Genomic DNA, 72,089 nt, shown 5'->3' with positions numbered 1-72,089 from the left:
GGACAGATGACTAACGCCAGACGAAAAGTGATAACAAAAGCTCGACATATCACTTCATGACAGGTGAGCTAAAAAGGTGTAGGGGTCATAAATGGTCATTTTCTAATCAGTGCAAAAGCATCAAGTCAAACAAAGTTTAAAATACTTTATTTAGCAAATACATTTATCCTTTTTTTAAATTTATCAAGCTATAAAGAAACTTAGATGTCAATATGTAACAAATAAAACTTGGTCACACAATTATATTTTCATTATCTCATTAACAATCTAAAATTCAGGAATTAACAAACCCTTCCTGGTGTTAATGTTACATCTCATTAACAATCTAAAATTCAGGAATTAACAAACCCTTCCTGGGGTTATCTAACATTATCATAAATTGCAGGTATTATACAATTTACTAAAAGCAAGCAAGGAAACTGCATGTAAGTGTATTGTTTTCTTTACCATTAACTTTGTTTTTATTGGATTTTATGTCATAGTGACACAGTATAGGTGATATGGTGACTTACAACGTTTACTGGTAGAGGTAAGCCTTCAGTGCCCCTACATGCATTATTTCAAGCACAACTGGACACCGGAGTTTAAACCACCAACCTTAGGTAAACTAGCTTGTTAGCTTCCTCACATTACAGAATCCAAGGTCCCTGGCATTATGATTCTAACCCACATTGTTGAGGTGTATTTAACTATATTCCTTTAAACTGCACATTAACAAGTTTTCTTCATTTACTCGTACAATGACATTATGCCCATCCAGATGTAAATGGTTAATGCCAAAAGTCAAAATATCTTGAGATTTTGCCATAATTGTTTTTCAAATCTATGTATAATCAATAATCCATGTGACTTACCGAAAATTCTATATATATCCTTAGGAATGTATTCACTTGATAGAAAGAGTGGGGCATTCTTTTTATATCTGATTGCCTGATTTTTCATATTTTGCTGCAGTATTCTATGTACAAAAACAGTGGACCATTCAAAATAGAAAGCTGGGTAAGTTTAATACATAAGTTTAGCCAGATAAGGGTTAATGAACAGGTGTGTGTGACACGGACAGTGATGTGACACTACCACAATTCATTTATTTCATCCATATCTATAATTCAATTAAATTATAATGGAATCATTTAAAGCTGCATGCCTCCAGATGAGGCAAATATTTCAAGAAAATGAAACTTGAGAAAATGTATTAAGAACTTATGAAAAGTAAAGAAGTTAAATATATAAGTAATAATTTTCATGTTATTTGAGATAAATGAGTTAGTAACGCTGTAAGGGCTATTTTTGCATATTTTGACCTCTTTTCAGCAATTTACATGGATTGTAAATGCCGTTAACAATGTGTATACTATTTTCTTTGTTCACTTCACAATATTTTACTTTTTAATACATTTACAAAATTTTCATGAAAATAGGCAGGAATCTGGAGGTATGCTTCTTTAACTACAATGTAGAATGGTTAGTTTTAAATGTCCTATGTGATCTGTGCTACATTATTTCTTTTTAGCCGTCAGTCCTGCACCGGCATTGAACTTTATGAACAAAATGTCGCCGTCTTCCACGACATACTCTCGTCCCTTCTGCTTGTATTTACCGGCAGCCTGAATTATATAAAATGTTTCAGCTTAAATTATGAAAATGTTTTACAACCACAAAAAACTGATCATGGGCAGTTCCAGCAATGGAAAGCCAGTGATTTTCCTGCTTATTTTACAGACTCTGATGAAAGGCCTCTTCCTGATTGAAATTTTCCTTAAAATCATGTAGTTTTCCCAAAAATCTGATCTTAAACCTGCTTTTTTACTTCCCAAATTAGCAATTTAGCTATAATTTTTCCAAAAATGAAGAGGCTAAATGCCTATTCCCAAACAAAGTGAGAAAAAATCCTTAGAAGCTAGATAAGTTCATTATATGTTTAATCACAGACAATATTTACTAAATTGGGAAAGATCTAACATGTAATGATGTCTCAATTCTGCTTTCTTTTCCGCATAACAGACCATAGTCTAAATTCACAAATTGGTGGAAAAGACACTATAATGGGGTTATATATACTTCTTAAATATTTAAATAACAAACTAGCAGGAAAGGTAAACTTAAGTAAATATAATGTAAAGTTTTTTTCTATACGGTTTTCCATATTGATTATAAAGAACATATTTATTAACACAATGACTTTCTTCTAAATACATTTTTTAACCTTTATACTAGGCAACATGGTTTAATGTGAATATATATCAGGGTTGTTTTTGTTCTTTTTTTTTGTGTATAAGGCCCAGTCGCACCTAACACATTTATAGCAGTGGAGGCAAAGTGGTAAACCTTCTTGTTCGTAGTTGGATGCTTTGCTCATTTGATGTTCATAACACCAAATAAAAAAGAATCAAAATTCACTGGTGGAATTTTAAACCCTGAGCAGTGAAGCGTAAGTGGTAAACCTTTATAAGCTAGTTGAATAGTTTGCTCATTTGATGCCCATGAAAACAACAACATAAAATTTAAAACGGAAAACAACAAACCTTGCATGCTGCGGCATCTGAAGCCCGCTTCTTTGAAGTCATTAAAAGCCATACATTCTGGCATAATAAAACCTTTCTCCATGTCAGTATGAATTCTTCCAGCAGCTTGAGGGGCTTTAGCTCCACGCTAAAAATAAAATACTTCCTATAATGTCTTATATCTTTTAAATTTTCCCGACTTAAAACCACAAATATATATATATCATTTATTATACCATCAGGATAAAAGTTTAGTCAGGATTTTTAAAACTGAAGATAATGGTTCAGCATAAATATATATAGTGTTTAGAACACTTACTTTATCAAACTGCACTAAGAAAAAAACATCAGCAAATCAAATCGGAATATAATTTCTAGAAAAAATAAAACTTTCCGATAGAATGTATAGTCTGGCCACTGCATCTTTCATAGAAGTAACATTTTAACATGAACAATATGTCAATACAATAGAGGCTTGAAATATCATTATAAGAAAAAATGAAGCGCCAATTATATAAGGTATAAGACAGCTATATCAAGTTAATAGTAACCTTAAACCTTGTTTAACCAACAACACATCAGCCCATTGTGGCAAACATTTATGCAAAATCATTTCTTAATCATTCCATGAATGACAATCTAGTGACAATAGGAGAAAACGATCAATTCATTATCATATTTAGACTTTTGATGTACAATACTGACCTTCAAATGACCATTCATGCATTTATAAGAAAACTAGAAATGTGTCATCATGCCACGGATGCCCCCGCACGCAGCCAAAATTTCAGATGCTGCATTAATTATTTTTTTCATTTTAAGTTCAAAGCCCTTAAAACTTTTCAATGTTAACACAAAACATTTTCATACAATGTTCAAGGCACTGAAATAATTCAGTCTTGACCTTTTAAAAATAGCATATTGCATATTTGTAGCCAAAATAATGGCTAAAAGTCATGAGTGCTGAAACTGAAAGTTCAAAATTTTTCCAACATTCAGGAAAAGATAAGTTTGTCTAAAATCATTGAACCACGACCAAATTCAAACTTAAAACTGCTTATTCCTAAGATGTATCTATATTATTTTCAAAGTAAAAGGGGCATAACTCTGCCAAAAAATCATCGAACCATGACAAATTCGAACTTGACCTGTATTTTTTCATGACATATCCATATGTTCAAGTTTGAGTGAATGTGTTGTACCATTGGGGAGATAATGAACGGAAACTGAAAATTTCATATTATTTTCAAAGTAAAAGGGGCATAACTCTGCCAAAAATCATCGAACCATGACCAAATTCGAACTTGACCTGTATTTTCTCATGAAATATCCATATGTCAAGTTTGAGTTGAATGTGTTGTACTGTTGGGGAGATAATGAACGGAAACTGAAATTTCATATTATTTTCAAAGTAAAAGGGGCATAACTCTGCCAAAAATCATCGCACCATGACCAAATTCGAACTTGACCTGTATTTTCTCATGAAATATCCATATGTCAAGTTTGAGTTGAATGTGTTGTACTGTTGGGGAGATAATGAACGGAAACTGAAAATTCATATTATTTTCAAAGTAAAAGGGAGATAACTCTGCCAAAAATCATCAAACCATGACCAAATTCGAACTTGACCTGAATTTTCTCATAACATATCCATTTGTCAAATTTGAGTTGAATGTGTGCAACCGTTCTTAAGATAATGAACGGAAACTGATGATGACGGAATGACAGAATGACGGAAGGACGGAACAGGGTAACACTATATGCCCCGGCCATTTCATGGCGGGGGCATAAAAATTATATTGGCCATACAAGTGCTAGAGACCTAACACTTGAGTGGGACACATCACAATCTTGTTTAAAACATTTCTGCAATGTTTCATTTAAAAAATCCATTATGGGCTTAAAAGTGTACTTTTCTTCTTGAAATTACTTTCATATGAAAACATGAATATACAAAGTAGTCAACCATTCATCATGTGTTCAACAGTTTAATGTGTTCAGTAATTCTTATAAGTAACTTTCCATTACATTCCCAGTTTTATGGCGCTTTTTTCTCCCCCAATTCCAATGGTGTTGGTGGCATTCTAAACATATCTTGAAAACAAAAATGTTACTTACCTGTATAGTCCATGCCCTAACCTCGTCTTTCCCACTTGTGAAGAAGTAAATTAAGCCCAATGCTTTATATCCATTAACTATAATCTTCTCTAAAGCACTGAAAAACAACAAGAGCACCACATGTGTTGTTTAAAGCTCGTCAGTAGAAATAACCACTTTTGACAAAAAAGATATATCTAGATTCACATAATCTGTAATAGATATTAATATTACTTGAACATCAGTTCAGTATATCATCTTTATGTTTGTTTGTTTCATTTTACGCCTTTTCCCAACAGTATTTCAGTTATATAGGCGGGTTGTTTCCTAACCATCGTTCCTGGAGAGTTACACCAGTACTAGACTACCTTCCTCCGTGCTAAACTACCAAAGATATCATGGGGCGTCCGTGGCCGAGTGGTTAACGTCGTTGACTTCAAACCACTTGCCCCTCACCGCTGTGGGTTCGAATCCCGACAGGGACTTTGGATTCTTTCATGTGAGGAAGCTATCCAGCTAGCTTATGGAATGTCGGTGGTTCTACTCAGGTGCCCGTTCGTGCCTGAAATAATGCACGGAAGGGCACCTGAGGTCTTCCTCCACCAGTAAAGCTGGAACGTCGCGATATGACCTAAACTGTGTTGATGTGACGTAAAACCCAAAACAAAACAAAAACCAAAGATATCATCTTTAAACTTGTGCTATAATGCCAATTCAAAAGTATAAATATTTGTTTCCATCAAAGGACCCCATTGCAAATAAGTTCTATATTCAATATTGAATTTTCATGGGTTATCCTGTGTTGCATATATATTTCCTTGAAATCAACTTAATCTTTGATTTAACATGAATGTAAAGTTACTATTTTTCAATTAAGTATTGTGTTACAAATAATGTGATAGATATATCTGTGATAAATTATCTTAATGTATTGTAATATGAAAGCATGTTGTTCGGCATATGCTGTTATATACTGTGAAAAATAATTATTACCTTTGAGCATTATGCTCTTTTAAATATTTTTCCCGTTCTTCATCAGACGTAAAATCTAGCAAGTTTGACTCAAACTCTCCACTGAACAATATAACTGTAGCCCCAGCATCATTTGTGTCAATCCATTCCTTTATTTTAGGTAACCTGAAAGTTACACAGCAAAGGCTCTTAAAGCCAATATCCCACACATTTTAGTTTGGTCGTTTTGGAAAAAATGTCATCAAAAGAAAATTTCACTACAGACTCTCGTACATTTATATGGAACTAGATGATTAATTATTCATATCATGTCTGATTAAATAAACATCTAAGTAAAATATTTGTAATGTTTGTCCTTCTGTAATTTTTAACCGTTGCAACGTTTTATATTGTAAATAATGACTTTAATTATAAACACACCAGTTAACCAGTTGCAAGCAGATCAGTTTGTTGTGTGTAAAACAATTATGTACTTGGTAAGATTTTTTTTATCCTGCTGCACAATATATCACAGAAAATTGAGACAAAATGAAGAACATATCTTGGATAATCTGATTACAAACCGGATCAAACAGTCCTACTCAGTACATATTAATGCATGTTTTTGTTTCTAATAACAAATATAATGTTTAACATTTTAAAGTTGTGTCTTAATTCATGACACAGTTACGGTCATTTGGAGACGTTCCAGCTTTGACTGGTGGAGGAAGACCTCAGGTGCTCTTCCTTGCATTTTTTTAGACATGAACAGGCACCCAAGTAGAACCACCAAAGTTCTGTTAGCTAGCTTGATAGCTTCCTAACATGAAAGAATCCAAAGTCCCTGTCGGGATTCGAACCCACAGCAGTGAGGGGCAAGTGGTTTGAAGTCAACCACCTTAACCACTCGGCCACAAACGCCCCTTAATGGATGTAATAATACGGGTATTTATATCTGTATCAAAGCAAGGTACATAAAACCAGTTAAGATAAGCTTTAAAGTATATATACTTACCATTTATTTTTCTTACGACTATAATCTTTCTCTGATAGATTAACTAAATAAATCACTGGTTTAGCTGTGATAAATAAGTGGTTATTCAGAACATCAATCTAAAATAAGAAGGAAAGAAATTTTAACAATTTGATATCTTGTGGAAATATTTGCAGATTTATACCATCATGTTAAATAAGCATGCTAAGTTAAATTATTAAATCTAACATTACATTTATAATTGGGTAACATATCAAACTGTTACAACTTACAGGTATTGGAAAAACGCGCTCAGTCTTAAATGATTCCTTTTTCATGATTTTTACAGTGACATACAGACAGTATAAAATATTTTATACAATCTCATGCTTATTTTCATTTAGTGGCATAATCTCTATAAAATCATGCAAATGAAAGATTAAATGTACCTCTTTGGCATCGAAAGTGATATTTCGGACCCATTTACTACTTTCCAATGCTTCTCTGACTTTCTTCAATGTTTCCTACAATACAAAACATAAGGTTTTGTTTTAAATGTACAACAATAATGTATACTTATGGAACGCCGTGACTGTCTTATGCTATCAATATTGTTGCTATCTTCTAAAATGATGATATTATTTTGTCATTTAAGCATATTAACATGTGCAATTTACATCATATCTTGTCTAGAGACAATGCTTACTTGTTCAAACAGCATGTTAACTTGTCAAATAATCATTATAATATGTGCAGACAACATGTTATCTTGTCAAAGTATCATGATGACTTGTGCAAACGACATGTTAACTTGTCAAAATTTCATGATGACATGTGCAAACAGCATGTTAACTTGTCGAATAATTGTGATGACATGCTCATAATACCTTAACAAGTTAACATGTGTTTTGCACAAGTCACCACAATTCTTTGACAAATTAACATGTTGTTTGCACAAGTCATCATGATAATTTGACAAGTTAACATGGCATTTGCACAAGTCATCACGATACCTTGACAAGTTAACATGCTGTTTGCACTTGTCATCATGAAATTTTGACAAGTTAACATGTCGCTTTCACAAGTCACCATGATACTTGGACAAGTAAGCATGTTGTTTGCACATGTTATCACGATGATTTGACAAGTTTGCATACTGTTTGCACATGTCATCATGAAATTTTGACAAATTAGCATGGCATTTGCACAAGTCATCATGATACTTGGACAAGTTAACATGCTGTATGCACATGTCATAACGATAATTCGACAAATTAACATGCTGTGTACACATGTCATCATTGAATTTTGAAATGTTAGCATGGTATTTGCACAAGTTATCATAATACTTTGACAAGTTAACAGTACGTTTTGACATGTCAGCATGATACAGATAACATGTCATTTGCACAAGTCATCACGATTCTTTGACAAGTTCACATGTTGTCTTCACAAGTCATCATGGTAATTTGACAAGTTAACATGCTGTTTGCACATGTCATTTGCACAAGTCATCACGATAATTTGACAAGTTAGCATGTTGTCTGCACATGTCATCATAATAATTTGACAAGTTAACATGCTGTTTGTGCAAGTCAGCATGTTCCTTTGACAAGACATGATGTAAATTGCACATGTTAACACGCTCAACTCACAATATAATATCATCGTTTCACAAGATAACAAAAACATTGATTACGTAAGACAGTCACGGCGTTCCATATATACTAAACATAAAACATCCAATGAGTCAAGTCAACTGATTTATTTAATAAATAAAAGCCACCAGACACAAAAACATATCATACAAAATGTAATGTTTAACATTTATGGTTGTGTCGTAAGTTATGATAAATCATTATTACATTTATCTACTGTTCCATACAGCTCATGATGCGGTAAATGTATGCAGATATTTTCAAAATTACAAAATTATCTTTCGATAAAAGTAATTAATAAGTTATCTAATTCAGTTCTGGAATTATACCAATTTAGTAAATACATGTAGGTATTTCAAATTTCAAAATATTTGCTACAATGAAAAAATGAATGATATTAACAGTCAATGTGAAAAGTTTCAATGTGAAAAAGTAAATGATTTCCAAGACAAAAGCGTTTTTGGAAAGGTATATTTAAATGTCTAACAAAGTTATGGCCATTTTTATAATGTTCAACAATTTGACCTTACAGGTCAAGGTCATTTAAAGCTAAAGCTAAGGTCAAACTTTGTTTAACGTGACAGTTTGATCAAGTATGAAAATGGGCTACATAAAATTTTGGAAGATAACGATGACGACTACGCAGCATTGATCATAAAAGCTCAACTTTTCTTTTGAAATCAGATAATCTAAATATCATATTTACATATTCATGTTTTTTAGACTTGTCCCCGCCCCTCAACACGGCTCTTTCAATATTGTCCATATGTTTGTTGAGGTATTCTATGTCTTTCAATCGCAGCTCCTCGTGTATAATATCTAAATCTCTCGATGGGTCTACATCACCTTCCACATGAACAACTTCTTCTCCAGGGAATGCTCCTGAAATAGATGATATTGAATGAGCGTAAGTTCAATACTAAATTTATTGAACAGGTGGAATGTTATTTTTATCACGTACCCAAAATAAAGACTTTTTAAAGTGAAAAAGAATCATCTTTCACTGGCAAGCTTATAGAATAATGCCAACATTAACCATGTCTTTACGCTATGTTAGTATAATGCAAATGAGGCCATCCTTAAAAAAATGTTTGTTTGCAGTAACCCGACCCAGAATTTTCAAGGTAGGTAGGTAGGTCGATTTTTTTTTTTTTTATTGAACTGTACTCCCAAATAAACATGGAATTTCAAAATGCTGGACAATATATGCTTTGATAATCTGGTAACAATTAATTAATTGATAACTGAATTCTAATTTAATAAGACCTACATTTTATTTCTTCTATTAACCTTTAAAAGAAAGAAAACAAAGCACAAGTCATAATTTCCTGATTCAAAAAAAAAAAATTTTTATCCAGACCATGAAAAAAAATTTTGAGTAGGGGAAAAATTTTGTGAGTCGGTCGCGTTACTGCAAACAAACATTTTTTTAAGGATGGCCTGAGGTCATGTCAAAATATATGCACTGATGTGCAATACAATATTTATGAAGTAGCAAAAGCAGCACAGGTGTGTGATAAAAGTCATTTTATCATAGCCATATTAAGACTTTCTGTAGTCAAAATCTTAAAAATTCTCTTTAGTAAATACCATCGTCGGATACCCACGGCCGAACCATTAACATTCATCAGCCGTGGGATTTTTTGCCGATATTCAGTCGATTAGAGGTGTGTCAAAGGCAGCTATTTCATTGGCTGCCTCACGATTTCATGAGGCGATTAAAACCAACCAAAACGCTCGTTCTGTACGACGTTCGGTATTACAGACACTATTGCGACAACCATAGACGACGTGAAATGTTCAACATCGAAAAATTAAACGATTTCCAGCAAGAAAGTAGGGATAATTTACTTTTATAGCGTGATGTTTTCCTTTCTAATTAATATCTGCTTGCAGAGAACTGATTTGGCGATATTTTTTGCCATTGATTTTAGCAAGACACGTACAACAGTTTTTAACCGTGGGCGCTGCCATTTTGTTTCTTATTGTTTTTTACCTCCGCTAATGAAGAATATAGATTTGTTAAACGCGATGTCATTGGTAAATATTTTACGCACCTGTTGCTGTATATCGACGCAAATCGATTCATTTTACCCACAGTTGATTGCATGTTATGTGACATGTTTATCAATCGTGGGTATCCGACGATGGTAAATACTTGCCTTGTAAAAAACTTAACTTCTTTAATTCATCACATCTTAAGTCTTGTTTTGTCTGCTGATATAATCAACCTTTGTTTGCCACCAGTATAGAGCTAGGCTAGCCTGTACATATGTTTAGTCCATACATTTGTATACTGTATACATGTACTGTTGATAGCATAGTTTTTGCATATTGATATTGAAAACCCACAATCATTAAATGGACTGACCAAAGTTAGAAACTGGGTAAATTTATGACACAAATTAAGCTGGTTAAAGAAGCATTGGATTTACATTTTTTTTTCAACAATGAAAAGGTCAAAGGTGACAAGGTGAAATCGGGAGAGAAGAAGTGACTTCTTTTGTTTACACAAAATAGAGAAATATTTTCACATAACAGGGAGAAATGGGCTTTAAACTGTACCAATAATCTAAATTGTAAATCAATATTGAAACAAATTGACCAGTGTCACGACAAAACCAACGTTTGCGACCAGCATGGATCCAGACCAGCCTACGCGCAGTCTGATCAGGATCCATGCTGTTCGCTTACCAACCCTATTACAAGTAGAGAAATTGATAGCAAACAGCATGGATCCTGATCAGACTGCCGCAGGCTGGTCTGGACACATGCTGGTCGCAAACACATTATGTAGGTTTTGTCGTGACGCGGCTTCATGTTGTATCCAAATTTCGACACTCAATGACAGCACTACTTACTGATTACATGATATATAGCATCGCACGCGGAGATGTTTGACAGGAAGGCATTTCCTAACCCTTTACCCTCGTGGGCACCTTTCACAAGTCCTGCAATATCCACTACATTCAGGAAAGCTGGAACTTTGCTGAAAACATATAAAATCAATCAAACTAAAGTATAACAACACCTGTTAATAAAAGAGCTTTTCTCAACACTTGACAATAAGAAAAGGGACATAACTCTGTAAATAAGGTACGTCAGAGTTATGGGACCAAGCCCATCATGAGAATAAGTATGTGTGAAGTTTCAATCTATTCCCTTCAGTGAATTTGGAGATACTAATGGAACTTATTCTTCAAATAGTCAACCTTAAAAGATTGACAAACAAAAATAATTCATAAGACTATTTTTATAACTTCATAGTGGAATAAAAAAAGAACTTTGAAAATTTGCAAAGTAAAACAATCATAAGGTAACGTAAATAACGCTGAAAAGCATTTGACTCTATCTCAATCCATTGAGAAGTTGCAGCATTTTGAAATCAATTTTGATGGAAAAAATCAACGGAAAATAGTGATTTTTGGCAATTTTGAGATGTCCCCTCGTTGCCATGGTAACAGAAAATTTAAGTCTGTGCATGTTGTTTCAAGGGCAATGGTCCAGTCAACATTTGTGCCAAGTTTGATTAGTGTTGAAGCAGTTTTTATAGTATTATAGCAATTTGAACTTGTAAAGGGAGACTTTTCAATGAAAACAGCCATTTTTCACAAAATGCTCATGAAGTAATGGGTTAAGCAGTAATAGACAAATGACCAAGATTAATTGTCTTGTATAAAGTTCCTGATGCTCAAGGAACTAGCAATCCCTGGATCACTAATATAATGCTCTCCCTATTGAGCTAACCAGACAGACACACATATACAAACAAGGCAACAATCATTTACCTGGCAGGCTGCCAATGCTCACAGAGGAATTCAAATCTGGCATCAGGTACCGGAACACGACCTGAAAACATTCAAATTCAGATCTGGTCACATGTTACAATTAATATAATATGAGCCGCGTCACGACAAAACCAACATAGTGGGTTTACGACCAGCATGGATCCAGACCAGCCTGCGCATCCACGCAGTCTGATCAGGATCCATGCTGTTCGCTTACCAACTCTATTACAAGTGGAAAAGCCGATAGCGAACAGCATGGAACCTGATCAGACTGAGCAGATGCGCAGGCTGGTCTGGATCCATGCTGGTCGCAAACCCACTATGTTGGTTTTGTCGTGACACGGCTCAATTATAATATATCAATTCAGCTGAACGGACAATAAACATATCTTTTAATCAATGTATTAAAAATCAACATTTGCTTGTCAATTAACATATTACTTATTGTCAATAAATATATATCATTTTACAATCAATATGTTACTTCTTGTCAATTAAAATTTATAACTTGGCAATCAACATATTACTTATTGTTGAATAACAAATTCTAAAATCTTTGAAAATAAGGGCTTAAACTTGATGGTGCTTTAAAAAAATTTAAGATGCCATCTTTAAGACAGTGATTCTTTACATTTGTTTAATCACTTCAAAAATATGTTATGGATTTTTTCCCAATTTTTAATAAAACATCACTGAAATTCCCAATTACATGGGTATGGGTCATGTTCCTAAAATCCTGGGGGAAAAAAGAATCAGGGGCGGCAAAATCGAATGCCCATATTGCCCAGGTGGTTCTACCGGGTGTACAGACAAGCAGAAAATTTCAAGAATTTACTATATAAATATCATGCAGACAAAAAATGCTTCAGACAAGTAAGTTAAAATGAGATTTTTCCGGGCCCTAAAGTCATATTTGTTTCCTATACCGCACAGAACAAAATATTTCAGCACATTAACATAAAACAAACTTGAAAGGTTTTCAGGTAAAATTAACAGATGATAAAATTTGCGAGATTATTATTATAGATTATAAAATCAATTGGCAAAATATTATTGGATATTTTTTTTTATCAAATTGCTAGGTAACATTATATAACAGGGGTTTTGATCATATAAATATACTTTAATGTCTGTATGTTAGAAAATTTATCCTACTGACATAATATGTTGGCAGTGTTTTCTTTCATTTTTGGGAGAAGGAAAAATGCAATAAGAGGGGGATTTTTATTTCTTCACAAATGAGGAGAAATGAAACAGAATCCAGTGCATATTTTAATATACCACTTCTAACATTGCATCTATTAACTGTAGAAAGTTTTATTTTTTACTGTAAGATTTACTGTTGTTCGACACTGTTTTCTTTCTGGCAGAAAAGGGGGGGGGGGGACTCTTGCAACACAAGTTTAAAATACGTTGCTTTTTCTTAATATAAAGACCTAAAATATCAATATTAGAATTTAAAGTTTCGCATATTAAACTTGTTGGGACGCCGGGAGTAGCTCCCCTTACCTAACACAGAATGGATTTGTAAACAACCTTGCTTAACAGTAAGTCTTACAGGCATAAAATAAAACATTTTTGGGCAGTTAGTTGCCTAAATGATATTCATTTCAGGCAAATTTGGGCTGCCGTATGGAGGAAAATCTCGGTTTTGAGGAGGGAAAAAAAACCCACTATTTTGAGATGGGAATGGGGCCAAATTTCGCCGAATATTTTGGTTAAAAAAAAACACTTTCTGGGTTTAAAAATTTCGCAAGCAAAGATGAAAAGAAGTACTCTTTTTTACACATTTCATTAATGATAAACATTGATGACTTACTTTCATTTGGATCGATGGTGCAAAAAGGAAAGTTTTCTGCAGTTGCCGAACTTTTTGTTAATACATTGAAGAATGTCGACTTCCTAAAATCGAAAAAAATTACAGCAAATAATATTTCACCAGATAAAATTAAACGATTTGACAATGTAATTTTGTTTGATTTTAAGTCACAGCGATAAGTCACGGGGATACAATCAAGGTTATTTTGCAAAAGATCAGTCAAGGGCATTTTACAGAAGATATATATTAGCAAGAGCTGTCGGTGGGACTTCATGCTTGACTATTCTCAGTGCTTGATAGTACATGTGAAGCATGAGCCTCAGTGGATAATGTAAAATTTTCTATGTTCAAAAAAGTCAATAATTCATTCAAAATCCATGTCAGAGTTATGGGCCTTGGATACCGACATCTTATGTTCTCAAATAACTGTGTATATTCTCTACAATATTTTTGTAGGTATCAACTTACACACAAAAACTTAACCATGAACTAACCATAACATATTATTATTAAATACCTGCACTCCAGTTGAGGCATAGTGCAATTATGGGTATACGATTTAGCTCTGATACATTTTCAATAGGAAGTCTCCAAACAAAACTGACATACCCTACATTTGGCAATCCTACTATGCCTATTTTCAGATTTGTTCCAATACGCCCCAGAAAGGCAGGGGCTGCCTTTGCTCCATCATCCTTCTTCTTTGGTGGCATGGCTTAGCCTCACTGCAATACTTAAATGAAAATCAGAGGACTTGAATGATTGCTTTAAAGGTAATGCCAGGGCTGAAAAAATCAACTTGATAAACAATATATAAATGCATCAAATACCATCGATAACTTTTTAAAATCGCTCAAGTTATCCAGTGACATCACAAAATGGAGTCGGCGACAAACTCAGATCGTGGGAAATAATTAGAAAATGTTGAATTATTCCTACATAGCTATGTTATTAAAAAAAAATTATCGGTGGTATTTGATGCATTTATGTATTGTTTATTGAAATGGCCAGATAGAATAATTTGATCCCTTGTTTTGTTGATTTGTTCGGCGTAAATTATAATGGGGTGGGGAAAGGCGTTTCATTCCTTGTGTTTATTTATACTGTATAGGGGGTATATTTTGGATATTATCATTAATATTGATAGAATTTCAAGTTCCTGTGGTTTTATACAGTGAGATACGCAATCTGCTATCTTTACTCGCAATTCTATTGATAAGAATAGCCTGTCGACGGCTAGTTTGGAAACTGTCAATCCGTGTATACAAATATTTTGGTTATATTTTATTTTTAGCTCACCTGTCACAAAGTGACAGGGTGAGCTTTTGTGATCCCTTTTCGTCCGGCGTCCGGCCAGCGTCTGTTAACTTTTACTTTAAATGACATCTCCTCATAAACCACTAAGCCAATTTCATCCAAACTTCACAGGAATGTTCCTTTGGTGGTCACCTTTAAAACTTGTTCAAAGAATTTAATTCCATGCAGAACTCTGGTTGCCATGGCAACCGAAAGAAAAAACTTTAAATATCTTCTTCTAAAAAATCCTAAGAGCTAGAGCTTAGATATTTGGCATGAATCTTCTAGTGAGTGTCTACCAAGTTTGTTCAAATTAAATCCCTGGGGTCAAAATCGGCCCCGCCCCAGGGGTCATTGTTTTTCCCTATATGCATATAGTAAAAACTGAAAAAATCTTCTTTTAAAGAACCCAAAGAGCTAGAGCTAAGATATTTAGCATGAAACATTTTCTAATGGGTGTCTACCAAGTTTGTTCAAATAAAAGCCCTAGGGTCAAAATTGGTCTGGCTTCAGGGGGTCATTGATTTTCCCTATATGCATATAGTAAAAACTGAAAAAAATCTTCTTTTAAAGAACCCAAAGAGCTAGAGCTAAGATATTCAGCATGAAACATGTTCTAACGAGTGTCTACCAAGTTTGTTCAAATAAAAGCCCTGGGGTCAAAATTGGCCCCACCCCAGGGGGTCATTGATTTTCCCTATATGAACAAACTTGGTAGACACTCACTAGAAGATGTTTCATGCCAAATATCTAAGCTCTAGCTCTTACGCTTTTTTAAAAGAAGATATTTTAAGTTTTTTCTTTCGGTTGCCATGGCAACCAGAGTTCTGCATGGAATTAAATTCTTTGAACAATTTTTAAAGGTGACCACCAAAGGAACATTCCTGTGAAGTTTGGATGAAATTGGCTTAGTAGTTTATGAGGAGATGTCATTTAGAGTAAAAGTTCACGGACGGACGGCCGGACGACGGATGGACGCCGGACGAAAAGTGATCACAAAAGCTCACCCTGTCACTTTGTGACAGGTGAGCCAAAAAGGGAAAACAATTTGCACAAAAGTGACAGTAGCCAAATATTTTTCTTTCTCTTAATGACAAATATTATTCTCAAAAAACAAATCTAACACTCACGTGATTTTGTCACTATAGACAAAGAAGGAAAAAAACTGGTGTTAAACTGACAAAAAACACCAGTTAGGGACTACTTGTATATGCGCTGTTATGTTTTCACCCACGATTGTATAGTTTACAAAGCATTTTAAAGCAACAATAAAAAGCATTTTTATTTATATTTTCAGTTCTTATAATGTTTTCTTTTCATAAAATACCGAAATAATATCTCACATACACAAACGCCACATATTAGATCCATATCAGTTAATAAATACTTTGACAAAACGGCACTAATCCGTAAGCAGCGTAACTGACGTCATCCTAAGTAAACAACTCATTCATAAACAAGCTGACGTTATTTCATACATACAAGAATTATAAATGGGGCACTGATGTAAACACGATACGACGTAAGTTTTTATTGTTGAAAACTTGATAAAATAACTTTTTTTTTTCTTATTATTTTTTTTGTTTGATAATTTCTATATCTTCGCAACAGTAGGGTGCGAAAATCGAACAGCGTTATACAAAAATCGGCACCGGAAGTTATTTCCGCTTGTAAAATAAGTTTAGTGATTTTCCTTATTTTATCGTGTTAGAATCGAAATAACATCGGCCGGAGAGGTGTATATCGGCTATTTAACACCGGTTTTGTCGTTTTGATGCGACAAAATTAACCACTCAGGCCTACAGCCTTTGTGGTCAATTCCTCCCAATTCCTACGCATCAAAACTCCAAACCGTGTTAAATACACCTCTCAGGCCGATGTTATTCCTTAAACAAACACACAAAAGAAATATCTTGAGTACCTTTCTAGAAATATGATTTTTCATCCCATAAGCCCGATAGGGCATTTTCACCAGCCTGTTTAAATTGGACATAACTGTTTTATTCACAATTTCAAGTTCCTATGGTTGAAAATAAGATTACAAGACTGATTAAATCAAGAGGAATAAATACAATAAGGACGATAAAAAGAAACATCAAATGATATATATTCATACATACATTTAGAAGTAGCAGTTCACCAAAATATAGTAAATTTTATGTTTACCGGCCTATCAACGTGTTTTGCCCAATATGGTGAAATTTTCTGGTTCCCAGATTATCCAGGGAACCAGCAAACCAGCTATATTCTGTATATTCCGTACCAAGTTTCTACTAATTGACGATATCCGGTCTCAGGTCTCCCGGTCTGAAAAGACCATCAATTGATGGAAAACTTCGATTTGTAGGTTATGATACAGATTGACGGTCTCTTGATTAAATGATAAGAATTAGAAAGGCTAAATGAAGACACTTGTTTATAAGTGTCAATATTTTTAAAGATGATTGACATTAGAGCGGACATTCTTTTTACTGAATTTTCTCTGTCCGGAAAAAATATGTTAATCATTGACTTTTTTGTGTGCAAGATTACAGTAATGTCAAATAAAATTGATATCAGTTTTATTAGTTATTTTGATTGTCAACAATGTAAGATATTTTATTTTCAATCAAAAGGTATATAAAAAATAGTAATAAAACGCGCTTGGTTATGTCCACTCTATAAATTTTACGTTGTGGGGTTTTGACGTGTGGGGTTTTGTCCTACATTCTTTGGTTAATATACTGACTGGTGCTTTTGAAAAAAAATCTAAAAAAAGAATTATATATTATTTTGTAACAGTCTTAACTATTACAAATGACCATAGACATAAATAACAGAAATAGACAACTTCCTAGCCAGTTAAAATATCACGCCTGCTTGCTAAATTTAAAACTTGTAGCAAGTAGAACTTATTAACCAGATATCAAAATCAGTGAAATAATACATTTTCTGAAAGCTTATGCATTTGTCTATGACTGCAAATTAGAATATTTACAGCTCCCATTCAAATAAATGTTACATCATTTTTTAAAGGGAACTACTTAATAATTTTTGTAACAATACTATATTCATAAAAAAACTGGCTCAGTGGATGTTCTGCCATTGTTTTTCTAAGTGAAAGGCATCGAAAGTTACCAATATTTTAACATACAGCAATAGATAAAAGATTTACCTTTCAAATGGTATATAATATTAAAGGATCAAATGTACGTCCATTAAGTTTTATTTGCTACAAAATGCCTAATTTTTCACTTTTTGATAGGCATTTGTAATATTTCAATGGAGAATATAGGAGCTGATTATCTCTGTTATCTTTGTCTCTAGAAATGACTTACAAGTAATTTAAATTAATATATATATTTCATGCCCAATTAATTTATGTTGTCGCAATGTTCTATTACAGAATTACTCGATACATTAAACCGTTTTCTCAAGACATGGTTTTGAATTGATCACCATGCAAGTTGTAATTGCTCTTCATTAAACTTCATCAGTTTTGTCACTATGGTTGAGTAGTGTAACCACAACAGCTTTATCATACCACAGCCGATCTCCAAGAAGAGGCCAAAAGAAGTGATTAGGCCATATTCGACGGATAACATTGGCCTCTTATATTAAATATAATAATAATAATTTTACTCATTTTATAAAAAAGTATCTAGGGCATTAAAACGACAAAAGATAATGAATTACCCAGCATATATAGGCAACACTTGGTGTGCGTCAAAAGTCAGAACCAAAGCACATATTATCTTCCTAGAACATGTTCCATATGATCAATTCGGGTTTGACTATGCGGGACCAAACTTCAGATGCATATTCTAGTTTCGGTTGAGCAATGCATTTATGCCATGTCATTAATGGGTTTTAAGTTTAATTCATCTTCAGCAAATATGCGACATTTTGCTTGGACCTCCTGTTGGAGGTCATTAATGTAATCACGAAAGAACATGGACCCCAGAAGTAACAGTTGTGTTTTCAGAAGATAATTCTTTATACTGCTGGAGCCTATCATCTAACTGGAAGATATCCATTATATGTAATTATCGCATGATTTGGAACTTTTTCTTTGTTCTTACTAACCCATTATACTCAGTACACTTACAATGAGCATTTGAAAACTGTACTGATATATAGCAGTACAGTTTTTTCATTGATTCATATAGGAAAAAAAACTCAACTGCTAAATAGCGCTGCAGTTGAGTTTATTTTCGCACCATGTATATATCAGTATAGTTTTTTCACTGAGTCTCCAATGGGGCAGTGGTAACGAATATTTCCAAGCAGCAAAAAAAAAAAAAAAAAAAAAAAAAAGAAAAGAAAAAACAAACAAACAAAACAACCAAACACAAACAAAAAAAATCTTGGTAAGAAAGTAAATGTAATGAATTTATTCTCATATAATTATGCATTTGCTGAAATCAAAAGATACATCCGCCGAATGAATTATGTCCACTGAAAAAGCCCTCAAATCTTGAATCCGAATAACTTTCTCCAACAATGGACGTTGTATTATATATAGCTGTGTAAGGTAGCATACGACATCATTAGCTGGTATAGGTTCATATTATCTGCGAGTGAGAAGGGGAAAAAGTGAAAGGGCAGAAGAGAGAGAAATGCACGTTTTTTCTGATTTCTATTACAAAAAAAAAAATTAAAATGCGATAAAACAGTTATAGAACATGTATATGAAACGAGTTAGTTTCGAGGATATAACACTGGCTGGGGCGACATAAAGTGGTGTTTCTGTGGTCGTTAGGCCGAGACAATTTTCATTTTTGCAGAAACATCTCGATTTTGTTGTGATTCATGCTTCCGACGGATCACTTTGTTTCAAGATTTTCATACTTCACAACAGTAGATGTCAAGTGCTGTATAACAGCTGTAAAAAGTTGCCCCGTACTTCACTTCAGTGTTGTTATATTCTTCTGGTTCTTTGGGATCATTGATGCCAGCACTATTAAGTGTTGAGAATTGAGTACCGTTCAAGTCAGTGCTAGTCGGCGTGAGGGATGTTGCACTTTTTAATTATCCCTCATGTATAGACTCAATCAAACCGAGTTTGCAATTTTTGTGTAATTTTGTTGTGAGGATCACTTAGTTTCCAGATTTTTATACTTCACAACAGCAGGTATATTATATAATTTTCCGTCAACACTTCAGTAACAGATTGTATGGGAGCACGTCACGGTCTATAAAATCATAGCACTTCCGAAAATCGATGAAACTTGCAAATAATTCACTGCTATTTCTTACAATTGAATTCAGTGTGAATATGTCGTCTTCGCATGACATATTGGACCTACAGCCATTCTGTCCGTCTGCTAAAAAATCTGGAAACAAGATTTCATTTTTTCCCAAAAATGTTTGACAAACGTTTGTTTGAAAATGCACTGAAGAGTTTGCTAATGCATAACAATAAACTATTACCCCTATAATTCACAGGTATTCTTAAATATGCTGTACTGTCTTTAAGAATAGGATACATGATTGCTTTCCTCCATAAATTTGGTACTATGCCTTATGTCAAATATTATTTGAAATAGCTAATGTAGAACTGCAACTACATTCGGGTATTTTAACACACAGTTCGGGATTTGATCATATCTGCTTTCTGATTTAGATTTCACGTGTGTAACTAGTGTAACTGATATGTATTATTTTTTGTTGGATAAAATTCAAAAACCCATGACTTAATTTAAATAGACTAGGAAGAGAAAAGTTTACCTGTACTACATCTATGATAGACGTTTAGTAACATATTTTAACGGAATGACTTCATAGTAGTTATATAAAATATGTAAACTCACAGCTTTAAATAGTGAAAAGAGGAGACTTTGGATGTCGGCAAATTCGACATGTTTGTTTTGTTTGAGCCTGTTCGAGAACCATGCAGTGGTAATTGCCTCTTAAATCCCAACACCCCTTAGCAGTAGCTAGAGAGAAAATTGATTTTAACATTCAAATTTCATTCTAATGGTTTACTTTCTTAAATAATACCTCTCTGAAAAACTAACAAAGAAAAGAGTCGTATCAAAAGGACGGTAGAAAACACAATTAGCCTGAAATTTGATACCCTTTATCTAAAAAAAAAAATAATATAACAAAGATAAATACAGCAAGTTTTTTCCTTTTAATTAGAAAAATGTTAAAATAAACAAATACTTTTATATAATAGGCAAACACACATTTTCATAAGACACAAATGATATAAAAAGTAATGTCCTTACACAAACAAACATGGAAAATAGGTAAAGTCATTGTTGTATAAGTATACTGAGATGTCTTCCTAAACTAACTTACTGAACATTCATTCTAACATCAGTCTCATAAGTTACCATGTCACGGTTTTAATCATTTATACAAAACAACTAGTATTATAATACATACTAAATAAGAAGCAATAAAATGATATAATAATAAACATAATATTTATTATATAATAAAAGTGTTTTAGCATCTCTAATTGTCATTAAATAGATGAAAATTCTAAATTTTAGAAAGAAAACAATAAAATAATATATTTATTTGATAACGTGTTTTTCTGCGATCAATTCTAATTATTTCAACGCCAATTAAAAAAACGGAATCTATTACACTTACATAGAGAGACCAAAACATCTAATATTTTTCTTAATATCGTTCTTTAAACGTTTCATTGATGCTTTAGCGTCCGAAATACCAAAACTTACAGAAATGTATATTTTTATAGTTTAAATTTTTATCAGTTTAATAAAGAATAAAAAATGTTACTATATCAGGTTTCTTTATTGCGCTTAAAACATTAAACGAAATACAACAATCATTACGAAATAAATGGCTATAGATAAGGAATAATTGTGTGTACATGATCCAATTTTATATGATGGTTCCTCAGTGGTACTTCCATTTCCTTTGTTGCTCACATATGCTAATACCTTCATTTTCCCAGAAACCTCTTTTGTTCCACCAAACAAATTATGAGCGTCAACAACACAGCCAAAGAAATCTTTATAGCAATATTCAAGCTTCACGTTTTCCAATGAAAATTGTATGACTTGTGATTCTGTAAATGGCAATAAGAATATAAACTTTGAAGGCAAATAAAGACAATTCGTACAAATACGATATGATATTATTCAAGTACTTATGATTGTTTGTGTTTATAGGATCAAGGTAATATAAAAATGAACATGGAACAAGCAAAGTAACGAAAACAAAACTTGCCATTGTCGATTTGCATCTTTTCGGTTGAAATTTCTCCTCCTTCAAAGAAAACTACCAGGGCATTTATAGCCAAACCCTGATCTTCAAGATGTTTCTCCACAGCCTGTCCAACATGTTGGGCAGCTTTATCATCCTCTTTTCCTTCTATAGACGACTTAAAGGTTTCTGAAACATTGCCAAATACTTCTGATACAATTACTGTGTCGTTGATATCATTGAATACAGCTATTTTATTCCTTGTTGATGTTCTTTGCCAAAATAGATGATTGTCTCTAGATTTGTGATACAAAAACTGGAAAGTGCCATACGGTTTCAAAAACAGGACGTCAGATGTACTCCAAGGGTATCTTTGTTTATTATCCGACCAAAGTGTAACGGCATCGACAGCATTATTCACATCCTCTTGCGCTAATTTAGGAAAATCCTTTATACAAGATGACTGTTTAGCATAAAAGACATTTTCTACCTTTTCAAGCGATTCATTCCATTCTTTGATTGTCTTATCCAAATGAATTGTAGTGCTTAGATGTAAATATAATAGGTCAACTGTTATTCCATCTGACAAAAGGTTAACATAGAAATATTTGAACGCATCGAAAGCCGTCATATTGCATCGTGTATTGTCTGCTAGCAAATCAATCAATTTCGCCGATGCTCCAGGAATGGTATATGAAAGAAGCTGTGGCAGAAATCGTATATATTTGATAATTCCATTTTGTTCAAAGCGCTTCACAAACAGCCGTTTGTATTCATCTCGTTCCGTCAGATTCTTTGACTCTAAAATATTTACAATATCTATCAATGAGCTGTGTATACCTACAACAGCATCGTCTATAAGGCCAAGTTTTGAAGACAGTCCAATAAATGTTTTAATTTCGTTTGAAGATGTTGTAATCTCTTTTTGAAGTTTGTCGACGATGGTATTTATATCCATTGGGTCTATGGAAAATTTCTCGTCTTTGACAATGTTAAGTACTTCCAAACCGGTTTTCACAACATTAACTACAAATCCTCCAATCTTATTTACCTTACCAGAACATCTAAATGCACATAAGCAAACAAATAAGCACATGAAAATAAGTTTTTTACTATCCAGTTTTACATTCGCCATTTTGTTATATCCGAAATGAATGTTATGCGATATTTTAAGGTTGAATGCCCCTGGTAGTGCACCCAACTATGCAGATTAATGTACGTATACATTACCTTTCAAGTTCACTAAGATCCTTCATATTATCGGAAAAAAATGATGCTTTTCGCTGTAACTTATATTTGGAACCACAATTAAAAAACAACGAATTTTACCCAATTTATTTTAGAATCTTAATTCACGTAACAGTTACCTTATCAGAGTTCACACGAAATTTAACATTTTGACTATTAAAAGCGTCTTCAGAGTAGGGCATCATTGTGTTCAAAATAATTAAAAGTCATGAATTATACTAATAATATAGTAACATATATATGTTTAGGTGATTTTACTAAATCTTGAAAAGATTTCCCAGATGGTTAGAAAATAACACACATTTTTATCCAATTTAACGTAACACATTTTAAAAATCTAGTTTAATGTATCCTACAATAAAACGTCCCGGTTGAATGCTAATATAAGTCAGCTAAACAAAACACCAAAAAGAACCGGTCACTAGTCCATGTATTTGACACTTACCACCTTGCCAATCCACATATTAAACGAAGTGTACTGTACCAATGGTGTAATATGATTTTGAATATTAGACGCATTATTTACTGCGGAATGACACGATTTATTTTGCGAGTTGTAAATAAATATACACGTATATAAGAACATTCATGTACATCAACGTTACACTACATGATCAATTCTAAGTTTGTGGCTTCGTTGCAAAAAGTTTTTATCTACATTTTCTTCAGATGGGAAAACAATGTTTGCTTATCTCCGTATGCAAATAATGGACTGTGCAACTGTCTGTAGTTCACCGGCCGTGATTTAATATCGTGAGACCAGGCTAAAATAAATTACACGTTAAGACGTTGTTTACACCTAGAGGGAACTGTTTCGCATTTGGGTGTAAGAGCTTTTGCATTGCACTGTCATAAAACATCTGATTTTTTCAATGTATCATTTTGTTGACTTGTAGAAACTAGAAAACAAGTTCGTATTGAAGAAATTTAATTTTAGAGTTTTGTATTTTTCTTTTGAGACGATTTGGAACTTCAAAAGCCGCCTTTAGTATAGTAAAGCGATGTCACACGTGTGCTATTTTATTTTGGTTAGATTTGGTAACAGGTCTGATGCCTTTAATGTCTTTTGGTCGAATTTGATGTTTTATCGTTGGTCATTTGCTCATAAAAAGTTTATATATCGCCTAATCGGGATATAATCAATTGATGTTTATTATGATCAACCATTACACGCAACACTGTCTATATAAAAATATGACACATGGCGTCGGATTCCTGGCACATTACAGCATTGACTGAAGCGTACCCGTTCTTTCACGGTAAAAATGAGTACTACTACTACGCACGTAATGGAATTTACGTGTCGTAACGCTTCCCTTTAAATGTCTAGATAGCATTTTATATGTGCGTAAAACCTCTAGTGTATCTATTATAACTATCAAATCACGTGCTACGTACTGGCCGCTTTATGTTCTGCCAAAATTACTGTTTTCCGGGTGACATAACTTGAAATCACGTGTATTAAAGCATTTAAGTATGAGAATAGAATAAGATTACTAACCACTGAATTCGAATTCACCACTTCAGTGCTTTAATGATGACATAAGCAATAATATTTAAGTATTTTAAAACAAGATATACCCAAGTGACGCAATTCACCACACTTAAATGCATGAGATTCTTAATTCTTATGCGTGTATACGAAAATTCTTTTGTCAGAATCGAATTCATCATTCAGCGTCTTTCAAATAAAAAGACCAATGCAGATATATGTTCAAGGTAATTACACAAATTCACCACTGCATCGGTTAATTATCAAAATAAACTATTTTAAACTTATGACTTATGATTGATATTAATTAATTAATCAAATTATAATTTATCAATTTGTTAATGAAGTATGACAGTATTTATTATTTTGTTTATTTTTTTTTTGCTCTACGCAGAATGCGCATACGGAATATCTACTTCCGTTTCTATGAAAAAAAAATCGCAGTGTTAAAATGTCTATAAAACACTTAACACAATGAGCGCATTGATTCTTTAGAAATCGTTTAAACTATCCCGTTTCCAACTTTGGGTATAGGTTTCAATTTGCATTTTTTGTAATAAAACAACAACAAAAATCTGAACTGAAATATACTATTTTTGAAAACAGCCTTTTGTTATTTAAATATATTATCGTCTACTAACCGATTTAGTGCCTCAATATTTCTGCATGCACAGAATAGATTATTCCCCCGCGTGACCAGGTCACTGTTAACAAAAGGGCATGTAAGTAAATAAAGAATTGAATCAACAATATTTATCGGGCAGCCATTTTGTTGTTATTTACTTTGAAACGGATAGTGTCAGTACGTTTCCGACAAGATGGCCTTGAAATCGAATAAAAAAACGCATTATGGAATACAATTTGTCCGGTATATTGATTGTCCAGAAAATATGAAGGATTCCAATAGCCTCAAAATTTATGAAAATGTTTTCCACTGAAAATCCGAGTTTTAAATATGCGGCAAAGTAACATTGTATAAATAAATTGATTTAAAATGGTATATAACATATAATGAAACATTAAAAAAAATCCAACAACATTAATTTAGATGCACAAAAATGACTGAGTATATTAATACGTTGGTTGAATATATCAAGAAGGTAAAATGGTAACTATTACAAATGGCCATAGACATAGATAACATAGATAGACAACTTCCTAGCCAGTTAAAATATCACGCGTGCTTGCTAAGTTTAAAACTTGTTAGTAAACTTATTAACCAGATATCAAAATCAGTAAAATAATACATTTTCTGAAAGCTTATGCATTTGTCTATGACTGCAAGTAAAAATATTTACAGTTTCCATTTAAATAAATGAACACATCATTTTTTAAACAGAAATTCTTTATAATTTTTGTTACAATACTATTCATAAAAAACTGGCTCAGTGGGTATGTTCTGCCAATTTTTTCTAAGTGAAAGGCATCGAAAGTTACCAATATTTTAACATGCAGCAATAGATTAAAGATTTACCTTTCAAATGGTATTATAATATTAAATGATCAAATGTACACCCATTAAGTTTTATTTGCTACAAAATGCCTAATTTTTCACCTTTTGATAGGCATGAGTGATATTTCAATGAAGTATATAGGAGCTGCTTATCTCTGTTATCTTTGTCTCTGAAAGAATATTTTCTTTAAATTGATATAGATTTCATGCCCAATTAATTTATGTTGTCATAATGTTCTATTACTGAATTACTCGATACACCATTAAACCATTTTCTCAAGACATGGTTTTGAATTGATCACCAAGTTGTAATTTATTTGTAATTGCTCTTCATTAAACTTCATCAATTTTTCGATGACGTTTTGTCACTATCTCTGCCTCTTAGTTGAATAGTGTAACCACGCCAGCTTTATCATACCACAGCCGATCTTCAAGAAGTGATTAGGCCATATTCGACAGATAACATTGACCTCTTATATTAAATAATTATTTTACTTATTTTATAAAAAATGTATAGAGCATTAAAACGACAAAAGATAATGAATTACCGAGCATATATAGGCAACACTTGGTGTGCGTCCAAAGTCAGATTTGAAACAAAGCACATATCTTCATAGAACATGTTCCATATGATCAATTCGGGTTTGACTATGCGGGACCAGACTTCAGATGCATATTCTAGTTGCGGTTGAGCAATGAATTTATGCCATGACATTAAGGGGTTCTAAGTTTAATTTTATATGACGACTTATGAAATCAGAGGCTTGCTTTGTCTCATTGGTTTGTCCTCCGCCAACGAGGGATCTCTTGATCATGCCATGGTATTTGGGCTATGTAACAGCCTCCTAAATAGATGCAGGAAGAGAATAACAAGTTGATATTTGATGTATTCTGTATGAAACGTGAATTACCAGACATTTAGGTGGCTTGAACATCATGCTCCAATCCAGTTTTCAATTAGGCTATTTATTCTTTTTGAGGGTTTTCTGACCGCGACCTGATGCCACAGCGAGGTATATAGCAACATCGTCAGCAAATATGCGACTTTTTGATTGGACTTCCTGTTGAAGGTCATTAATGTAATCACGAAAGAGAATGGACTCCAGAAGTAACAGTTGTGTTTTCAGAAGAGAATTCTTTTTATACTGCTTGAGCCTATCATCTAATTGGAAGATATCCATTATATGTAATTATTGCATGGTTTGGAACTTTTTCTTTGTTCTTACTAACCCATTATACTCAGTACACTTACAATGAGCATTTGAAAACTGTATTGATATATAATAGTACAGTTTTTTTTCATTGATTCATATAGGAAAAAAAACTCAACTGCAATATAGCAGTTGAGTTTCTTTTCGCACCTTGTATATATCAGTATAGATTTTTTACTGAGGCTCCAATGGGGCAGTGGTAACAAACATTCCAAGCAGCAAAAAAAAAATAAATAAAAAACAACAAACAAACAAGAAAAAAACAAACAAACAAACAAAAAAAACCCAAAAAGTAGGAAAGAAAGTGAATGTAATGAATTTATTCTCATATAATTATGCAACTGTTTAAATCAAAAGGTACATCCGCTGAATTAATTATTTCCACTGAAAAAGCCCATAAATCTTGAATCCGAATAACTTTCACTATGGACGTTGTTTTAAGTTTTCAATATTATATATAGCTGTGTAAGGTAGCATACGACATCATTAGCTGGTATAGGTTCATATTATCTGCAAGAAGGTGAAACAGTGAAAAGGCAGAAAGAGAGAAATGCACGTTTTTTTCCCTTTTTTCTGTTCTGATTTGTATTACAAAAAAAATGCGATAAAACAGATATAGTACATGTATATGAAACGAGTAAGTTTCGAGGATATTACACTGGCTGGGATCAAAGGGTATTTGTGCTAAAAAATGTCGAGGTTGTCAAAACTGCACTTATCATAATTCGAATTAAAGGTATGCTTCAATAATCTATTATCGTCTGCACAAATTCTTTTGATGATTAATTTTCGAAAAAATGTTTCCTAGCGCTCTACCAGCCCCTTTTGCCAAGTTGGCACAATATACCGTGAAATCACCTTTGCTATTAAAATTTACTCCATGATATTTATATGTATCAACGAATTCAAGGGTATTACTTCCTACATAGAATGTGTAATCTGTTTGTTGTCGTCCGCCTTTCTGGAAGGGATTTAACTCAATACAGGATTGGAGCAGTACCTCGATCTAAATGCTTGCAGAAATCATGATCACAAAATAGGCAAATCGTATAGTTGTTTTTCGCCGATTATTACGTTTTTCATTCAGTTTCATACGTAATTCGGTGTAAAGAGACGAATTAGACCTTTTAAAGTCCATTCTGTTGGATGAAAAGGCGAGATTTTAGCATTTTATTATTCAGGCGCCATGTCCGGTATATACCGGAATACGGTATTCAGTGTGGTGCTCTAATCCTTTTTTCGGCCACAGCCGCAAGCCATTTGTTTTGGAAAAGTTGTTCCGGTTAGGTGGTTTCCTGCTTACATTTGTTAGTGCATGATGGAACGGGAAACCAGTCTAGGTTTCCGCTGCAATCGTGACAATTCGGGCGATTCCGTCATACTGCGGAATCAGACGAAGTAATATTACGGAAATCTAAGCTATTTTTAGTTACTTCGGTAATCCCAGTTTGTTTCTATAAATAGGATTTCTATTTTTACTTGATTTATCGGTTATCGGTTATAAACGAAAATGTTCCGTTTCAATTCGTTTTCAAGACGCAAAATAAGTTTCTTTTATGATTGATTTTTGTCTTTATTAGTCTTATACAATAGAGAATGACTACTGTAGTAGTATTCCGTCTCCAAAGGACGGTCCTACTTACCAAATGATCGTGACCGAATCACACAGAGAATTAGTGCGAACAAGTTAAAATTGCATAGCTTTATCACATTTGTCTGCGATCGAGTTATATTTAGATCTACTGTTTCTTATATTTAAACGCAATTATAACGTGGAGTTAAAACTACAGTGTAACGTCTTGGTGATCGGTTATCTAAAAAAGCCCATGCATATCATTAACCTTACCACGTGCTGATCTACTGATAGCGCATCCTGTGTTGTCGGCATATCTGTTATCAATAGACAAGCGACATAGATATTTTTGGTATAACATAGTTGATACATGCATATTTATTGGTACCACGTAACGAACTCTTTTAGTGCATATACTTGTCTATAAAGCTGCTATTTAAATGGTATTAGCAACTGCCAAAACGAATGACTCTTTCCGCGAAAAAAAGTGGAAATGAAATGTGCACACTTGTTTCTCTTCAAAATGATAGATAGATATTTTTATTTCTTCCACGCGGGAGAGCCAATTTTAGTTTTTTTACGGTTGATTATTTTCTTTATAAGTTTTATACAATAGATTTCAAATCGTTTTTGACAAAATAATATTCGTTTTTACAAAAAAAGTTGTTTCTGTTATCGTCAGCATGTTCCGGTTCAGTTATAATCAGTGGAATTCTGGTCCTTCCTTTGTCCAAATTTGTATGCATAACACTGGTGGCACAATTCATTACATTTATTTGACATGCGCCTATTAGACAAAGAATATAGATTAAAATCTTTATAAGTTTAATAAAGAATTAAAAGAAGTTATTACTAGTATATGAAGTCTCTTTATTTGAGCATAAAACAGTAAACGAAAGACAACAATCATCATAAAATAAAGGGATAATTGTGTGAACTTGATCCAATTTTATAAGATGGTTCTTTCATGTCCTAAGTGGTATTTCCATTTCCTTTGTTGATCACATATGCTAATACATGTACTATTTATATATACAATATATAATAAATCAAACCGAGTCTGCAATTTTCGTGTAATCTTGTTTTGATTAATGCTTTAGAGGAATAACCCTTCTTCCTGATATTTTTCTTTAAATGTGAAATAATGTTTATTCACAAACAGAACGTAATTATACAGATGCAAAACATTTAAATTACTGTGATTCAGAATTTGTTATTACAATCTTTACATTGCAAGTATGTAAATAGAACATCAATAAAATGTTAATCAATCAAACAATAACATAATGAAAATTTTCTTTTGAAATCCGCCAAACAAGAATTGCAATATGGAAATTAATATTTATTATTTAGATGTAAATTCTTCTTCAAAGGAGGACATTGCTTTGTTGATTGATTTTGCATTCATTTGCACTCCCTAACTAATTCTATTAAATCTATCAAGCAATACACAGCATAAAGCGTATGAATTGATAACTTATGCTTAATACCGCTGTAGACAGCATTTAAAATAGAAACAGTCACAATGATAATTTGTAAATGTCTTCGAACAATAAAATATTCGTATGCATTAATATATTTTTTAAAAACAATACAATGTATGTATATATACATAGGTTTAAAGTCTATAACATACATATTTCATTACTCCACTGATATATGTGATATATCTAATTGTTATAATTGTTGTTATATGAGCTTGTGGCCCTCTCTCCAGATCTTTATTCTTTATAACAGCAAGTGTTAGCTGTAAAATGTTGCCCGATACTTCTTCAGTGTTATAGTATCCTGTTCCTTTGGGATCATTGATGCCAGTCATTATGTGTTGAGAATTGTGTACCGCTCAAGCCGGTGCTAGGGGGCGTGAGGGATGTTGCACTTATTCATTATCCCTCATGTACAGACTGAATCAAACCGAGTCTGCAATTACATGTTATTTTGTTGTAATTAATGCTTCCGAGGGATCACTTTGTTTCAAGATTGTTATATTTTTCAGGTCCTTCGAGCTCATTGATTCTAACACTTTTAAGTCATGAAAATTGAGAACCGCTCAAGCCAGTGCTAGTAGGCGTGAGGGATGTTTCAGTTTTTCATAATCGTGTACAGACTGAATCGAACTGAGTCTGCAATGTTCATGTAATTTTGTTGTGATTAGTGCTTCCGAGGGATCACCCTTACTTGTATCATCGAAGTACCTGTTTAGGAGACCCTAAAAAATCAACCAACGTGACGGTGATTTAAAGATTGACCCGTACCTTTGAGAGCAAAGAGTGACAAAAATATGAAAATAATATGTTTCATGAATTATCGAACCTTTTCATTCCTTATATTTTGCAAAGACATTAGATTTGTCAGTATTCTATTGAATTCATGGTTTAATTTCGAGACTTAAAGATCCTGTAGCACAATTGTTTTATGGTTTTTATATCATAAGTATAATGTTCAATGAAGATTTATCAATATTGTAAGTTCCAAAAAGCATTATTTGTAAAGATATTTCCGGATTTACATTTACGTGTTAATAAGGAGGTAATAAGATTTTTTTTTCGATTTTCTAAAGTCTAAGTCAATTTTTCAATAAGAAATAAATGCATATATTTTAATGATTACATTTAATGTGGACAAATATTTGCAGTACATATTTTACATGAAAATTGTTTCAGAAGCATAATTATATACATATATAACATTTTACTGAAGTGTGGTAACAACATTAATTACAACATACAGGATCTTTAACAATGTTAACATGATTGCAAAATTACAATTTAATTTGCACTCTAATTGATTTTAATTTGCATCCTATTATTTAAATATGTAATGAGGAAAGACATACTTTATATTCTTTCTTTTTGGAAATCTGCATTTAAAAGGATACACCATTGCAATTAATGATAAAGAGTCAAGTGTTTTTCCCTAGTAAGATTCATTGTTATGTCAATGCATAAATGATTAAGAAATGCAGCTAATTTACACATTATTATCATTTTGCTTTACCGAAGACAACGTTTGATCATTTAATAAGGTAAATATTGTTTTGAAGTAATGTGTAGTCTTTATTTTGTTTCATCCTGTAGTATTAAATGCTAATTTTAAGTTCTGATCAAATGAATGTTTTGTTCCATTAACAACTAAGTTCGATTAATAAAACTAGACTGCAACGTTTACGTTTTGTTAAATATGGTCATTTAAAGTATTTTACTGCGTAAAATGTCTTTTCCACCAGTCAGGTCGAGCGTACAACATTTTTCAAGTTTGCCGTTGTGGATGTTCTGAAAGGATTTTGATATTTTTCTCTATTTTCATGTACTTATGTTGTGAACGTATTTGTTTGTCTCATGATTGCACATGTAATGTATCTGTATAACATGAATGTGAACTTCACAAACAGGTATTTGTGCAAGCTCTTCTACTTTGTTGTATGGTTGGCAATTGCATGTTCATGTTTGATGATTTGCCTAATAGCTATTGACAGACACAGGAAAGTGTGTAAGCCTTTTTCAAAGCAAATAACAAAGTCATTGAATGCATTTATTATCGTGGGCATAGCAATATTTTCTTTGCTAATGTCCATTCGAAATCTTGTATATTTTGATAGCGTTGAGATACGTATCCCTATTCCAAATAGTAACGAATATGTCACTGGATATGTGTGTACGACCATGCCAAAATCGGAATACAAACTAGCTGTAAAGGTTTTTTATGGCATTGACATTTCAATTGTAACAATAATTTTAGCAACAGTTGCTGTTACATACACTTGCGTTCTTTGTAAAATAGCTCGACTTAAAAACATTTTAAGCAATGACAAAAATAATGAAAACACTGACAGCGTGGGTCACCGTAACCTTAAGCAAACGTTTACATACAAAATGTCTACTGTATCACTTGTTTTTGTTTTGTGTTTCGCTCCATATTTTGCCATAAGAATAACATTGCTATATTGTTTATCATCGTTAGAGAAGCTTGAACTGTGTTCAGGAAAACAATTCGCCTTGCGGATAGTTTTTTTATAAAGTGCTTTCAAACCTATCATTTACTGTTTTTTCAACCTACGATTTAGGAAATACAGCAAGCATATATTCCTAAGAATATGGTATTTCGGACAGAAAAGTAACATTTGAGGACTGCTTTATTTAATAGAAGTGTTTAATTGGTGCATATTTATCAATTAAGCGTTAACATTGAATATGAGATTTGTGTAATTTGATAGATATTTCTTGACAAGAAAAACATGCAAAGCCGTTTTTAAAGTTCAATACAGCGGTCCTAATGTAATTTGCCGTAGCGCATGAGCTACACTGCGTCGGTAAACAGTCAGGAAACACTCGATTCTGTTTTACGTACATAATAAAGTGCATTAGCTTATAGTATATAATGTTTTTATAATTGTAAATATCCGTTCCCTTAACATGTTAAGTTTTCAGAATGCATATGTATATGAATGCATATGAATATGTAATATTATCAATATCATATAATACTAATACAAGTTTATGTTATATTTGTAAATATATGACGATTTAATATTGTTTGCAAATATGTATGCCTCTCTAAGTTGAGGATATGCAGATTATCTATCAAATATTAACTTTTTTTATAAGGCTCTCACTTGTTTAACGTTTATGTTATCATTGTTACGCTTACCTATCGTATGCCTTCAAAAGGAGCTTGAGTTATCATATAATAACCGCTGCAGTAATATTAAAGAGAAACATGTCTGTTAACTTGTACAGACATATTACAGCAAACCTAGAAAGAAATGCATATAATTACACGTCATACTAGTAGAATGAAAGCTTCAGCCAGTCAGGATACCTTCCTGACGCACTGGTGATTATTCAGAAATGTAGTAATTAATATAACACTTTAATATCAGTTGTAGTTGTAGCCGAATTTTCACACATGATTTTAAATCGATTCTTACGGACAATGGAATGTAACAGCCACGCCAATATCAGGATTGTCAGTCGAATAGACAGCTTTTCCGGAGCGGCATTTACCTTTTGAATCCGCTGTTGCAGATTCGATGTCGCCACTTGATGTTGTTGACGAATAAATACCAAATGTAGGAGTATATGAAGTAGGAGCGTAAAATGAGAAATTTCCGGAATTTGTATTGTTAGTACTAATATCTGGAAAGTTGTCTATAAGCGTCTGACTAAATGATTTGACTGAGCACGAATGTTTCATATCAATGCCGACCCTTGTAAAGTCGTATTGTCCAGGCGATGCATGCTCATCGATTGTTCCGCTACATTTATACTCAATGCAAATGGTTGATGACTGAAATATAATTGCCTCCCGAATACCGAGAATCACATTTGTGATGTTTACATTGGTTCCTCCAAAACTTATGACACGTACTATTATGTTTTTATCAGTTTGCATAATTATCTTAACTTTCACAAAGCAAACCCTATATCCTTCAACGCGTTTTTGATACCAAACACGCTGACTTACTCGTTGTAAATCTTTAGAATCATTCGAATTAACATCTAAAAATGATCTAAAAGTGTATATATTTTCATCAAAGCCATTGAAAAAGAATTTAAAATGATTGGTATCGCTTGCTAAGCATGCCGATTCAGAATCGAAAAATGGACCATCTTTGGTGTTCTTAAATAAGATTTCGAGATGCGTATTATCACTAGAAACAGCATACTGAAGTAATGCTTGCTTTTGTTCATCTAAACCAGTGTCATCAACGAACTTTGGGTTTGCTGGATGAAGAAACTCTTCAGAATGTGTTTCAATATTACTGACCCACATTTCAATATAACCTTTAGTATTGTCACAGATTGTTTCGAAGCAAGATGAACTTGGTGACATCGTATTACTTAATGTCTTTGAGAAGCCAGTGGAAATATGTACTGTTTGTAGATAAAACTGGTATCGGTTATCTACTATTTCGATTGTAAATGTCGAGTGTTGGAACACATGAGTCTTAAAAAAGCATGTTGAATTCACAGATATAGATCGGCCTATTGTTAACCAAGAGTTAAGTCTCATGGAATCTATAAATCCGAAAGTGTCATTTGTTATGGGTAATAATTCATATGAACCAAACGCTGTGTTTAATTTATATAAAGACCACTCTTTCGTATCATATAATTCTGTTTGAGGAAGTACAGTAATATTTTTGATAACAGAAACAACTTTTCTTGTATTTGCATCGAAAGCAGTGATATGAAATGAACCAAAACTTTCTATAGGATTTAATTCACCAAGTTCATTTACATAACTTAATCTCCCAGGCATAACATCTATATCGGCAATTGTTTTTGTATCAAGACAGGAAATGTATAGATCCACCAATCCTGTTTGTATTTCAAATAAAGAATTAGCAAATGAATATTTTTGAAGATGTAACTCAGCAATTGAGCCGTCAGATTCGTTTGATAATTTACCAATGTGTATAACATGTTCCTTTGACGGATCAATCTGAACGGTCTTTATCACATCAACAACGTATATAGTTGTGTAAACTGTTCCAGCGCTCGTTTCAGGTAAGTCAATAAATTTTGTCGTAGTTCGGCCGCTTTGATTTTGTACGCTAAGAACAAGTTTTCGAACTTTCTTACTAACAAATATATTAAATGACCCTTTACTATTTGTATATGTTTTGAAATCTCCATTTAGATACACTTCGAAATATTTTGCTAATCCTTTTGACGGATATATGAAAACGGTACCAATAATTTTGATGTTTCTGGTTTGGCTCATTGCACATCCGCATGCAAGTACTTTCATTACCGGTAATTTGAAACCTTTACATGGAATGTCATATATTTTGAAATCAGAAACAGAGCAACAATTTTGAGAGTCATCTGTACATGTATTTTGTTCATGGCTTTTGTTCCTGGTAGGGCATAACTTTGGGTTACAGTGTCCAACTTCTAGGACAGAAGAATTTGTGTCATTACCAAAGCAGTCTGATGGTAGTTTCATTTTCTTTGACTCAAAAGCATTTTCGCAGAATTCGGCTGGAGAATCTGTAAATCAAATCCAACATTTTAAATAAAAAATATCCAAGTTTTTTGTAAGTGTTTTGTAATTCAGTGTATATAGCTAATAGTTTCAGAAACCACAGCTGAACTTGATGCGAAATCTAATGTTTCCTCTTTTTGATTTGATTTATTTTCAAAATTGCTTTTCATTTGTCAATATTAACAATTAAATCTTCATATTTTCTTTCCTTCTTTTGCCGTTGATTCTTTCTTGATGAATGTGTTTATATAAGTGTTGAAGTTGGTCAGTCATAGATATAGAGAGTATTGAATGAGTGTAGATTTAAGAACGAGTTTAATAACAGTATATTGAGATAGCCTCTGGCTATAGTTGATAAAAACATAATATTACCTTGCACATCGAGAATCACTCCCTGTGACTTAACCGAGCCATATGCATCGTTCACACGACAGCTGTATTTTCCTTTATCAAATTTGCTCAGGTTCGTCAGAAAAATCATTGTACCATTAGGATACATTTCTTCGTCTAAAACGATTGAATCTTTAAACCTTCAAAATACAAATAAGTTGTCGGATTTCTGTTAAGTGTACTCTTATGATAAAAGCAGAGTAAATTGTTTAAATGTTTAAATTACAAATACAAGTGATTTATTGATAAACTGTTAATAATCTTTCAATTTTGTCTTATTTAAGATCAAACATACCACCTATAATAAGAACTAAAACACTGCACTATATTCTCTAAGATTTATTTATTTATTTATTTATTCTGTTTAGTGCTTTCCGGAGATTCATCAAGATACGTGCTAGAAGTAATCATGAATAGAATCAATAAAAGATATCATTGCAGATAAAATTGAATACATACATTATATACATAGATCGATGTAGACATTAATTAAACAGTTTTTAATGATTGAAAAAAGTGAACGACGTGAAATATTACCATTCATAGTATGTATATTCGAAGCTCTTGATGCTGAGCAGCACAGCGTTACATTGTCGCCAACCACTCTTGATTTTGTATGAGGCTCCATCGTAATGTAAGGTAGTTCTTAAAAAAGGTAAAAAAATATCACAAATATATGAGCCGCGCCATGACAAAACCAACGTAATGCGTTTGTGACCAGCATGAATCCAGACCAGCTTGCGCATCTGCGCAGTCTGATCAGCATCCACGCTGTTCGCTGTCAGTTTTTCCACTTGTAATAGAGATGGTAAGCGAACAGCGGATGCGCAGGCTGGTCTGAATCCATGCTGGTCGCAAACCCACTATGTTGGTTTTGTCGTGACGCGGCTCATATAGTAAAGCATTAATGTGAACAAAAAGACAAACACGGTTAAACGTACTACATTTATAATTATGTTTCGATTGATGAGTGTAGATTTAAGAACGAGTTTAATAAAATAACCTTCATCATCATCATAACCAATTTTTTACTTTCATTATTATGATTATCATTACATGTACGAGGGCTGTTCGAAAAGAATTGCTTATTGTCCTCTATCACGTGATCCACATGGGGCACGATAAATGTACATGTTAGACTAAGTGTAAGACATACAATTTGCCATTTAAATACACACAGTCATTAAACACCGTAGTAAAAATGGTTGGTAGAAGAGTCGACAAAAAAGATGAATTACGGGCTTACATCAAAGCTCGCTCAAAACTGGGTTGCTCTTTGAAGCAGTTGATGACTGAACTCTCTACTGCTTATGGACCTTCTTGTGTGTCTTATGACACAGTTAGGCGATGGAAAAAGAAATTTGAGTCTTGTGTAGAGTGCATCAAAAATGCACCAAAATCAGGTAGGCCAAAATCTGTATCTCGTAACGAAATCGTTTCCAAAATAAAGGATATCATTGAAGGGAAGGATATGCCAGATTTACAGTTCGTGATATTGCACGAAAGGTAGGCATATCACTATCAATGGTTCACTTTATTTTGAAGAAGCATTTGAAAGTAAAAAATACTTCTGCTAGATAGGTGTCATAACTGTTGACCGATGAGCAAAAGAGGCAACGGGTGAAGGTGGCCAAAAAGCTGCTTCAAATGTTTCCAAAATATGGCAAAAACAGTTTGCCTTTGTCGTCACAGGTGATGAAACTCGTGTCCATTATTTTGAGCCTGTCAGAAAAGTTAGCAAAAAATCTGGGCCACTAAACACAACAAAAGCCCAATAATTGCCAAACGGTCTGTGAGTGCAAAGAAGGTTTTGTATGCAATTTTCTTCTCTGGTGGAGGAGTCGCAATAAAAGTGCCGATGAAAAAGGGCAAAAGTATCACTGGGAAGTACTACAAAGACGTAGTACTTAAAAAACAGAAAAAGTATTATAAGAAACGAGCTCTTTTACTGGTTTTAAGCATATCCGTCTTCTACATGACAATGCCCCCGCTCATACCTCCGCACTAGTTTCGGCGTTTTTGATAAAAGAAAAAGTAACTGTTTTGCCTCACCCCCCCGTATTCTCCAAACCTTGCCCCATGTGATTTCATTTTGTTTCCGAAATTGAAATCCTTCCTTGCTGGGCGGAAATACAAGTCCCGACAGGCACTTGGATCTGCCATTTATCAGTACCTTATTACTGTGCCCAAATCAGCGTACCATGACGCCTTCAAGAAGTGGATACATCGGCTGAAACTTTGCATTTCTAGCCACTGGGAGTACTTAGAGGGCAGAAATGAACACTTTTGAGCTAACATGAAATGTGAAGTCTCCAGATAGAAAGAAGCAATACATTTCGATTACATCCCTCGTATTAAACTGTTGTTGTTGCTAGTGGTTGTGGTGGTATAGGTGTTGTTGTTACAACCTTTGTGTGATTCTACTGATATTTACTCATGATTCTACTGATATTTACTCATTTTTTTATTTATTTAGATTTTTTTTTATTTTCTTCATTCATTTTAGGCGGGGATGTGGGTGGTGATTGTTAAAATTATATACCTGCTTTTTCCAGTGTTATATTCGTTGTTGCAGAGTCAATTTCAACAAATCTATCAACAAATCCTTCTTTAGAAAAACGTATGACAGCATAAAGGCACACATTGGAAAGGTTAAATTGCCCAAGATTGTCAGTTGCTGTTAATATGCTGCCTATAAAATTGCTTTTATAAAGACGTACATTATGTAATGGTGCATAGTGTCCATTATGCGCTGATACAACTTGTCCCGACAGTATCTGACTGCAGAAGCACATGTTACATTCCGTATTCAACTTGCCAGATTTGCATGTCATCGAGCAATCTAAAAATCCAAAAATATTGGGAAAACAAATCCGTATCTAATACATCTCAGAGTCTCAGAAATGTTTTGCATAAGTAATTATACAAGGTACACTTCATGTCTTTGAGAAATATTTTGATTATTTTATCCTTGTAGGTATTTAATTCTTCTAACTAATCCTTCTGATGAGAATTGTTTGTGCATCTTCTGAGGTGCATCTTCTCCCTTTAATTTGGTTTTTGCATGTCTTGGATATAAACATATCCATTATTTGAAAAACATGTGACTTGAGCGTTTATTCTTTAAAAAAAAATAGAAAAAAAAGAAATTAGTCTATATTTTTAATGAAAGAACGACTACCTGGACATGCACCGTAGCTGCAAGTTTTCTCGTTTGTACTTTTTCCTACACAGTCAATATCTGCTGCATTATTTTGTGAACATGTTCTTGAGCGTCTCTGGAGACCTTTTCCGCAAGACGTATCGCAACTTGTCCATGGTGTCCATTTAGACCAACTTCCATACACTAAAAATATATATAAATATATACACGATTTCGGCCATCAAGTCAAGCAATGTGCATGTAGTTTATTTTGCGTACAAATAATGAAGAGTAAAAGAGCTTCTTCGGTAATGTTTTAGTTGAGTTTATAAAATTATTATCCGTTAAGTGTTCAAAACTGTTAAGTTGCATGCAAAAGTGTGTTCCAAAAATTGATCAGACAGGTGAATTATGCTATGATGAGGTAACATAAATACATGAATAAAAAGGATATATAAATATGTATAAATTCTTATCTATCACTCAGTACAATTCTTAAATGATGCAAGAAAAAGCAAATTGCGTTATTCATAGTAGCTTTATTAGAAAACAGGTTCTGCTCAACTTTAAACTAATTTTGTACAGTGAAATTATAATTGATTTATTTTTACATTTTTATTTAGAAAAAAGGTGATCTCTCGGATGCAGTGAAACAAAAATATTAATTGAAAATTGAACACTCGCTTTGACTGACTTTTGTTCACTAATTCACATTCACATTTTACCTGGGCACTGGTTTTCGGAACATCGTTGTATTTCTTTGAAGTTGCCGTTTCAGTCAAATATCTGATAGCATGACCTATGTCTTTCTCGAATACCTCCTCCACAAGTTGATGAACATATCGTTCACATGGTCCATGGCAGCCAATGCCCTGGCGTGACAGAAAGCATTCTATATAACATATCAAGCGAGTTTCTCTATTTTACTTTGCATTTATATTTCTTCCTATAATTTCACGTCTTTCTTATTGTTATGAATGAATTCAGAGCTAATTTCATATACCTTAAAGTTGACGGTCTTATGCCTCTCTTAATTGCCTCTAACTTATACACTTGCAAAGAAGAAAAAATTATTTTCTGTGCTCGCAAGGATTTTTGCAAAACTGAGAAGGAAGATATAATGTACATGTACATAAAATAAATATTTCTTATGAAATAAGAAGGCTTAGTTACCGCTAGATATAGCCGTAGATGATGAGAGCGCCCCAGTGGTAGCCAACTGTTTTGGATTTGCAACGGTTGAAGTTTGCGACTGTGTTGAAGTTGTTAAGGATACTAATTGAGAAGTAGTAAAATCGGTGACTACATTTTCATTATTCTCTTTACTTCTACTGTCTAAAATAAACATGATAAGCTCAAAAATGATGGTGTAAAGGTTCAAATAGTACAAAGCAAACCATTGGGTGAAAAGCGTGAAAAGCCTTGATCAACATAATAATAAACTAAACATAGTAATAACTGTTACCTAGCGATTAGTATGCACTATTATATTCTTTTGTACGCGATTAGCAAAACGATATCGCACATATACAAGAATAGCGTTTTTGTCTTTCGTTGTTTTATTTACACACTTAAGCAATACTTCGGAAAATAAGATATTTTATATATGGCATGGTATAAATGACTGTAATAAATTCGACATAATTTCAAAAATTATATTAACTCTTCAAAAACTATAATTATTGGTTACTATCAATGATTGTAATAAATTCGACATGATTTCGAAAATCCTAATTTTGTCCATCTTAAAATTATAATTATTGGCTATTGATCTATATAAATTATGTACTTTATTCGATTGTCTCGACTCTCGAACGATAGCATTGACAAACGTCAGTTTATTTAAAACAATGTAAAAAATTTATAAACGAAGCAAGGATTTTTCAATATTAGCCAAGAGTTTTGACAAATGTAAAAACATATCAACATTTTCTCTGAATAGGTTGTTTACAAAATACTTGTTTAAAGTCCAGTTATTTTAGACTAAAATGGCCAAATTTAGAAAAACTTGCAAAAGAATATATTTGTATGTTTTTATGCATTATATTATGTGAAGAATAACATGATAAGGCTTTATCGTGTTTTGCTTCGGCTTAAAGTTGTTTAAGGTAGGGAGAAACGTAATGGAATCCGACCTTCTTCCGGACAGGACCACGTACCGGACCTTTTATCTTATTCGTTAATCTGAATTATACTTAATCATTTCAGCCATATTTATTCTTCCCTGTGAAATGTACCTTAGTATTTCCGCATAGAGTGCATATAAGTGGGATTTAAAGCCACTATGGGGTATAATTAATTTGCAACCGAGGTTTGAGAAGCGTGATCACAAGAACGTAATGAATTATACATCTTTGACGAATAAAGTATACGAAAATAAATTTTGTATAAGTCTTTGATTTTGTTAACGGCAAAAATATCTCTATCTTGTCTTATTGAAAAAAATACAATGAAAGTTTTTAATGCTACTCTTTTAGCTTATTGTATATTTGATACTGTCAAAATAGTGTGAACAGTTTTTATTTATAATTAGAGATGATATTTGACAAGCAAAAGATGAAATAACCAGAATTATTTTGCTTAAGATGAGGTTGGATGAGATGAAATATTTATCATTTAGCGTCGTTTTCTCTTGTATATTAACGGGCATGATTCCAGGTTTGTTATAAATATAGAAACCAAGAAAAGGCCGATATAAGAGGCATATCAATGCAGCGGGTGCAGATGTATGTTTCTGAAAACAAACATCATATATACTTAATTAATTACCACCAGTATCTGTTAGATATGTTCTTTTCCGATAGATGGTCGCCTGGTATGAAATATAATTTACTCATTGCGACACGCTTTCGGGCCTCATTTAACGTAATAATCACATCGGTCAAGAACATGAAAAGTGTATAGCTTACAATAAAGATCGTGAACCAATATTTATTCCGAAAATATTTCATATTTCTATTATTATTTGTTTGTTAACCAGACTAAAAATGTTCGATTTTGCCCGGTACTTGGTCGGAATCTAGTTTATGGCTTATTAAATGAAAACAAATAATTAGAGATTAAAATAAAATCCTAAAAGGAAACCCAAAACGACAAAATTGAATATAATTGGGTATCTAATTGAAAAAACTCACCAAAGATTTCACTTTTATCATAATCGCCGCGAGTAATAAGCAAAGAAACTGTAAGAACTACAATTGTTAATATGACACCAGTTAATCCAATCCATTTTTGATGTCGACATTTGCATTCAGGTTTAATCCTAGAGGTTTGAAACGTGTCAAGAGAAGGCTCTATGTTTTCATAGACAATGTCATTTGGTGGTGCAAGAGATGCATAAGCACTATCGTCTGTATGTGTGACATTTAATGTTTCATAATCATCTGATGCTGTTGTGTAACCATCATTATATATCCATTTTAGCTCGTATTGTTTATCCGTGTTCTTTTCCATAATCGACTTACATAAAATCTTAAGTTCGCTTTTAAATTAATTGATTGAATGAACAAAACATTACAATACAGGGAAAATATACTGCTATACTATCGCATTTTTACCAAACTACAATGCACGAAACAAAAGCAAAACTAGGCCGATGTAACATAACAAAGTTGAAACGGTTGAAAACTTTATAACGATGAGCTAATTTATGTTCAATAGTAGTAAATGCAAACTAACATTCACGCTTAAGCAGAATATAGCATTGAACGATTCTTAAAGACCATTCAACAAGAAATTATTGTAGTATAACTATTATTGTAGTATAACTGATCTATTTAGTTTCCCTATATGCGTGGATGAAGTTTTTTCATTTGCATACTGTATAATCAGCACGTTTATATACGTTACCTATTTTTTAACCCTGAAACAAAGCTTTTTTTTTGGGGGGGGGGGGGGGGGTATGTAGCAGTCATCCGGTGGTCGGTTGGTTGGTGGGTCTGTCCAGCGGTCCGTTGCATTTTCCTTGTTCGGACATAACTTGAAGACTAATGGTTGGAATTCAATACAACTTCATACAATGATCAGAAGCGTTACCTGAAATTCAGTAGTTAATTTATATGACCATTTACCTACAACGTCAAGTCGCGGTACATTTTGTATTATCATTATTCAAGCATTTATAGCATCGGTTTGTAACATAATGGATTAACGTGTTGTAATAATAGTTTGTAGAAAATGTTTGAGCCACCCGTAATATGTGATATTATACAGTGTCTTTTATTCTCTTTTTGTTAGCATAATATCTTTAACAGACAGACAGACAGACAGGCAGAAAATTTTATAGACGTAAACAGTACAGTTTTTTTAACCTTTGGACGCGGAAGCTAGAAATGGCTTTGATCAAGTCAAAAGATATAAAACTACATTGTGACAGTTGCGTGTGTATTACCCATTAGGTATTCAAAAGACAGATATGATGTTTAATGGTTAAAATTATTGTCGCAAATAACCTAAAATCACATTGCCAAATTCAGATAAAAACCTATGTCTAAATCTGTTTATAAATGTGGATATATTTCACACTTTTCATGTTTAAAATTAAAATACAGATCACAGGTTTTAAATATTTGCACAAAATATTATTTTCATAGAAAATAATCCTTTATTTGTTTTGTATTAACAAAATGTAATCCTTTATTTGTTTTGTATTAACAAAATGTAAAAAAATATTGTATACCAATTATAAACAATTTTGTTGTTTTTTCATTTTTAGTTTCTTTGTTATGTAAGTCAATTATTATATATTTTATCTATTTGTACCGGAGTTATGTCTACCAAAGTTTGAGACGATATTGAATTAACTGTAACAGTAGTAATCAATATCTGGATTTGAGAAATTATAATATATCTAATGTTTGAAAGTGAAGTTCAACATCATAAGTAAATTTTCAAAATATTTTCATAAAAGTAATATATGTCTACTTATTAAAAATATCTATTTAGACGTGCAGATAACCTGGTGTAGACTGGCGGGGAAGTAATTCATAAAGCGCTAACGGGGGTATTTCTAAATTTGCGAAAGATTTGTGTATGGCATAGTTACAAGGTGTATAATAAAATAAAATATATACATTTAATGATTAAACCAAATAGAATTAATAAAAACAAATTGTTAAAACAAGATAAGGTACATACCTTAAAAAAATTCAATCTCTTTCGAGGTAAAGTTCAATGATATGGCATGTAATATTGGACAAAAGCCAATCGCCAGCTAGGCAATAAATTATCTTGGTTTTATAATAACATTTTTTGAATTTACAGTTTGTGTCATTGTTTATTTTCCAAACTTAACCATATGTTTTGCACATGCGCAGTAGTATCCTAGGCTGCTCAAATTAAAAGAGTAGCAGGATAGCAGGTTAAAGTTTGATTGATAGATTATTTCTCTAGCTATAGTATTCACGTCTGAACTGAAGAAATGTGATTGGTACATAAAATTATTCATTTCGGTTTAAAGAATATCGCAAATTGCTTTAACATTCATTTGTAAGAAGAGAAACGAGATGGATCAAAGTTGGGCAAATAGAAATAAAAGGTATAGGATGACAAGGGGCAATTCGATTGCTTCTCTAGAAAAAGGGAATTCGTTTACCAGTATAAACGCACAAAATGGCTTGACAACAGTAAAAAAAGCTCCGGCTGTTCCGTTTAAATTTGTTATTGCGTTGATAGTGGTTGGAGTCATCGCGGTGGGGACAATTGTTACACTTGTTGTTGTACTAACATCAAAAGACGATGACGGAGAAAAAACAACAGGTCATAATAATTTATTTTTTAATTGGCAAAAATATTTAAGTAATATGTATTCTGTTTTTTTAGAGAATAAAATTCAACTGTCTCTTCATTAAAATGTTTTCATGTTGATTAAAAATTATGATCTACTTAAATAAGGATATTTTCATTTCACATGGTAACGTTCAATTATTATAATTATATAAACACTTTATTCAGATCTGAATACTTAAGTGTTCTTAAATCCAAATGAGCTGATTTGTTGTGCAATTACAATATCAATTGTTATTTGCATATAACATGTGCTTTGGCATTAGAAGTCTATTATTAAATGCTTTTTAACATTTACTGTTTTATGTATTATATACAATTATGAGTTGATGAGGTGAGTATCCAAGTCTATAAACCTTGCTAATGTGATATTCACCGATACCAATGGCAAGTTCCATAGTCTTGGATATTCACCAAAATACTTTGTTTGTTGGTTTGTTTTGTTGGCTTTAATGGCATATAACTGGTCATACAATAACTGTTTTATTACAAGGCAAAATCAAACTCTCCATTATGGAAACTGTTTCAAATTTGTCCGATTGCCTTTTACACACATCTTAACAATCGTTTAAAAGCGGATGGAAAACGCTAAAGTTATCTACCCTTTTTCGGCATTTGAATCGAAAAGGAGTCGTCAATTTTTTATGTAACGTTGTTTTTATTGGTTACTACTGTTTATTCCTTTAACCCATTAACGATTGGTTTTCAACTAAAAGGTGGTTAAATTCAGTGCCACTTTTACCCTTATCCTGCTGTACAACTAAGTGCTAGTGCGGTTAAACGTTCATTTCTGACATGTGTAAATCAATTAATTACCATGACCTTGTACCGAAAAACCAATTATCTTCATGGATGTAACATAATTTCTCATTAAAATGATTCAAGAAGGGTGTCTATATTACCCCAAGCGAATAAAGCGAGTATGATACTTGCATGTGTAGACGCGTCCTTATAAGACACTGATAACACCGGTTTGACACAAAACATGTGCCCCGGAGGTGTTATAATGTTGTTATTTTTGCTATTTTCTTACTTGAGGGGAGTGTTGTTTTTTGTTATTTTTGGTTCAGTGTACATGACCTGTGAATAATCAGTGAATGTTTACAATGTCTTAAGGTCTCAAAAGACGGTAGTTTTTGAAGTACAACACCAATTAAAACTAAGATGTACAGACAAATCTTAATGTGTGAAAGCTACTATTCTTGAATTCGGAAACCTTATGTCTAGATGTAAGGGATAGGACATGTTCTATTTTGAAATATTGTCGTACCGATTTCTACAGACCTCCCACAATAACAAGTAACATATTACCAAATTATCTCCTGATAATAGGTGTAATGAATGAAATTCCAGAACAATTGGGGATGAAAGGTAAACATAGTAGTAAGATGGAGTAAAAATGATGTTGAAAATCTCTTCAGGAGACCCAAAGTTGTGTTATGTTCGAATCCAAAATTGTTCCGAAAATGATTATGTCACATTATTGAACTGTTCTCTGATCAGGGGAGGTAGTTTGTAGGCGTCCGGATAGCTCAGTCAGTAGAACTGCAGTATGGTATTCCGAGGGTCCCATGTTTGAGTCTCGGTCAGGCTGCACATTAAAAAAAATATTTTTTTTAAAAATGGAGGTGTTTCAATCATTACTCATGGAGAGAAAAAAAATTAATGAGTAAAGTATGTAAGAGGTCAATTGGGAGGGAAACCTGAAATGATTCCTACAATGCAGAATTACCGTCTGAATGCAAGTGTTGTATTGCTTTGAAAATTGTACAGCTGATCTCTAATTAGTGTTGTACGACTAAATCCTCTTGTCTGTTGAGGCCTTTAGTGTAACACTAAATTTATTAATATTGTTACAAACATGAATCCAGGTATAGAAGCTGAAATAAAAAGGTTTAAATGTATCTTTATATATGTATTTAAAATAGCTTAATAGTTCTCGGAAACAAAATCGTAAGAAAAAATGCTTTTGATAGTAAATTGAAAGACATGAGTTGAGAGTGCGTGATTGTCGTAACCGATGAATGAATTGTGTAGTGTCTATTGGAATAGCTTTAACGGCTGATATTCATATCCTTATGACCAAGACATTTGACGGAAAGGCTACAGTTAATAGTTTACGATGTGCAAACAACCTTTTAAATCAAACAACCTTTTTCTTTTTAAACAACCTTTTAATGTCGTATATTACACATTTATCTCAATTGTTAGTTTTATTGTTGTAACATCTATATTTGACAATAATTGTATCAAAAGTTGATTATTGCTTAATGGTATAGTAATTAAAAAGGATTATATAATTATCTCTATATCAAGACAAATAAAGATTCATAGGGCGGTTCTGGATCGCGAAAAAAACTCGTACCATACACAAATTTTTAACGAAACTACATATTGACCATCGAATGTTGTGTAGATTCAATTGCATTTCAAAAACCGATAACTCGTAAATTGGTATGTTTCTTGTAATTAGACAATCACTTTATACTCATACTTAGCAACAACCTTTTTGGACAAGACATCTTGAGCTTTAAATGACTTTGACCGTTGTAATTATTTTGTTATTTATGTACGGATGTGATTCATATGTGGACAAAACAACAATTGTGACCAAACAGACATGTGGAATAACTTAGATATGTCATTAACCTTTTAATGACTTGACTGTCAAATGAAGAATTTTGATTATATTTTCAAAAATTTCATTTATTATGGAAAGCATTCATACTTTGACAAAACAACAATTCTGACTGAACTAAAATTTTAAAAAGGAAAAACACAATTTCCTTTTTTAAGATTTGTTTTAAATGTTTATTTGTTTGCTCTTAGAAAAAGTAGCGTGGCTTTTCTTAAAATAAAAACGTACATTATTAAATTTAACGCTATTATTAATTCATTTATTACTTTGCCACCATATGTTACGTTTTGTTATTTTACTAACATCCGATATATTCTGAAAACGACAGTATCTAGCGCAAATGCGTAAATAAATGTTGATTATATGATAGGCTGTGTTGTGTATGTTTAATTGTAAAAAAGGATTAATAATTATCTGGCTGGACTATCCACAATTATCTATAAAAATATATAAATTTCCATAGCAGGCGCCCCAGACGGGAAAACTACAAGTCGAATACTAACCACTATTACCACTACAACGGCCCCACCAAATAATGTTTCAACGACAACAACAATATCTAGAAACACAACATCGGGTAAGTCATATTCAAATATTTGCATGTAATTAAAACTTTATCAAGTAACCCTTTTCGTTAAATTGTTAATGTTTCTTGAGTAATAAGACAATCCACTTTATGACTCATACTTCAGGGCCTGTAGATGATGTGTGGGGTCTTTGGGGATATTGGACAGAGTGTACCTCAACATGCGACTCTGGAATTCATAAACGATACCGAAACTGCAATGCACAAGACTCAACAGATTGTCTTGGAGATTACATAGAGACTGAAGTGTGCGTAAAAACTGCTTGTCCAGGTACTTAATGACCTTATTTACTATGTACTAATCAATATCATTTAATTTAAGATTCTGGGTGTGTTCCATTATAAATTTTTTTTAACAATTAACATAATATTATATTTTTGAAATGAAACAACTTAAAAGATCTTTATATCTATACAAAGGTGTCAACAAATATTTCTATTAATACGGTCTATTCAATAAGTCATGTTTGTGAACTGTCCTGAATTATTTTCTATTTAACTTTAAAATCATGATATAATTTGACGCACGACGCGAGAAAAACGGTCTTAATGGCACGCCAATAAATGTGCACTACAGCGATTTAAATGACGTCACTCTTCTTGCGTAAACACATGTTAACACGGAAATGCTTTTTATCGTGCGTAATTGAAGTTTTTAAAGTTTACCTACGTCGGAATTTTGAAGAAAGTTTAAAAGATGAGGAGTTTGAAGTAAGTATTTATAAAGTGTATTTTTATAGAATTTAAAGGGGTACTTAGACAAATTAATGACAAAAATAGTAAATTGGTGTTATTTACTCAAATCATGCCACAATGTCATTCTCTAAAGTCCTAGCATGAATTTCTGTATAAATACTATATATTTTTGGCTTGAAGCGTAATTATATTTTCATATATTGAACGAAATTAAGACGACGACAGAGTCAATGAGTAGTTTAAAAACAAATCATATAACTGGAACCCCTCTGGAAATTACAATTACAAAAAATGTACAGATATTCTGGATATTGTTAGATTGAAATAAGTATTAGTCATTCATTTGACGTTTTCATAGTTCTCTATAACAGCTATTTTGAAGTCTAAATGCTATAACCTGACCCACATGGGTCAAGTTGGGAAACCACCATTTTATTCTTTATACAGAGAAAAGTTTTGGTCCTCTGACTGCTTAGTGTTTTCATTTCGAGGACATTTATAGACTATTGAAAGAAAAATTCAAATCGTAGGAATGATAATTTTGCCTGTAATTCCCTACACTAAAGAATTGAAAAGCATTAACTAGTGCACTATGTTACCTATTCAGGTGATATCATGATTTTTTTACCGTTATTATAAAGATCGTTGCTTTAATAAGGTTCAAAAACGCTGTTTTACCTCAATCTTCAAGGATCATTACGCTCAATGTGTCTGGGTGAGTTCATTGGACTACATATTTAAAAAGATTGACTATTATATTGGCCATTGAACAATAGTTGATTAGGATAAAATAGGATAAATTACCTGAAATATAAAAGGCCTGCCCCACTCTTTTTATCAACGGAGCATTAACGACATATTCCGAAGGATATCTATAGAAATGTTTGTGATTCATGTGGGTTATTGACTATTCACGTGAATATTATCTATAATTAAAAATTGAAACCTATTATGGAAAAATCTCAAGTTGTTTTGACTTTGACCTTTTCACCCACCATTTATACTTGGAAAGGCATAATGTCACTTTAATTATGTTTAACTATTGGTCTCTGTTTTGTTATTTCATAGGTAATGAGGGTATACGGTGTAGTGTTGCCACACGTGAAACTGAAGAAAAGTTTGTCCCTTCAGTCAGAATGTCAGTTTGCTTCTCTTATTTTCTCACCAGATGGGCCCAATATACTTTTTAACCCTGCGTAAAATCCAGACTGGATGACATCCTCCAACAATTCAACTTCCTAAATGACCAAGGTCAAACGGACCTGACGCTGTGCTGTCGATGGTAGACTGGACATTGCAGAATCAAGTTAATCAGACTCCTGCCTTGTTGATACACTCGGTTTTTATAGCAAACTATTTACAATGATATAATGGTCAAACGGTTTGTAATAGTACCTATTATGGCTAAACTATCATACAAACATTCATTACTTATTTTCTTACTTACTTCTAGGTACTCGGCAATCTAAATTAATTTTTACGGTCTCATCTGATTTTCTTAATGACAAAATATGTATCATAAACACTGTAGTTTTGTTAAAAAGCATATATATTTTTTTCTTAGGTAAAGATTTTTCATATTTTGAAATGATTTTTAATTTTCTTTTTAGGACATGCGCAGTGTGTAGTTGATGTGCAATTTGAACATCTAAAGATTAAATTCCGTAGAAAAATTACAACAGCTAGCCGATGTTATAGAGAAATCGTCTACAACAAACAGCGCTGTATGTTACTCAGTGGTCAAACCCTTTCTAGATATTTTTCAAGTATAAGGTAAACTATCTTTATCGCATTCAAATGAAAATGTTTTAAATGAAAATATTGTTAACTTTAAAGTCGGAGTTGCTGTACCATAGAAAGAGAAAATATCTTATACATGAAAGTGTGAGGGTGTATTGTTTCTATTAATCGTTTACCAGTAACTCTAATTTACTTTACTTACCTTTTTATAATAGCATGAAGTTAAAAATGTCCATACCGTATAATTAGAACGTATTCATGGTCCTTAAAGATTTATTTAAGCCGAATCTTTTAACATTAAATAAATTTTATATCATTCCTTCTATAATTAAATTATATTTATAGGTAGTTTATTTTAAAAACTGATAAAAACAGTATGTAAAGTTTAGTCACGTGACCATGTTTACGGAGCTGTCCAAATTGTTCCATTTTTGAACTATTTTTTTTAATGTGCACAGAATAACATTTAATATTGTTGATTTATAGAGGCATATTAGGAAATAAGTTTGTAACAGTTGTCATTACAGATATTTATCATTTTCTCTTGATAGTAAATTCCAGCACATTCGGTTCCAGACGGACACACTGGGTGTGGTGGTGGCCAGAATGATACCCGAAAGCGAGAAACAGTTGATTCAAGTCTCAAAGTAACCAGGACTCCGGTTCAGTTCAGGTGTCCGTCCATGAGTTATTACGCCTCGGGGTGTCAAAAGAGCGCAATAGATATTTGGTGCGAAGCGTGCGAGCGATCGTTACATCTTATTATCAATGATATAGGTGCACTGTTTTAACAGTTTAATGATTACACATATTTCAAACAACTTGTTTCTATGTTCATCATACGGCATTATTGAATTGTTTTACAATTTTCTACACTGTTATGTTCTAAAGAATAACAAAGTAAGTGTAGAATTTTGAAATTAACTATTTACATGTATTTATTATTTTTCATAGTCGTAAAGACATTAAACGTTGAAATACGTAGACTTATATTATTGTTCGTTTCTTTCTTTGTATTGGGTATATACTTAACAATTTGTCTGCTGACTGGATGATTCAACCTATGCCATCAGTGCATACAAAAACCCACCAAAACACCTGTGCCCTCTGATAGTGGTCTGCAATAATTGCTTTCAGTCAGTGCATAAAAAAAATCCAGTAAAGATGTTGAATGGTTTTATCCAGATTGAAGATATTTATCATGGTTATGTTAAACATACAAATGATTAGCCGTGTATGACACGCACGTTCGTGTTGTTATTACGTTGCTAAGCAACGAATAATAGTCGCAATTAGCGAGAAGCCCCATATTTACATAACTTTATTACTAATCTATCGCCGTTGCTTTCTATTCTTTTATTTAAATGATTTGAATGATTTCTTTGCAAAAAATTGGTTAGTTGCTAATGTGAAGCAAAACCTGTCTGATTTATTTCTAAATGACTAGTATTGTACAGAATCGAGTAAATGTAAAAATTATAAATTATTTTATTGTGGAAATAGCATACACATGACAAGAATAATATTAATACAATTCATCTTAACAAAATTCCATTTCGAACTCTATTTAACAAATACACCAAAAAACTTACTAAGATATGTAACAACAAACAGCAGCCTTCCTGTAGAAACCTGAAGTTGGAATGGTATAGATTTAAATTTACGTAAATGTACACTTTGTAACAGCTCCAGAAGTATTGGAGATGAATTCCATTATCTCTTTGAATGCAATGAATTATCTGAACTAAGAAACAGAATGTTAGATCGTAATTATGTACGAATTTTATTTGCTTTAAAATCTATTATGATTATAAATATAAGTCATTGTAATGAATATAGTAATTTTTGTTTATTTGTTAAGGAAATAATCAAAAAATTTGAAAATAGATTTCTACATATTTGTTCATCATGTCCTTGAAAATGTGTGTCCTGTTCCATTTTGTTAAGATGAATTGTATTAATATTATTATTTTCATTTGTATGCTATGCCTTTTTATGTTATGTATGCTTATATGCTATAGCTCATTGTCATGTGTGTACATGAATTGAGTTCTGAAATAAACTTTGAAACTTACTTTTTACAGTTAGATCAAACTTAAGATAAATAAAATTGGCGTTTTAAAATTCTTCAATTTATAAACGTCAACGCCCGACGTCATTTGTTAATAAAGTGTTCAAATGTATGACGTTCTTTAAATAGGTATATCTCAATAAATAACCTTTTGATTTAAAATAGTTTTCTCTATCTTTTCAGAAAGAAAATCTCTACAAAAATTAGATAAAAACCAAATTTCGAAAAAAATGTCATTAAAACCTGTTTTTTCGCGTCGTGCGTCATTTATTTTGCAGTGTTTGGGAAGTGGACAACGTGGGCATCTTGGGAAAGTTGTGATAGGACCTGTGGCAGTGGTACTCAGTCAAGAAGGCGATCTTGTTCTAAGATTGATTCATCTGACATTAACTGTATTGGTTTAAGTTTACAAAATAAAGCATGCGCTGAATGGGAATGTCCAGGTTTGTTTATCCTACATTAGTGATAAAATTGAGAGTTCTTTTCCCAACGATTTCTAAGTTATACGTGATTTTTAGAATTTAGACACCTAAGAATACTGGGTTGTTCTATTGTAAATGTTGTAAATATGAAAGGTTTACCAAAAAATGGTAGAAACAATAAGATTTTTCTTAACATATATTTAATGCAAAATACTTTTTGATAATGTTGTAGATTGTAGCAAAGCATGCATCGTCGGAACATTAAACGATGACTGTGATACATGTGAGTGTGGCGGTGAAGTAATAAATGGTAGGGTGTGCGTTGTCGATACAGGGAACCCAATAGGCAATGCCAAATTTTTTTCAAGTACAGCACCGACCAAACTTCTGGGCAAAGCAACTCAACTGGTTTCTTTACACTGGAAAATTTGTGTGCGCAAACACGGAATTATTAGTAACTAGAATCCGGATTCGTTGATCAAATCGTTTTTATCAATAGTGACTACTTGATAGTCAACATGACAAAACAAAGTAATTCTTATTATCTATACTTTTATTGTACTCATTAAATAAACATATTTTCTTCCTTTGTAAAACAGGGAAAACATTTCTTTGAACAATAAAGTATATCTAGTCATACGATTTAAATATATTCTTAACACTGCGGATTTATCTGGTGATAAATTTCCATCTCTAAGAATATATTATTTATAATCGATAGATTAATTATTCAATTAACAATTTTGTTTTAAAGTTTTGCCTTACTTAACGGAAACGCCACAAACAAAATACAGATTAAAGGGTGAAGATGCTACGCTATGTTGTCAAGCTATAGCAAATCCACCTATCGATTATTACGAGTGGTAATGCTTTTTATTCATTTTTATTCATATTATATATTTACTTTTAATTCAAATAGTGAAATACAGAATCCCTAAAGAAAGCCCAACACGACAAAATTGAAAAAGTTGCAGGCTCGGTTTGATTGAGCCTGTTTATAACCACAAACAACACACTTGTTCTTTCATTTTAAATAAAATAAATGTATCTTCATAATAATTCTGATATGCCTAACAAAACAAAATATTGCCTTTTTATTTTCTTTCTGTTTTATCTCTGAATTTGTCTAATTCATTTTTCATTGGTTTCTGTACAGCTGTCATAATTTTGTTTATAATATTTCCATTTACAATAAATAGTATGTGTAGCGTTACGTGTGAAAATTACAGCAGTGTTATAAAGTGATGTTTATTTAACAGGTTTAAAGATGGTCAAATTCTTAACGAGAGCTTAAATCAAGAGGGTAATAAATTAAGTTTGACAAGCTTAACAACATTTGATAGCGGCAGTTACCAATGTAGAGCTAACAGTGCTGCTGGAGCTATAATGTCTCCTGTAGCAACAATGAACATAAAAGGTTAGCAGGAAGTTCTTTAAATTTTACTGCTTTGAAACAATGTATTAATTTACATTATGTTTCCATATCTAAATTGTGTTAATGTGACAAAACAGAGATAAAAGAATAAAAAATGATAGTTATAACTTTCACTAGTAAAAGGAATCGTTGTTCTATGTTTAATCTTTGCATTGTAGAGGGGTCTGACGAGTTTTGTTCCGATGCCCTCCAGCAGAAAACAATCGCTTTACCTGATGATTGTATCCAATCCAGAACAAACACTGCAACATATGAAGTAGGGGAATGCATACCAAAGCGTTGTAGGGGCCACAATACCACCGACAATGGGTCATGCCGTGAGGACATCACAACATGCTGTACAACAGGCGAAGCTGACCTTGAAAAAGTTCAATGTTCAGGCTATGAACTTGAGGTTGTTGTTGTAAAATCGTGTAGTTGTGGCACATGTGTATCAGATTCTCTTACAATTTCGGGATCAGCTTTTGGCGTGAAAGATGGATCCCCTCTTAGATTTGGCGAAGTTTGGTTAAATGGTGTTTTTCAAACCTACACAAGTACATCAGGTGGGTTCAATATTGATGTTTCCAAAGCTTCTCCAAGGATAACATTAAACTTAAAAGATGTTTATTTCAAGCAGTTTCTACCGGCCGTGAAGGTAATCGACATCAATGATCAAATGGGTGGAGTGCTTCGAATAGACATTCCCATGATTAAATCATCAGAACCAGTGCAAATTGATTCATCAGTTGACAACACTTTGGCTGCAGGTTCTTCTGAAAATAACGAAAGCACGTCAATTATTCAAATTTTGGTTCCAGCTAACGCATTTTACTATTCAAATGGCACACAGTATAGTGGAACAGTTGATGCAAGTCTAACTTTTCTTGATCCAACCAATTCATCTGTACTAGAAAACATGCCAGGAACATTTGAAATTGTTGACGAAGAAGGGCAACTTGCTGATCTAGATTCTCTTGGTGTCTTCAGCCTTTACTTTGAAGATTCATCTGGAGAACCTTTGGTTTTAAATAAAGTAGTCGATTTTTACGTTCCTCTTGAAGCAGTTCAAGACGAAGACATTCTAGGGGAAATAAAATTATGGATGATTAACACTGAAACTGGAGTTTGGGAGTATGTAACGCAAGAAACTGGATCAACCAGAAGAAGAAGGCAAATAAATACTGCTCGTTGGATTGGAGAACTCGACTTGTCTACCATATCTCAAGCCTGGTTCAATTATGATAGGATAAGAAGAAGATCGACCGCCTGTTTCTTCAAAGTAAGACTTTTCGTTGACGCGACAACCTTAGCGACTGTTACATATACGAGGAAATATATTAACGTACACACCCATATTCTTAATGGTAATTTATTAACAACTGTAAAAAGTTACATGCGCTACCCTGAAAGCGAATGCATGACAGGAATTTGCGAAGGAAATAATGCGTTTATATCTCTTTTCTACTACGGACGAAAAGGTACCGATCATCTCTTTGCTGGGACTCCCGCATTAGAACAATCTAGCCACTATTATCAAATAATAGATGAAGAAAAGGTTTTAAACATTCAAATGTCTGTATCGGAAGATGGACCATTTTTTAGAAACGAAGCTCAATGCAAAGCCTCAAGCAAAGACGAAAAACACTTAAAGTTTCATTACGGACAGACAAATGAAATATTTACCTACATGAAATTTTTTGAGTTGCCAGGTCCAGGATCAAATATAGATTTCCTTATTCGTAACAGTCAAAGAACCTGGTATCCTGCTCGAGTTCCAGAGGGTTACAGAATCTGTTTAATGAAAGTTCGAATTATGTTTCAATCAACCATATATTTGTCTCCCGGTCAATTTATCAAATTAAAAGCAACAAGTTATGGTGGCACATACAGTGAAACCGAAAATTTTATTTTTGGTATCCGAGAGTACGCACTTTCAAATTTAGTAGACACGACATTTTGCATTGAATATAAATGCAGTGGAACAATTGATCCTGTGTTTGATGAGCAATTTGATTATACAAGAGTTGCTTTGCATCTTATCTATCCTGAAAGCGGTATTACTAGTGAAATAACAACTGAAGCCGATTTTGTGTCATCCTTTACTGACCTGGGCAATGTCGCCCAACTTGGGGAAGTCGATGGTCGATACGATATGAAAGCACCTACAGTATACACACCTGAAATTGGCTTATACTCAGCAACATCCGATCGATTAGATATCGATAGCGCCACAAACACAGCTGAAGGGGAGTGTCGCTCGGGTATACCCCATAATCTTGATGACGACAATCCGGATATCGGTGTCGCTGTAACATTCACTTTAACAGGAGAAAACAACTGTAATAATTGGTGGTTTTTTTTGGGGAGTTTTTCCTGCTTTGGTTGAAATAAAATGTAACAATACAGTAATATACTCAACATATAAAGTATTAACCTATTTCTTGACTTTATATAAGTAGTTACCATGCTTGATATTTCTTATAAATTAATCACTAATTCATATGGCAAACAATTCAAATCAAGTATGTTTGGAGATATGTATGACAGAACATTGATCAGTACCAAGTGGCTAAGAATTAATGTTCTTAAAGGGATTTTTCTATTTGTATATTTAAATGGTTCATTATCATTTGTGATAACATATTATTTACATGTTAATAATCTTGTTGTTTTTGTTTTGCTTATATATTGAATGTGTTAAACAGCTTTTTTATGTTAATTAAGTATTTATTCATTTTTTAAATGTTTAACTCGAATATTTCACTTTCTAAAATAGTGAAATGCACTGAACGTCTTATTGATACTGACATTGTGTCAAAATATACTTTTAGATTTCCTACTTTTTTGCATAATTGGGGCTATTACAATAATTTAAACAATTAAGATGATTTTGATTTTGAAATAGATAACTTGCGATATTAATCGAACTGATGTCTATTTCACAGTTGATGAAACTCTCGAGAGCACATTACCATGTGAATTATTTTATTGACCGTAATCATTGTCATGGCTCACACTTTAGCAAGACGACCACAACTATCATAAGTTAAGAAAATACTTCACAATCGGCATTTCAATTAAATTTTATTTATTTTGATTGTAATGAAAACTCTTTTATAACAATATATTAAACCTTTTTTCTTTTCAAATGTGGTTTATAAACTTCGTTTATTCTTTACGTCACGGTATTTTTTGTTATTTGTTTAAGAGGCCATAAGTCTACTTTTTGAGGCATACAGCATGTTAAGCATTCAACTTCTTTAGAATTGGACAGAGTATTTACAGCTTTAAATTACATCGACGAACCAAATGGAAGATATCATGACTGACAGTCTTTAAGTTATCAAATAACAGGCCTATAGGAACTCAAAAATCATGTTTAAGAAAATTGTTGGCCCTACTGGTGTTTGAACAAGTGTCTTTTAGAAATACATAGCGAGAGAAAACAAACAATTGACTCGCGTGTAACGATGTGTGAAATTAAAAGCCTGTTTTTCGGACATTGTGTATTTCTTTGGTCGAAGTCCGTCTAAAATCAGTTTGAACTCCTGTAAAATTTACAATGAAAAGTTGAAAGTAAGGAGGATTTCAAAAATTACAAACTTAAATCTGGTAATCTTATTGACATCCTAAAATAAAATGTACAAGTTTTTTGACATTTTCATTACATTTTCTGGTGGACATTTTATTTTACATAAGAACTTACTGAGTTTATTTTTCACAGAAGAATTTACTGCGTTATAAATTGACGAGACTATCAGTAACGTTAACGATACTGTAAGTAAACTCGTGCACATGATTATATCGAAGAAAAAAAACACCAAAACATTCGAACTTAGCAGATATACTCAGTTTATGATCAGCAATAAGTGACCAATAAATAGTTTATGATTATTGATGTGTTCAATTGATATAAGGTTTATAATTTTCATATATTTTAACATATTAATCAAGTATTTATAAATATATCTGCCTACCGACTGCTTGGATGTTGTTGTAAGAAATTAAATTTCCTTACAGAAACACGACAGGCTCCATTTTTTAACATTAATAACCATTGTTACATTTAACCATATGTACAAAACTTGTTACACTTTACCACCCATTTCAAAACCTATTTGGCCCTTTTTCTGCTTGGGGAGCGTAATTTAACACGTCCCAAAGATTTATCCAATTGTGTGGCTGTTTACAAAGTTTGACTAGTAAATTGGTAGGAAATTTGGAAATGAATCGAGCATTTTTAGCCAATAACTATCAAAGATAATAACAATAATTAAAATGACATTTTGCCCATTCGTTCGCTGCCAGGTTGAGATTAAATAGTCAAACAAACGTCAAAAGACTATTATAATGATTATTGACCCAACTCAAAAAAAATATAATATGAAATGTTTGGCCTAAGGATAAGATATAAAAACTGCCTCAGATATAAAAAGATTGTCCCATGTAGATTACAGGTTATGCTTGCATCGTAGAATACAAAAGTAACAAAAAAACAACTTTGGCAACATGTAAACCTTTATTACTTTACATCTACACTCACCATTCACGCTTAGATGGTCATAATCGACTTTTTTTCTTTCAAAATATATCGAATGATACAAAAATCATGTTTAAGAAAATTGCATTTATTTCGAATGAACATGTTTCCCTCGCAATAAACATGTTTGTGTAAATTGTCCCCGTTGTTCCTTCTGAAACATCAATTACGTTTGTTGTTTGGTATTTGTTGCTAATGACTGTTATAACAGCTGATCCGTAACGTTCATCAACCGATACTTGAAACAATCCTTTTGTGCTGGTGTAAGTTTTAAACATACCATTTAAGTACACTAACCCGAATCTAACAAATTCGTTCGTTCCGTAGTATAAAACTGTACCTACAATTCGTACCTCGTCAAAGCTACATTCTCCACAACCGCAAGCTTTGACACTTAGAACAGACAAATTATATCCTGCACAAAAGACAGTATTGATATCAAAATCTGCGACTGTGCAACAATTTTGATTTTCATCACGACATGTGTCAGATTCAATAAGGTCAGGCCTTCTACAAAGCTGTCTATTGCAATAACCCACTTCGTATGATGAGTACCTTCAATAAGACGTAATATACATGTATATAGAGACAAGATAATTGTATTGTAATTCTATCAACAATATTTGTGCGGAAAAAATGATATGCTATTAATCTCCAATTAATATCTGATAACGGTATGTGTAACACAATCAGCTATATATAATGCATATAGTTATTTCTGTTTAACACTTCGATTAAAGTCCTTTAACACTGTTGGAGGTACCCAAAATGGGAAGTTTCCCATCAAGTAATGCGTCTTTCTCCTTTTATTTATGCATGACTAAGGTAAATGTATCTCTATTGTATCCAATAAATGAACAATTTTATTGATATCTATATACCTGTTATATGTAGTTGTGCTTCCTCTGACATCATACTTCCAGCATCAGAGTTCGCCCTACATCTATAATATCCTGATTCAGACTCGGAAACATTGGTCATGTGTAATGTCTCGCCATACGGATATAATGATTTATCTAGCAAAACAGATCCTTTCATCCTGAGAATGAGGCAAAATGAACAATATCAATATCAAATAATCAAACAATATCAAATAAAGCAATTAACTTTTGCTTAGCAAAATTTTAGATAAACCTTTTAAAAAAATGATTTTATAGTATTTTAATTAATGCATATACATGTTTGAAAATATATGAACTTATAATAACTTTTAGATTTCTTATAATTATATCGAGTTGAAAATAAGAGTGTATATACCATTCATAGTAATTGACATCTGGGCTGCTTGATGCAGAGCAACACAGAGTAACATTTTCTCCTTCTAGTCTAGCTTTTGGTTGGGGCTGTACATTGAAAATCGGTTTTTCTGAAGAAAGAAAATAGCATGAACAGAAGCGATATTTTGTAATTAATTGGTTTAAAACTGTTGTTTTCAAATGATATAATTTCAAATAATTTTATTATTATTGTTATTATTATTATTGTAAGAACGTTACAAGGTGTTACATATTTGAATAGCTTTAGAATTCGTAAATGTCATACCATTTTTGTTGACATTGCAAATTATTTCCTCATGGCTGACTTGACAAGCAGATGTAGAATATCCTGATTTTTCGACGTAAATACTAGCATCATCACAAACGACATCTGTTGAAAACATTCCAAAATCTTCAGAGTATGCAATAGCTCTGAACTGACTTCCGTTTATAAAAATAGCAGCGTCAGATACAGTGTCATTCATCGTTGTTTTAACATATCCTTGTCTTGTCTTGTTACACAAACACTCGTCGCAAGTTTGGGTTAGCTCGCCTTCATTACATATAATCGAACAATCTGGAATAACACAAGAAACCGGTATTTTGAACTTTTTAACATATTACCAGCAATATTAATTGAACGTTATATTTTGTATTTTATTAGAAATATCGGAAGACTTTTATATTTTTCTGGTCCTTCGGGATCATTGATGATAGCACTATTAAGTGTTGAGAATTGAGTACTGCTCAAGCCGGTGCTAGGGAACGTGAGGGATGTTGCACTTATTCATTATATACAAATTCAATTAAACCGAGTCTGCAATTTTCATGTAGTGTTGTTGTGAATAAAATGCTTCAGAGGGATCAATTTGTTTACAGATTTTTAATTAACTAAAATATCAATATGACATGACAAATCGTTGATCTAGGGTCACGATGTCAATCATTTGAAATGCTTAGAAATACCTGGACAGTTCCAAACGGAATATTGTCGTTGTTGTATAATGTCTCCAACACAATTCAATGCAGAAACAGTTTTATTACAGGTCCTTAAACGGGACTGAGTACATCCGCTGCAAGTGACATCACAGTAATTCCATGACGACCATACTGTCCATAACCAATATTCTGCTTACGATAAAACATTTGATACACATTTCACACATACTTAAAAATATGAAATGAAATTCATTGACGACATTTTACGATATCATTGTCTTTTTATGGCTATAGGATTGTCCACACTCTACAAAGCTAGTAAAACCACTTACAAGCCGGAAAGTTCTGCAATAGCTGAACACATAAGCATATGCAAATACAATATATCTAAATACTAGCAGACGACATGTACATATACATGTAGATCTACACTAAACTATATATTCAGCAATTTAAGATCAAGTGTTATTAGACACTAGTCATATATATACAGCGGTTAAGAAATAGTACTGTTTAATTTGTACATCACTTATAAGCAAAATGTGCATAAATGAATATTTTTACTGTCCATATCATGTTTGCACACTTATTCTATAAATGAAATTCTCAATCAAATCACCTGGACAAATTGTAGTTATACAACTTTCTACTTGTACATAATTCCCTGAGCAAACTGTATTTTGAAAGTCCGATTTGTCGCATTCACTATATCGAAGATGAATTCCATTTCCACAGGTGGCGCTGCAGTCTGTCCACGTTCCCCATTGTAACCATATGCCTAAATATTTATACAGGAGAAAATTATATGAGAAATATGATATTTTATTTTTCACTTAAAGAGTACGTATAATTGATTGATTAGTGTTTGTGTGGGTGCGCGCGTGCGTGTGAGCGCGTATGCGTGCGTGCGTGTGTGTGTGCGTGCTTGCGTGCGTGCGTGCGTGCGTGCGTGTGTGTGTGTGATGAACATAATTATGTCCTGAATTCTGGTTTTGATTCATTCTTATTCTTCCTTCTTATTTTAATTTACACTAACTTTGTAGATAGATCCAGTGACAGTTCTTAAATTACAACTATTGTTCATACAGTTTTTATTTCAGATTCTATTAAAACAAATGATCTTAAAACGTTTATTAATATCTTAAGTAAAATCATTGTTGATAACACGAAGGCATAGCTAAGTGTTTAATCCGCACATGTTTTGAAATAATTAATTATTTATTTTGGCTTCCTATAATGCTTCATTTTCACTATTTAATTGATAAGCTTTAGTCTTTCAAATCAATTAATTCAACATTGTATCGGCATTTAGTTCAATTTATTTTCTTTTTGTTTAGTTTTGATAGATATTTGATATTGTAAATGTAAATGATCATGTCGTTTCGTCTTAGGTTACTAAGTAGTAACTTTCCCGACTTTACGTTTGCGTACATGCTTTCTAGTATCGATTTTAAGATTTGTTTCTTTTTAAAGAACTTTAACGGGAGTACAAACAATAATTTATAAGTCGTGCCTAATTTGAAACGCATATCCGTTACATTAGAGAGATTGGATATTGTATTTCATAACATTGTAAACAAACTCACATTCCATCGTTTGTAATTAAACACTCATTAAGAATCAACTTATTGAGATAATAACTTGTATCCAACTGTAAAATAAAAAATAAAATTTGATGAAAATATAAAGATAATTATCAACCAATTTGCATCAAACAAATCCTAATTTAGCTAAATTCTCTTTTTGCCAAAAGAGCTCGAAAGGTGCAATTGAAAGTCGCCTAATTCGGTAATGAAAATAAAAATGTATTGAACTATTTAAAATGGAACTTTGACAGGGGTTTGGAGGTTATAAACCAATCATATCGCAGACAACTGTCAACAAAATATATTTAGAAAGCATGCAATATATCATATAAGTGTTTAATTATTAACGATGGAAAGCATAATACAATTTGGAAAAACACACACACACACACACATGCACAAAAGAAAAAAAACGTTGTGCCGAAACTACTTCACAGATAGTCAAACAAGGTACAAATGAAAATGTTGTAGTCTCGACAGAAGTCTATAAATATTTTAAGTAATTCTTTAAGTATTCAAGTAGTATGAGCAGTTTAATCTCAAGGTTAACTTCAATTACATATAAAACGAGCTAAAATCAATATTTTCTGATCATTTCATTTTTGTAAAAGTTGTAATTAAAAAAGAATATAATAAAAACAAGTTTATAAACTACACGATGAATTGATTGAAAGTTCGTTTTGATTGTAACTTTATATACTCATCTAAACAAATCTGGAAACAAAGTGATCCCCCAGAAGCATTAATCACAACAAAATTACATAATAATTGCAGACTCGGTTTGAGTCTGTACATGAGGGATAATGAATAAGTGCAACATCCCTCACGGCCCCTAGCACCGGCTTGAGCGGTACTCAATTCTCAACACTTAATAGTGCTGGCATCAATTATCCCGAAGGACCAGAAATATATAACAACACTGAAGTGAAGTACGGGGCAACTTTTTACGGCTTGACACCTGCTGTTGTGAAGTATAAAAATCTGGAAACAAAGTGATCCCTCGGAAGCATTAATCACAACAAAATTACATAAGAATTGCAGACTCGGTTTGATTGAGTCTGTACATGAGAGATAATGAATAAGTGCAACATCTCTTACGCCACCTAGCACCGACTTGAGCGGTACTCAATCCTCAACACTTAATAGTGCTGGTATAATTGATCCCGAAGGACAAGAAAAATATAACAACACTGAAGTACGGGGCAACTTTTTAGTTTCAAGTCGTTTAAATTGATAAAATCTAATTAAACAGTATATGAATAACAAGAAAATAATCAAGGTAAATATAAATGTTTGAAAAAGTTTTTAAGTTGAATAATACTTACACATATGTGAAACTATCCTCTTTGATATCATTTGATTTATTATATACATATTTTTTTCTGTCTGGATATTGCCTTTTTTAATTTTTGTAAAAAATAAATAATTCTTGTGTTATTTTGTTATTTCCGTTCAGTGCCATACCGTGTGCCATTCTAATGGTCTTGTGTGGACATTATCTTCTATTTTATTTGTATGGCTGGGTCTCGTCGATGTCTGCGTTCTGAGAATGTGGTTCTTCTTTGTTGACCTTTGGTCTCATATCTTATAATCAGATACTTTACCAGTAAACATAACATAAAATTACCAGACTTTAAGATTAATATACTATTTGAAAGTGAAATTGTCAATTAAGGGTAATCATGAAACTTCATCCAGAGTCAACAATATGTAACATATAATGAATTAAAATTGATTTAGTTTATTAATATTTATCTTTATTATACATAGATAATATGAAGAATAAAGCAAGTTTTCATATTATAACAATAGGAACATATAAATTTTTAAAAAGAAAAAAAAAAGATGCCCTCCCTTCCTCCCCATTCGAGAAGGTCTGGAGACACAGTCGTTAAGATCTTTGACACATGGAACTTCGAATCAGAATCAGAGTGAAATTTAGTTATGTACAGAATGTAAAAAGTCTTCTTGAAACAAAGCTGGCAAAGTTTATTGTGTGTAAAGATCTACTATGAAGTCTGGCTTGACATTTTTATTTGTTTGATTTGTTTGGTTTTACGGCGCAACAACATAATTTAGGTCATATGGTAACAAAACAGGAAAAAATGATTTTGTCTAATTTCGGGTGTTACAAACTAAAAGCAAAACCAGGGGTTAAAACCATTTCACCTGCTGGAGCTAAGAGATGCATAGATTCCAGTAATTCAAATCTATTTAGTCGGCACTTACAATCAAGCATTGGTAGCTGCTATTCTGATGCCATAGCACTGCTAAACAGCTGCTAATCAGTTCTAAAAATATATAATATAAATATAGATAGGTTAGCAGTCATTTCTGAATTCAATTCAATTGTTATAATTTAGCATAGAAAAGAGAGGTAACACTATATTTTGGTATTTGCAGTTTGGGCTGAGGAGTTGTCTAGCCTTTCATTATGTTTAAGTCTTTTATTATTCACCTGAAAATAGACTTGTATTACTTTCTCTTACCATATTCATAAAAGGTATGCATTGAAACAGAAACAAAATGTATTTGAAAACCAATAGTTTTAATTCTTGAAAAACCATCATATTAACAATTATATCTATAATTCAGATCAAATATAATTAGCGTAGAGTTTATACTAGTAAGTAAAGTCACATATTAAACTATATAAACAAGACATTATCCAATTATTTCAATTAAATTTGATTTTTAACAATTTTCCCATATAAGAGAACATTTAGACTATAAATGGCAATGTGTTGTTAAAAGCAGCGTGAAAACTAGTTAACTTCTTAAACACAAAGAGATTCAAAAATATCAATGAAAAATTATGAAATCGCTTCAAAAGTAATCGTATCAAAAAACTATTAAATCTTTGCTAGGGGGCTTGAGGGATGGTGAACTTTTTCATTATCCCTAATGTTCCAGATATATATACATCAAAGCAGCGTTCGTTGCATTTGCTTCTGTGTATTTGGTTCACCAAAATGTTATGCTCACAAAAGGAATAAAAAGGGTTAATACACCATGTTTTTATATAAAAGAATGAAATGAACAGAAACTTTGCCACCACATACACATGTGTGTACAGGAATAATGTTCGGCGACATCAAAATGGCATGGTCACCGGGAGGTTCTTCTTTCAGTAATCTAGATTGTTCATACTGGGTCTTTACCCTGATGATGTGCTATCTAAAATCTGCCAGATCTTTCTGCATTCTCTTCATAATATCACTCTTTGATTTTTCAAAAATTATTATCTGCATTTTTTTAAAAACTCTTATCCCTTTTTTACCACTGTTAATCGTTGCCATTCAGGAATTGTAATTGTGTTGTTAGGTACATTTTCTATACTTTTTAATATATCTAAATAATTCATTTTTCTGTTTAGACGCTAGGGCTGACAGTAGAAATAACTTTCATGTTTTTAAAGCATTACAATTAGAGTCATATTTTGGTGTCGCTGACAGAGACATGTTTTTCTCTTACAAAAAAAAATGCACGAGTTGCACGTGGTTTTGGTGTAAACAACTAAATGCAGTCAAATAAACCTTAGATGAATCAGTCCCAGTTTTGAATTTCATGTGCAGATTAAAAAGATAATCGTTTAAAACCCTCTTTTGTTTCTTTCTTACTTTGTACTTTTCTTACTTTTTGGTTATCCAGGTAAATACGTGCTTACATCATCTCGTTCCATAAACTCTGTAATTATTCTTCTCTTGGTAACGGCAAAATAGCAACACGAGAAATCTCATGCTACTTTGAAAAATGCTTCAGTGGTGGTAAATTTGATATTGGTTGTTCTGAATGGAAAAGGCAAGTACTCATTTCTGAAAACAGTGCTTCTTATATACCTAAAGAAGATGCCGATGTAGTTGAAATGCAAAGGCCAGAGTCTCCAGACCCGATGAATCATGATAACAACTCCCACAACCAGGCATATGCTGTGAATACATATGTAGCTGCTATGTACAATAATAGATGGTATATGGCTAAAATTCTCAAGTATGATGAAACTGACGGAGAATATTTTATTTCATTTATGATTGAAGGTAAGAAGTCATTCAAATGGCCATCAACTGCTGATACTGTTTGGATCCAAGAGGAGGAAATTCTGTGCTCTGTCCGTGATCCTGTGAAAACTGGGAAAACAAGAAACATTTTGATAAGGAAGATATTGATCGTGTCATGGGTTTCTTTAAATAGATTTGTATACACTTGAACATTCTATTTGCAATGTTTATAAATAAGAGATATCATTCGTTTCAAAACCCCATTTTTTTATAAAGTATATTCAATTTTGTGTTTCATTTATTTTCTAGATGTTTGTGAAATACTTACATAATGAAAAAACATCTCTTGTGATCAATGCAGAAAACCGTTTAAGCAATGGCACTTTACTATAATTTCTAAAGTATTTATAAATGACCTGTGATAAAGAAGAAAGCCAAATATTTTTAAATTTAAATTTTTATTTACTAATATATTATATCAGAAGATTTTTGTGAATTTATTTCTCATTTATGATGATAACAGATGTTAAAATGAGTTTGTTTTATAATCAACTATACCATTTATATAAAAGTTGGAATTCATATGAAAAGTGAAGTATTGTTTTAAAATGATCACAAGAAATAAATATGTGTTTTATGATTTTTTTCTTTTTCATTATATTTTACCCATATATGATGTTTATAACGTGAATAACGTTACATTGAATGTTGTAATTTATAAATTAAATAACATTGGTAACAATTTCATTATCACAAAGAAAATGGTTTTAAATTGAAGTGGATACATCATTTAATCTCTGCAATTTGATATATGTGAATTTAAAATTGAAATGAATCAACAATATGAACTGGTGTTGGCTGATGAAATAAGTTTTCATTTTATAACATTCATATTTATATAAGTTCAAGTAAATGCAAATGCGTGAGTTACTTGTATCTTTTAGAGCATATAAATGTTATCGTATGGTGAAACGTATTGACATTGCAATCGATTTATCGATAGTTTATATTTCTATTAATATTTCGGATGCAAGTGACACCTGTCTAGTTTTATTTATGAACATGTAACGTAAGTCACCTCCCGAAATGGTCACTTATGAAATCTATAGTATATTTGTGCTTATAACACTTGTCGAGATGTTTTTTCCTTGGTGTTTGGATGTTGGTATTTAATCAACTTTAGTAGCGAAAATGAAACAAAATATTTGCGGCCGTTACTCATTCATTTTTCATCAATTGGGAACATTTCAGTGAATTTGGATACCTATACATTCACACAGTTAACATAGATTTCACAAAACTTAATATATATTTTCCTTGCACATACTAAAAAAACCTTTCGATACTTGAAGTAAGCACCTTTTTAATATAGATAAATATACATTCCGACATTTCAGAACTAAAATATCTTGATCACAAGACTCATGCAAACATAAATCAGCATATACATATAAATGAACAATGGCTTTTTCTTGTGGTAAACTGCAGCTCAATAATGTTTGAGCATGTATGAAAGAGAAAAAAAACAGACAATGAAAACTTAAAAATTATCACTCCACTAGGATTCGAACCCAGACCTCTAACCAGTCAAGATAAAATGTTAAGCACAGCACCACGGCGATTGTTAAACCTCTGTTTTAAATATTCTTACTATTAACAGAGCATTAATGTGCGGGTAAGCTAAATATAGCATCATATTGCAGACGGCACTGAGACGGCTCAATATATATTTTCTATAGATTTTTCATATTTAATTTACACCAAAATAAACGTAGATCTTTTATCAATGATATATAACTGAATGCCGGTTTTAAATGAAAACATTCTATCGATCCCGCCGCTGGCACTGCAAAGAAAATGTCAATAATTATCTCACAAATATTTATGTTCACCAGATTCTAACAAAAAAGGCACATTTGAATATTAAAATACAATAAATAGAAATCAAGTACAAGCTCGAACTCTTTTGCGTTTAGCAATAGAGCGTAATGGTAGAGTGTTCACTCTGTGAGTGTGTTCACTCTATGAGTGTAGAGACTCTGGTTCGAATCCTGGAAATCCATGTTCTTCTTTTTTCTTTTCTGTTTTTAAGTTTATTACAACAAACTGGATTTTAGTTCCCCGTGAATTTCATTTACACGATGTTATTTGAGAACATTTAGTTATACACATATTCGCATTCAACAGGTTAAGTATTATACAATACCGTCGTAATGGTGATAAATGAGCAATGGAAGAAAAAAATACAGAAGAAGATTATAGAAGAAGAAGAATCTTTATTTTGCAAATTAACTCTCAAAAGAGTCATGTACAAACATTCATGATATATACAATTACATGTATGCATTAGTTAATAACAAATTACATAGCAAGATGACGTGACTGCAAGTATTTCTGTTCTTCCATTATGGGTTACCATTGATTAAATATTTAATTTATAAGTTATTTACTTTTTTTCGAGATTCTACATTCAAATATATAATAGTAAGAAATAATTCGCAGTATGAATTATACTTGCAATCTCGGAAGAAACAGTGTCAGCATCTATTACATAGTATACTTTAAAACATGAATGAAATTTTCTTCCATACAGTGGTCTTTGTAGAACATTTACTTGGTTTTGATTTATGGCAATAGTAATATGACACAAAATATTGAAATAATACAAACAAAACAAAACAAATGTTACTTTTAAACTATACTTTTGAACGCATTTAATACTACATATTTACATATGAGCCAGATTGTTAAAATATGGCAAATGGAATTCAGAGTTTCAAATAGAATAAAATTCATAATACTATTAAATCTGTTTAATAACAGTTAAAAATAAAATACATTCAATTTTGCTTAACCGTCAAGTTTGACTTTAACATTTTAAAAGTTACGCGACACACTATAATATATGTTCATATATCCGATATGTACAGAATTGCAGATTTGAACTTGAGAAATTTCATGTTCATAACCCGAGACCTTAAAAATCTGATCTCTCTTACTACTACGTTACTAGGATTTACGTGTCTATTTCCACTTGTATTCTTCTAATTGCAAAAAAAAAATTGCAAACTGTAATAATTGAAAAACTTGAAGAACCCATTATAATTATCATAATGGTACGACCGATTAAGGTGATTCAGCATTGTAAGCCATATTTGATTTTAAAAAGTGGGCCCAAAGTGATAGTAGGGCAAAATTCATATAACAACAAAGCTCACAATGTAGAATGATGAACCGTTTGCAATTATACTTCCAGTTCTAATACTAGTACTCATAAAAATAGTTCATCATTAATCATTTGCCTTATAAATATAGCATCCTTAGTATCAGATATCCGAGATTTATGTGCACTAGTAACTATAAGCTTTAAGATTAACCAAAATATTTCAAATCAATCGGTTGCCCGAGAGGTCTTACTGAAACAATAGAACACTTCAGTACCAGATATCTGAGATTTTTGTGTACAAGAAAATGTCCCTATCCTTACGATCCAACTCTTACAAGGACATAACATATATATTTCCCAAAAATACTTCAACTAAAACATTTATTCAGAAGTTTGACAGAAATACTAAAATGTCCTTAGTGCCAGATATCTAAGATTTCTGTGGACCAGTTTGTATTTACTACGTCGTTCCCTTCTATACACAGACATATTTAGACTAACTTAAAACACTAATTCCACAAACCATCTTATCAAACGTTTGTCCATGAGGATTCACAGAAACAATAAAATATTTTTAGCACACGATATCTGAGACTTCTGTGTACCAGTAAATATAATACTGCTCTGACCTGCCTCACGGACGAAACCACACTGTCTCTTTTGCACTGCGAACGTTCTATTTATGCTAGTGATTGCACCATCTCCGCAGTGAATAAAAACAATGATTTTGATTGGCTAATAAAAATAAAACGTTTCTTGATACTGATTCTAATCTAGATAACTTCTAAGCGTCTGCTACCTGAACTATTCTTTGTAAAAACTATTGTAAGTAACAATTGGAAATATATACACATCAGAGGATACCATAAAATTATACAGATTTGATATTAAAATACTCTTTATATCACGATAAATTAATAAATCAATCGTTATATGTTTTTCTGATGCAAATAGCGAACTTATACAAAAGGGAAACAATCAAGTTATCTATGAAGTACATTTCCGTCACATTAAAAAATGACAACGTTTTGTTGATTCGAAATATCCGAATCAATGGATATGCAACACTTTTGGAAATAACAAAAGAAACCTAAAATAAAAAAAAAATCTAATAAAAAAAATACTTTGACAAACATTTATGATAATCAAAGCATTTAATTGTTAGAGGTTATATAAATAATATGCATTTGTTGTGGTGGTGAAAAAATATGTTAATAAGTGGTTTCTAAAAATAGAAGCAGGCCTCTATCCCACTTGGCACCATTGTTGTGGTGTTGAAAATTAAAACCTTTTGATTTCTATTAATAAAATTTAGTTACTTATTACCTAATGTTCTTAGTTTGCTCAGGAGTACTCTTTAATGGGATAAAATCTAATCGTCAGGATGACACCACCCTTTGAATGCAAAGGGAAATAAAACACAAATGTTGAATAAATTTAAATCAACCAAATTTTTAATGAACTAAGTTTTTATTTACACTAAAAGTTACTTAAAACTAAA

At 32.4% G+C, this 72,089-nt stretch overlaps 4 protein-coding genes and 1 long non-coding RNA gene across 6 annotated transcripts; 2 read left to right on the top strand and 3 right to left on the bottom strand.

The window, feature by feature from the left end:
* Nucleotides 1–131: 131 nt before the first annotated feature.
* On the bottom strand, nucleotides 132–17,343 carry LOC132716826 (obg-like ATPase 1). Its single transcript, XM_060700166.1, has 12 exons — nucleotides 17,207–17,343; nucleotides 14,400–14,523; nucleotides 13,791–13,873; nucleotides 11,972–12,032; nucleotides 11,045–11,172; nucleotides 8,890–9,065; nucleotides 6,975–7,049; nucleotides 6,568–6,665; nucleotides 5,595–5,738; nucleotides 4,623–4,719; nucleotides 2,541–2,652; nucleotides 132–1,630 (listed from the first exon to the last, which is right to left on the bottom strand). Exons 2-12 carry the CDS (start codon nucleotides 14,501–14,503, stop codon nucleotides 1,500–1,502), a joined length of 1,209 nt encoding a protein of 402 aa, XP_060556149.1. The 5' UTR covers nucleotides 14,504–14,523; nucleotides 17,207–17,343; the 3' UTR covers nucleotides 132–1,499.
* A 16,807-nt stretch (nucleotides 17,344–34,150) lies between these two features.
* LOC132716815 (uncharacterized) lies at nucleotides 34,151–35,980 on the bottom strand. Its single transcript, XM_060700152.1, has one exon. The coding sequence runs from the start codon at nucleotides 35,978–35,980 to the stop codon at nucleotides 34,151–34,153; it is 1,830 nt and encodes a 609-aa protein (XP_060556135.1).
* A 1,178-nt stretch (nucleotides 35,981–37,158) lies between these two features.
* On the bottom strand, nucleotides 37,159–41,122 carry LOC132716817 (uncharacterized). Its single transcript, XR_009623877.1, has 5 exons — nucleotides 40,923–41,122; nucleotides 40,475–40,621; nucleotides 39,789–39,953; nucleotides 39,150–39,449; nucleotides 37,159–37,252 (listed from the first exon to the last, which is right to left on the bottom strand). It is a non-coding gene; the product is annotated as an uncharacterized LOC132716817 (long non-coding RNA).
* A 3,951-nt stretch (nucleotides 41,123–45,073) lies between these two features.
* On the top strand, nucleotides 45,074–58,277 carry LOC132716824 (cartilage intermediate layer protein 1-like). Of its 2 annotated transcripts, none has more exons than XM_060700164.1 (8): nucleotides 45,074–45,506; nucleotides 48,638–48,748; nucleotides 48,864–49,028; nucleotides 53,543–53,707; nucleotides 53,919–54,217; nucleotides 54,441–54,549; nucleotides 54,946–55,103; nucleotides 55,280–58,277. In XM_060700164.1, the coding sequence occupies exons 5-8, from the start codon at nucleotides 54,205–54,207 to the stop codon at nucleotides 57,487–57,489; spliced, it is 2,490 nt and encodes an 829-aa protein (XP_060556147.1). In that variant the 5' UTR covers nucleotides 45,074–45,506; nucleotides 48,638–48,748; nucleotides 48,864–49,028; nucleotides 53,543–53,707; nucleotides 53,919–54,204; the 3' UTR covers nucleotides 57,490–58,277. The 2 variants fall into 2 exon arrangements, with proteins under 2 accessions (XP_060556147.1, XP_060556148.1); XM_060700165.1 differs by having other exon boundaries at nucleotides 48,635–48,748.
* Nucleotides 47,395–54,148, top strand: LOC132716814 (A disintegrin and metalloproteinase with thrombospondin motifs adt-2-like). Its single transcript, XM_060700151.1, has 5 exons — nucleotides 47,395–47,404; nucleotides 48,864–49,028; nucleotides 51,064–51,177; nucleotides 53,543–53,707; nucleotides 53,919–54,148. Exons 1-5 carry the CDS (start codon nucleotides 47,395–47,397, stop codon nucleotides 54,146–54,148), a joined length of 684 nt encoding a protein of 227 aa, XP_060556134.1.
* Nucleotides 58,278–72,089: the final 13,812 nt, after the last annotated feature.

Source organism: Ruditapes philippinarum, unplaced genomic scaffold, assembly GCF_026571515.1.
Source record: "Ruditapes philippinarum isolate M1 unplaced genomic scaffold, ASM2657151v2 ctg638_1_1_1_1, whole genome shotgun sequence".
Classification (NCBI taxonomy): domain Eukaryota; kingdom Metazoa; phylum Mollusca; class Bivalvia; order Venerida; family Veneridae; genus Ruditapes; species Ruditapes philippinarum.
Note: the sequence above shows the minus strand (reverse complement) of the source record. Positions and strands in the feature narration are given on the sequence as shown.

Coding starts and splice junctions, on each gene's coding strand:
- LOC132716824 (XM_060700164.1), top strand. Junction 54,550..54,945: donor CCTATCGATTATTACGAGTG/GTAATGCTTTTT, acceptor TTTATTTAACAG/GTTTAAAGATGGTCAAATTC. Junction 55,104..55,279: donor AGCAACAATGAACATAAAAG/GTTAGCAGGAAG, acceptor TTTGCATTGTAG/AGGGGTCTGACGAGTTTTGT.
- LOC132716814 (XM_060700151.1), top strand. Junction 49,029..51,063: donor CGTAAAAACTGCTTGTCCAG/GTACTTAATGAC, acceptor TTTTCTTTTTAG/GACATGCGCAGTGTGTAGTT. Junction 53,708..53,918: donor CGCTGAATGGGAATGTCCAG/GTTTGTTTATCC, acceptor ATAATGTTGTAG/ATTGTAGCAAAGCATGCATC.
- LOC132716826 (XM_060700166.1), bottom strand. CDS start 14,503: ATGCCACCAAAGAAGAAGGATGATGGAGCAAAGGCAGCCCCTGCCTTT. Junction 6,666..6,974: donor TCACTTTCGATGCCAAAGAG/GTACATTTAATC, acceptor TTCTTATTTTAG/ATTGATGTTCTGAATAACCA. Junction 4,720..5,594: donor AAAGAGCATAATGCTCAAAG/GTAATAATTATT, acceptor GTTGTTTTTCAG/TGCTTTAGAGAAGATTATAG.
- LOC132716815 (XM_060700152.1), bottom strand. CDS start 35,980: ATGAAAGTACTTGCATGCGGATGTGCAATGAGCCAAACCAGAAACATC.